Source organism: Pollicipes pollicipes, unplaced genomic scaffold, assembly GCF_011947565.3.
Source record: "Pollicipes pollicipes isolate AB1234 unplaced genomic scaffold, Ppol_2.1 Scaffold_6052;HRSCAF=7182_pilon_pilon_pilon, whole genome shotgun sequence".
NCBI classification, from domain to species: domain Eukaryota; kingdom Metazoa; phylum Arthropoda; class Thecostraca; order Pollicipedomorpha; family Pollicipedidae; genus Pollicipes; species Pollicipes pollicipes.
In genome coordinates, this window is record NW_023596805.1 from 13,798,841 (window position 1) to 13,869,765 (window position 70,925).

Here is a 70,925-nt window from a genome sequence, read left to right on the forward strand (position 1 = left end):
AATCATACTCCTCAACGCGACATGGTTTGATTACGTCATCGTACCTTACACATTGATTGAGAGCCGGTTGACGGTCGTCATGTCTGGAAATTGTGCTTACGAGCGCCAGACATGAATGCCTCGACAATCACATACTTCTAGGCCTTGATAGCCGCATGACCTACGGAATGACAGGATTTAAATGACGCTATTATGAGGACATGAATGCCAAGGTGACCTTGAAAATACCCTCTCCGGCATACCTTTCCTCATTTCCGCTGGGTGTGTCGCTCAGAAACAGAGGGGCTTTAAAACGGCTCTTAAAAAGGCAGAATTGTGAACAGCCGAAAGGTCTTCAAACATGACTATTCCAGTTCACAACCCCATCTAAATGGGGAACACTCCCTTTAAAAGCGAATTCGCTCAACAGTAGACCACCTAGTCTGACCCCCCAAATACCACATCACTAAGGGCTATCACTCGCGTGTCACCATGCCTGGTGGACAAGGCAGTCGAATTTTGTTGTCGCTTGTCATGTTCAACGGGGTGGGGGCATGACTAAGCAATTATATGTTTATACGTTTGCTGGACTCTGATACCGGTAGCACAATAATTATCGCGCGCGTATTACTGGGCCTCGAAAGTAGCCAGACAGTCGATTTTGACAGAATATTGCACGCACAGGAGAAAACATCGCTACATATTGAGCAAATTAGTATTTTGCAACGATTTATACACGAGCCCGGCGCAGCAGCTGTTGTGTGCTCTGCTACCTGGGTTTTAGTCCACCGGAGTCGACGTATTGACCGCATCATTGACCCGCGGTGCTTAGGCTAGACATATGGATATGACGCTTTATTAACCGTGGTTTGTAACGGCGCGCCCCTGAGTCCCATCGGATCGTAGCAAACGTAAGGCATGACGCGTTGTACTCAGGTCCATGTTTTACATCCAGTTAACTACCCCGCATAGTTAAGATGTCATGTACAGCGTGGGGCGGTTGCGAATTTTCCACGAGTGCAATCAAATTATTTCTGTCACGGCGGTCTAAATGTGGCGCAGATGCTTTACATTATGACTCCTCACGATGAGCGACGGAGGAAGTCCTACGCGGTACGTAGGCAGCTGTCTAGTCGTGGGTTGAAAGGCCCTACCTCCTGCAGAAATTTGGAGATTGGCTGTTCGCCAATCTCTCCGTGACTCGCAGGTGAGGAAGGACGCATTTTTTGCACGTCACTGACTGCTCGTGAGAGTAGCAGTAGCACATGCATGACACCGTTGATGGATTCGAGACTCGCAGAGCGTGAGATTCGCTCTTCAGCTACCCTCTTGCGATTCCTATAAGGTGGAATTCGGTAAACGGCGATGGGCGGTCGAAAAAGTTGTTTGATTCTTCCGCTGGTGGGTTAGCTTGTGGTCACAGAATGGGTTCGTTAAGAGGACCAGGGTTAACAGACCCTTAGCACCGGCAGCAAATTCGGTCACTGAGGGTACTGTTGCAATAAATACAGCGACTCCAGAAGGCGAGGTTAGCACATATGAGACGGTGAGAGATTCCGGCGACTGAGGATTATGAGCCGCTGAGGGATTCCTGCTTACTGGTGAGGAATTCCGGCGTGCCGGTGAGGGATTCCGGTGTTATTTAGTGATGATAGAGGGTGAAGGCTACCTGGTGATGCCGTGGTAAGCCTTTCACCAGGTGGCCACCATTTAGCGGGGATAAATTCCGAATTATACATGGCGCATGCCTGTACGGTTCCATTCATGACTGATGGGTCTGATTGTTGCATATAACTTGCACGGACTGTGAGTCACGACCACATTAAATGCCCCTTTTAACACGATTGATAACAACCATGCATAAGAGGGTGTGAATGTACGTATGCTGGTTGTGGAATCCCAGTGAAGTCACGTTTGCTGCTCATGTTAGGACGACGGAATCTGTTTCGTGAAAAGCCCATGTCTTGTCGATGAGCCAATGTTTTCGCCAGCACTTGCAGTTGCTCCCCGTTAGTCGGGTGATGGCAGGGAACTGCCTCGATGATAAGTAACTGCGAATCAGTACAGTGGGCCAGCTAGCCGACAGCTGTCTTTAAATGTGATATGCATAGCTAATTCAAAGAAATATGATTATTGTCGTCAGACGTTTTACTCCCATGAAGCGTTACTCCTGTGAGGCTGATTATTAGTGAGTGCAGTCACTATCTCTAGACTATTGTAGGTGTGCAGTGGCCGCCATTCGCACCAGGATGGTAAGCAGGCGATGCCATATAGTCTAAGCAGTTGAGCGAATCACAAGGTCCCGACAACGGGATGAATTCGAGATGCCAAAAAGGATCAAATGCCGCCAATCATTTCCACACGCACAACTAAGCTAAACAACTAGATAATAATATATTTTATAAAGATGGTATTCCGACGAAAGAGCCCCGTTACCTCGCTGATTAGGATTTGTAAACGCATTCAAATATCATTACACGTCATGTGCGAGCATGTAAAAAGACGAAACATACCAGAGCTCCTCCAAATTATTGGGTCGCTTGTTGTGTGTTACGGAATTTGGGCTCGGGAATCTCGTGATTGCCGTCCTGTGCCGATGAGGAATCCGTCGGTTGATCGTGATAATATTGCTGAAAATGAAGAGCCAATACTTCTATTGCGCGGACGGTCAGCAGGAGGGATGCCGTCCAAAGATTGTCCAAGAAATGTCGAGAATCTTAACTGGAAATCCTGGACGTAACAAATGCGTTATTGTTTGATAAACGCGTCGTTTTAATTTTGCAACATAGGTTTCGCAAAATAGGGTTGGTGAGGCCAGGCGGGGAAAACAATAGCACAAAATACGCTAGAAAATAGGGTACTTACCGAATTTGACCCAATGTCCTCTCGAAGACGTTCTGTAGCGGAGTCCACCCCCCCCCCCCCCCCTCCCACCCCCAAACAGAATAGGAAAATGCGGCCCTAGTCCAATGCGTTTGCTTGCTCTGTCTCGGTGAAACATGTTGTCGTTGTGCATCATTCTAATTTTGTTTGGCGTCAATCGTCGAAACCAGGCCCCGGTAATCGACGTAAGGTTGATGTCATGTGGTTTCAGACGCTGTTGGAGGTGTACGGCCAAGGGAACAAAGAGTGTAAGCTGCTTTGCGCTACAAGTAAGGTCTGCCATGAAGATCCCGGCTGACTGCCGCAGGGCGGGCGCAAGCGCATCACTCCCGTTAGACATGTTTGACACAGCTGGTGTTGGTGGTCATGGCCGGACGGATATCACTCTCAGTTTAGTCAGCTGGTGTCAATCGCCAGGTTTCTGTAATTGTGTCGTCGAATACTCGCATTGAAGTGAAGGCCGACATATTTCAAGAGTTTCTCCGAACGTAGGCGGCTAATAACTTGGCCACCTTTTGGGTGCAAATATTCCACCGATTTGTTTTCATTTTCCGATAAGACCATGTAACAAAATAACGCAGCTTTCTGCGGTCTGTACAACTTGTAACATCACTGAAAAATGCGAAAGCACTGGCGAAAGCACAAAACTAGACTATAGTCAACTATAGTTATAACTCGCGTAGTTAAAAACATGTAGTATCATGCAGCAAAAGCAGGGAAAAAACTGCAGTGCACAAAGTACGAGCGCGAGGCTTGTTAAGTGTGACTAATTCAGTAAGGTGCACTCAAGTGGACATTATATCATAGTTTTCATTTTGTTTGGCCCGTTTACCCGTGAAACATTTGGTAGATGGGCCCTTCTTTAAATTTCATCCAAGTTCCAGATTCTTTTTGTAATGCCCTACATGCGATTGCGCTCCAGAAAGTTGTGGGGCAAACTCACCGTTGAAGGGAGGGGGACAATTTTTTTTTGGGGGGGGGCGAGGCAGTGCCTCACCCAAAAGAATACTAATCAACACGCGTGCCAATGGGCAAACGAAACAGATGACGCATCTTGAGGAAGATGGCTGGTGAACTAGGTAAATCACCATGCATGGTTAAGGCAGTACAAAAATAAGGTGAACGCAACATACGTCTGAAAAAGTGGGCGGCAAGTTAACACTGCTGGCCCCATCTTAAAAAGCGTGTTGGAGGCATGACCCTGCGCTTCCCAAGTTCCTACACCCATGCTTAACATAAGTGAGCTTATTTCATCAAATATGATGCTTGCTCCAATATTTTCAAATGTGGAACATGTCCTTCACCATACATTTTAACTACATCTATCAGAACTACCTTTCTGGCATTGCGTAACCTTTCATAACCTCACATTTGACCTAAGATTAAACATTTGGTGAGCACTTTTTATGACTTTACGAGGCATTCACGACGGTATGTTTGCTTGCACCTTTGTATCTTTGAGCGCAACGACTGGAAGTTGGAAATCCCAGACCGGAAATCAACCCCGGCTGGGCGCAGTGGTCTCAAAGCCCTGCCAGACGAGAACAATCGAAAGACGGGCATCAGCTGCTTGCATTTAATACCTAGACAAGCTGTAAGATGGTGTAGACTTGCGGACAACCTGGCCAAACTAAGGTAAACTGGGTGAGTTACAGGGCTGGAGGCAACCCGTCCCGACGGCTCTCTTTTGTGAGACGCACGCGTTCATCAGCCGAAACCAGCGCTTCATTTGCTTTCATCGTAGATGCCACCACCAAGCCGTACCCGGACCACCCATGCACAGGGATTCAGTTGAATTCCATGGACAGTGCCCCTCTTTGCCGACTGCACACTCTGGGCACAGGTGTTTCCGACCTAGCGGCATCAGACATCTATGGTTTCTTTTATTAAAACCCGTTTCGTGAATTTGGTGGTCTTATCCACCATGTTTGCGTCGCGTTCGCCTCAAAGGGCTGGTGAAATGTTTTGCAACTAACATCTGTGTGCGTTGAGGCGAGGAAGAGGGGGTGTGTACACAGGCGGCGCATGAAGCGGTGGTAAGTAGGGGAGGAAAATAGCCCCCACCGACTCATGAATTTTCAGCCGCCAATTGGTGGTCATGGTTGTGATCATTTGCGTTTTGAGAGCATGTAGTCATAGGAAGTTGAGTTCCGCACGAAAGTGACGACAGGACGAAGTGAACAAATTTAACTAGGTCGAGATCTTGTCTTCGTAAAGCACCTGAAGTTGCTTTGAGACGCTAACATGATGAACCTGTACTTGGATTAGTTCAGCTCAGCTGGTTATGTTTTGTATTGGTGAGTGACCGCTTGCTGAGGTGCACAAGGAAACATCACAGACTGATGATCAAAACATTCACGGTATTTTAAACTTAATTTCACTTGATGTGTTTGAAGGCTATGCATAATCGAATTTTGTTAAGCATGCATCATCCACTTTCCTGGAGGGTGTTAACCATAAAAGTTACTAACCAGGTTCAAGAGTGCCATTTACATGGTAGTCTGACTAAACTGCACATTTTACAAAGCCTGTCTGGAAAAGTGGCATCAAGTTTGACATTCATAGACCACTGAACTGAGTGCTCAGAGTTTGGTGCATAGTTATCAGCAATGCAGTGCATACAGAAAGCCCAATTTTCAAGAAATTATGCTGTTTCCAAGGTGATTTTGCACAAGAATGCTTTCCAAGCCTATTTCAAGCAAAGCAAGTTTGGAAATTCAGCATGGGCTGGCCTGGCCTAAGTTTTATGCATTTATATGGCAGGTTTGACTTAAGCATGCAAAAAATGTATTTATTGCACTAAATAAATAATCATGTAAACTGCACTGGACCACCAGACCCTCAGTACCATACTAAGCATTGGTGCACTGAGCCTCAAGTTTGCATGCACCAACTGCAGAATGTGCCAAAATATGCTGAATTTTCAACCAATTTTATGTGAAAAAGTCTTGTCAAGCACTTGCCTCAGCTTATCTTTACAGCAGCATGCTTCCATGAAACATTGGCTGCATGTGCTGCCCTATAGGCATTTAGTGCAGTAGATGGATTTCTCAAAGGCTGGGTAGAAGGGGTATAATGAAATTGTAATGTTATCAACAGTACAACACAATCTGCATTCATATGATACCATTTGTGTTGAGTGTTGGAGATACAACACTAAAGCATTGGTTAGTTCCCTGCAGGTTGAGCCATGCCCACATTTTCTCCTTCACTTGCTTAAATTTGATGTTAGTCATTGGCTGCCCACTGGCAGTTTTGGTTTTGTTCATGTAATAGTTTTTCACCTTTACCTTTGTAGTCATAAATTCCAGAAAAATGACCCATAGTAATCACAGCCATTTTCTCCATAGGATGTGAGCACTTCCTTGGCTTAAACATGCAATGTAGCTTTGCTGCCTATCATACCATAGTTATCTATAGGACCAGTGTCCAGTGAGGCAGCGACCATCATGATCTTGTGATTTTGTTTGCAGATCACTTAAAAATACGGAACTGAAACACTTCAGCTAAGATAGTGTTCATGTCACTCTTGTGTAACCAGAAAATGTTCAAAAATGTTGAGTTACTTTGAAAATTATAATATCAAGTGCATTGTTATTTCAATTATTTATATCACTCAAGCTTGTAATTGCCAAAACTAAGATTGGGTATATCTAGGGATGTAGGTCAGGGTGAGTGTGTGTGCAGTGAGACAGAAGCCATGGTACTGGTGAGCTTAGAGATGTACACTTTGTGCTGGGAAAATGTATGGGATTTTGGAGAATTTGCCCCTGAAAAAGTTCAGATACATACCAGCAAAGATACATGATGGTAATATGTCTGTGATTACAGAGGATGCCAGATTAATGTAATCACCTGGCCTTAATTCTTAATGAATTATCCCCTCTCCTCAGAAGTGACACTAGGTTCATCAAGGGTAGAAAAAGAGGCCTCGCATTGGCCACAAAAAGGAGAGTCAAGCTCAGGGAATCCAACTTCAAGCTGGGGGCAGCCTGACATGTAAGTGCTATTTTTCTGAAAAAAGATACAGACATGCAATTTTTTAAGATAACTGGAAGCACAAAACACCCATTTGATAAAACTGATTTCATGCCCCTCCCCCTCCTGACCAGCCTGTCTACGGTTACACCCATTTCTACAACATTTGTACTCGAGAAGACTCAAAATGCATAGGGACTAAAAACATCAAGAAATCGTGAATTTTTGTTTGCCTGGAGATGTATACTCTGGCATCAAACTGCAGAATATGCATGCTGCACCAAACATGTCCGACGCAGCAGCGGCATCGCGGCCGAAATCTCAGCTCCCGTATGCCATAAATTCGAGCGCTCGGAGCTCGGCATACGGTGTCGCCAATATCAGTGCGAAGAGAGCTAATATTGCAGTGAATTATGATGCTAAGGAGAAAATCTTATTCAGAGGTACCCCAAAACATTTTTCGCACTGAGGTAATTCGAAAATTCGGCACATCGCGCCTTGGCTCGAGTTGGGCGCACGCGAGCTTGAGGCGCAGGGCACCGATGCCGCGTAGGTGCCCAGTGCATTGGACATATTTTCTGCAGGCTGGCCCTGTTGTCATTCGTGTTTTATGATGGGCTTAACCTAGCGTTCGAGAGGCGGTACGCCGGCTGCTGGTCCATTACGGGGCCGCAGAAATCGGTCGCCGGGCCGATCCTCTTCAGCCTTTTCGCGAATGACCTTCGCTGTCTCTTACGGGGCTGTCAAGTGCTGGCGTACGCTGACGATGTCCAGCTACCCAGTCGCGACTCGTCAGACCCTCGAAATCTTGAACCACTAAAATGTCATGTCGCAAACTTTTTGAACACATTACAATGCTGGTTTAGTTCAGATTTACGTAAGATGAACCCAGAATAAAAATTTTTCTTCAATCGGTTCTTGTCAAAACCGCGGAACAAAGCTGAAGACTTCCACCTAAATATAGCTGGGTCAGGTACCAAAACCTCGTCGTCCATACGACTGCTGGCTGTAATAATCGGCCCACGCATGTTCGGGGCCATTGACATCGGCCACGTCGCCAGAAGGTGCAAGCAACGCCCTTCGCAAACCTCTATCGGTCCCGCCACCACTTCAACCGGGCAATGTTCAAACTGCTCGTCGAAACGCACTGATTTGTCCACATTTCATTGAGCATTTCCGTGTGGGGCAGAAACAAATCAGCTAGACCGGCTGAAAAGATAACAAACTTAAGCGCACGTATCGTGCCTGGTGTACGGCGTCGAGCGAGGAGCAGTCCGGCGTTGACGTTTCTGGATTAGGGCCCATGTTGAGCAGCTGGTGGGCGAGAGGGGCCTTCTTAAAGTGTATAAAGCCCTTCATAACCAGCTCAGCCTGTAGTCCGAAGTCGAGCTCGCGAGCTGCCGAGGCACAAACTCGGCCGCACGGAGGGGGTTTCCTACCATGCTGTCGCCTGGGGAACCAGCTGCCTCCGGCCGTCGTCGAGTGTCCGACACTGTCCGCGTTTCGTGCATCGCTGAGAGCACTGGGGGGCCTGAGAGCCACGCGCTCCGTGCTTGTCTGCGTTGACTATTCATAAATGCCATCCTGGCTCACGGCGTGTGCTTGCATTGTGTGTGTGTAGTAAGGTCTGGATATTGTTGCTATGGCTATTGCCACTTTTTTGTCCTGATGCATGTTTGCCTTGCTTTTTGACCTATTTTGTACCTTGTATATGGTGAATAGTCCTGGAAAGCCATACTACATGAATGGATTGTAATAGATTCCATACAGTGTAATGCAATGAAAAGCAAGATATGTGTGGGAATACATTGAAGTCATGCACTTTCATCCAAATTTGAATGCACTTCCCCTTTTAATACCATGTTTTGTTTGTAAACAACCCAGAATCAATTACAAAATTCAGCTAAATTCAAATGATTTTAGCTGCCTTGCTTTTCACTTATGAACATTTTACTGAAATTATGATGTTATTGCTAACCCATGCCAGTTGCCAACCATTCCACCTGTGACTGATTGGCAGCTGCCTGTATGTATAATAGCATAAATTTGATAGGAAATGGTCTAAAACATGTTTTCAACTTAGTCAATGCCCAGCTCATTTTGTCACTGTATATCACATATCAACATGCCCAACTTATTGTTTTGTGTTCATGGCCTCCATATAACGTGCAATAAGCTAATTATGTGCCATTCTGAATCGTCGCTCAAATTCTGTCCCCAGACCAAACCTGGCAACATCTGTGATATAGTTCAAGCCATTGAAGGTAGCAGACATGGAAATCGAGACTGATGGCTTCCGCATCTCCTCCAACTTCGACTCCGGCAACCTGCAGCGGGTGGAGAAGGTCGAGCCGGGCTCCAACCACTTTGATGGCCAAGGTTGGTGGGAAAGCTGTGTCATGATGCATGCTTCAGTGAGACCAGCATCAGCACACATCCACACTCGTTCCTGCATGTGCCAGCAGCTCGTGCTGGTGGTGGAGAAATGTGACCGGAAGTCACCTTTCACCTGATTCTCTGCTCGGTTTGAGAGTGCGCTGGGACACGCAGTGATGGGTCTGGGTATGTGCTGTCACTGTGTGCTCTTCAGCACACATTAGATGGTAATGATGCAATGTTTTAAGGAAGACATGTGATGTTGAGGTGTACCGCTTTTCCTACAAAGTGTCTGATAGTGGTCGAGAGTGACTGCTATTGTCATGTTCTAGTGATTGCAGTTGAGCTCATTGAATTGATATCTACCATACAGCTGTGGAGTTCGTGAGAAGATTGACAGAATGGTGACATCTTGTCAGCGTTTTGCATATTATTCCAGCACTCAAATTTATTTGTGTGATATATAATCATATGTCCATGGAGTGGGTGCTTTTCTGACTACTAACCCCCCCCCCCCCCCATATGATGCATGTCATTCGGTGCTTTTAATATGATGAACCATATGGCCTGTGTTTGAGAATGCAGTGATTTGGCTATTTTGCTTGCCACCACCTAGCTACCCACGGTAATGAATAAACAGGTGCTTTGACCTGTGTTTGTGCATCTAGTGCTCTGCTAGCCCTATTGATTTGCATTGCCGGCGGTCTTTGTGTTCAGCTGCGAGGCGTCATCGTGTCTGCAGACACCGACACCCGGCAATGTCATGACCTCTGTTCATGTGCCGACTTCGTGTCATCAGATGGTTTGTGTTCAGACTCGGTAACCTCCGCCAGTTAGTGGGCAGTCGCCGTCGGTTACGACCGGTCCTCCGTGGCGTCTGTCGGTGTTCAGATCCGCCGCCGCCCGACTCTGACCCGCGTGTGCCTGCGGCAGACGCGGACGACCTGTGCGCCTACGAGTTCAACTGCTGGGTGCGGCCAGACTGCGGCGGCACCGAGTACGAGAACAACAACCGCACCTGGTTCCACTTCAGCCTGTCCGGTGGGTGCCCGGCCGGCCAGCCATCGCCGACCGTGCCGCAAGTCCGTGCGCGTCGCCGCGGCGCCGGGCTCGGCCGGCCGTCGCCGGACTCTTGGCAGCCGCGCGGGCTTTGCGTCCGCCCAATTGCGGTAGAGCGAGCTGGACGTCCGCCCTACTGCAGCCGCGCGGGGCTGATCTCCGCTCTACTGCAGCCGAGTGGGCCGGGCTTCCGCCCTACTGCAGCCGAGCGGGCTTGGCTTCCGCTCAACTGCAGATGAGCGGGCTTGGCTTCCGCTCAACTGCAGCTAAGCGGGCTTGGCTTCTGCTCAACTGCGGCCGAGCGGGCTTGGCTTCCGCCCCACTGCAGTAGAGCGGACTTGGCTTCCTCCCATTGCAGTAGAGCGAGTTTGGCTTCCGCTATCGTGCAGCCGAGTGGCCGTCAGTCAGTGATCGGCTTCCGGGCGAGGCGATTAAAGGGATGTCGTGGATCCTTGGCCATGCAGACTGTTTACCCACGGGAGAGTGCTACGCGTCGATCCACCATGGCGTAACATATGATGCGGCGACCTCACGACCTGTGCCCTGCCTGCAGGCGGGCCGCCGTTCGCCACGGTCCGGTTCAACATGATGAACCTGAACCGGCAAGGCAAGCTGTACGCCCAAGGCATGCGCACAGTATACCGCGTGGAGCCGCTCTTCCCCGAATGGAAGCGACTCAGCGACACACACCTGTACAAGGTTCGGCGCCGCTCCGCCCGACTCTGTCTGACTCTGTGGTTCTCAAATTACGATCTTCCATGTTGCATCGGTACTAGCATCGGAAACATATCGCAGGCCATGTCGAGACGAGTGTCAATTCAAAGAAAAAAGGAGTGGAGAATACATTTTTCCTTGTTAGAGAAAGTTCTGTCGGAGGTCATCTTTCCAGCACTGTTGCAGTATCATCATCAGAATCACCATGATGGCTGCTTAGACCATTGCTCATTTGCTTGGTTTGCTTTTTCTTAATGCCTTTCAAGTGCCTGTGATAGCTTGTCACCCGCCCGACTGTTGCTATCGGAGTCTGGTTATGGGAGAGTCTGCTGATCGTGTACTGTATGTCTACTGCCACGGGCCAGCCCGTCGGTGGCCAGCTACGCTGTGTGGTCAAGAGATTCGGCGAAGCGCTCTGAAGGGTTGCCGCTGGGATGTCAGCCCTTTCCGTACACGGCCGGCGGCAAATAATCCGTTTGCACCGCCTCATAGAACAAAACCAGAACAATGGTGATGGCGGCCGCCCTGTGCCAGCCTGCGATCGGACGCCTCCCGTACCTGCCGATCCGTTTGGCTGTTTTCCAACGTCGTGGTCATCGCACCCGCTCATTTTAGCTAGGGAGAATACTACGGAATGCGATCAGTTTGGCTGGTGTCCGTCCCTGACCCGGCCAGAGCCGTCTGCCGCTCAGTGCTTACGCTGTTGACCTGTTGATTCAGGTGGAGGAGAGCAACTTCGTGATGAGCTTCAAGTACTATACGCTGGAAGACGCCCGCTGCACCACCTACTTCGCCTTCAGCTTCCCATACTCCTACACCGAACTGCAGGTGAGGCGGGCGGGTATCCAGCTGCCATTCGGCCCCAGCCGCGCCCCGACAGCGGTGGATCGGGTATTTTGTGGGTTGGGTGGGGTCCGGTGAGAGGTTTGGCGTGAAGCTCGTCCCTCACCGTTGCCTGGCTCTGGAAAGTCTGTCGTTTGGATCGGGTGTGATTAGAGGTAGGGGGAGGGGGAGGCCGCCCCTCATTGCTATCTGGCTCTGAAGAAGCCTGTGGTTTGAATCGGGTCTGCTGAGATGTGTGGCGGGAAGGCTTTCCCTCATCGCTATCTGGTTCCGGAACATTCCATGGTCTGGATCGGGTCTGATGAGGGATATGGTGGGGGACGGCCGTCCCTCATCGCTGTCTGGCTCCGGAACATTATGTGGTCTGGATCGGGTCTGATGAGCGATATGGTGGGGGACGGCCGTCCCTCATCGCTGTCTGGCTCCGGAACATTCTGTGGTCTGAATCGGGTCTGATGAGGGATATGGTGGGGGACGGCCGTCCCTCATCGCTGTCTGGCCCCGAAACAACGTGTGGTTTGGATCTGGTCTGGTAGGCCGTCCCTCATCGCTGTCTTTTTCCGGAGCATTCTATGGTCTGGATTGGGTCTGATCAGATATATGGTGGGGGACGGCCGTTCCTCATCGCTGTCTGGCCCCGGACCAGGCTGCGACGTACTAGCGCTTAACACGCGATTACCATGTTGGCGACAGATGGAGTTTTTTCTCCTGCTTTGAGGTGATATTCGTCACGAAAGCGAGTAATGATAATTTTTTTGCGCATTAAGGTTGACCCCATATCTCATTATGCCTCCGTCCTTATATGATCTAGCCATGATCTAGCCATTCATCTGGTAAGCCGGGGCACCCACTTCGCTAACTCGATATTGTGGCAGAACGTGCAGTTAATGCGCAGTCACAGTAAAACTTCCACTCCATCGCGCACCTAAGTTCTGGAAGCGTCCGGGACGGGCCTCTGGTCGCGGACGGCGGAGCAGTAGCCCTTGGCTGAACATTCTACTAGTTTGTATGATATTGGCGGGTCACATATAAGTCGTTTTATCGCAACGTTAGGCGGAGGCGTGATGTGGTCATTTATGATGGGAGTTGGCATGTTGGCTGCTAGCTAAAGATATGTTGTATGCTCTTTATTTTAAACATACAGTGCATCCTGTGGGATAATGGTTGGCCTTAAGTAGCAACATGCCGTTGTTCTTCACAGACTGAACTGAACGCTCGCGACCTGCAGTTCCGGCTGTCGCCACCTGTCGACATCTACTATCACCGCGAGTTGCTCACCTACACGCTAGATGGCAGGCGGGTGGACCTGCTGACTATAACGGCGGCGGACGGCGGCGAAGGCCGCGAGATGCGGCTGCCTGGCCTGTTCCCGCTGGCTCTCAGCGAGCCGCGCGCCATCCGATTCCCCGGCCGTAAGGTGGTGCTGCTGTCGGCGCGCGTCCACCCGGGCGAGACGCCCTCCAGTCACGTGCTGAATGGCTGCCTGCGCTTCCTCCTGTCGGCGGACGCGCGCGCTGCCCGCCTCCGTCGGCTCTACGTGGTGAAGGTGGTGCCGATGCTGAACCCGGACGGCGTGGCGCGCGGCCACTACCGCACCAACATCCACGGCGCCAATCTGAACCGGATGTACGGCGACCCGACGCGCGCCCTCTACCCGGAGGTGCACGCCGCCAAGAGCGTGGCGCTGTACCACCACCTGGGACGCGTGCCGGCCGAGTGCGAGGTGCTCGACTCGGAGCCGAGCGTGGCGGAGGTGGACGCGCGGTTTGTGCGGCCGCGCGAGCTGGCGGCCCCCGTGCCGCGGCCGCCCGAGCTGGAGGACGTGTCCAACGACGCCTCGTGCTTCTGCGGCGGCGACGACGAGAGCAGTCTGGGCATGCCCGACCTGAGCCCGCTCAAGTCGCTGCTGCAGCTGACGCCGCGCGTCCTGCGTCCGCCGCCGCCGCCGCTGGGTCCGCCACCGCCGCCGCCGCCTCCTCCGCCGCCGCGCAAGACGGAGGCGTGCGAGGCTGCCGCCACGGTGGCGGAGGCGGCGGTGCGAGAGAGACCCGCCTCGGCGGCCCCGGCGGCCGGCCGTCAGCAGGTGCGTCCCTCAGCGCCGGTCACGTTCGCTGCTGCCGAGGCAGCGAGGCAGGGGCGCCGTCCGCCGGCTGCGAATACGGGACTACTGGTGTGGAGGGCCGAAGCGTATGTGTCTTCTAGGCTGTGCGCTGTGCATGTAAATTGTAGGTGGTCACAAAGGGAACGCTGAGGCTAACGTAACGTGTTTTAACATCGCGTGAGATTGCTATAGACCGGGAGCATGCCACTATAATTATTTGAGCAGCGCCGCAGCGCGATGCATGACAGCACCCGCATGGGACACCCCTGTCGGGTGTGTCCCATCTCTCTGCGGAGCCTGCACTGCGGCCGTCTCTGACGTGGGCTCTCCGCCGAGCGTGTTCTGTAGTATCTGACATGGGCTCTCCGCCGAGCGTGTTCTGTAGTCTCTGACGCGGGCTCTCCGCCGAGCGTGTTCTGTAGTCTCTGACGTGGTCTCTTCCCCGAGCGTGTTCTGTAGTCTCTGACGTGGGCTCTCCGCCGAGCGTGTTCTGTAGTCTCTGACGTGGTCTCTTCCCCGAGCGTGTTCTGTAGTCTCTGACGCGGGCTCTCCGCCGAGCGTGTTCTGTAGTCTCTGACGTGGTCTCTTCCCCGAGCGTGTTCTGTAGTCTCTGACGCGGGCTCTCCGCCGAGCGTGTTCTGTAGTCTCTGACGTGGTCTCTTCCCCGAGCGTGTTCTGTAGTCTCTGACGTGGTCTCTTCCCCGAGCGTGTTCTGTAGTCTCTGACGCGGGCTCTCCGCCGAGCGTGTTCTGTAGTCTCTGACGTGGGCTCTCCACCGGGGCTGATCTGACTCTGGCCTACCGTTTAAACCAGTCTGCTGGAGCCCACACTCGGCGGACAGCCGAGTGTGGGCTCCCTGCCGAACGTTTACTGCAGCCGTCTATGTGACTCGTGCTCTCCGCCGAAGCTGGCATGACTCTGAGCTTTCGCCGGTAGTGGGCCGAGCCACGGCCGAGTGCCGGCTCCGACTCGGAGTCGCTGGTGTCGTCCGGCGAGACGGAGTCGTCGGCGGCCGGCGGCAGCGCCTCCACCGTGGACAGCAGCGAGACAACTGCCGTACCCAGCGACGGCGACTCCAACCTCTTCCTCTACGTCGACATGCATGGCCACGCCTCCAAGCGAGGTATGCGCTCGGGAGAGGAATGAAGGAGGGGTGGACCGGAGGGGGGAGGGGGAGGGGAGGGCAGCAAGGAACAGGGACGCTAGAGGGCTGGCTGTCAGGCAATGTCAGAATATTCCATAATATGAAGGCCGGACTGCAATTACCATGTTCTGGGTAGCAGTTTGTGTGTGGCAGAGGTTGGCAGTTATTCACACGCTAGTACCCGACGATTGTCGTGATTTAGACTGATAGCCTGATGCTGCCTATCTCCCAATTGTCACCGACAAGTACCATGACGACTTAGCCTGAAGGAGCACGGGGATATCTTGTGTGCGAAGCTTGTGGGTTTGCGTCTAGCGTAACTGTCTGGTGCAGATGTTTGAAAAGAGGCACCACCGAGATTCGAACTCGGGATCTCCTGTTTACTAGACAGGCGCTTTAACCAACTAAGCCATGGCGCCGTGGTGGCCGGCTCTGAAGAAAGACAAATGTTCAAGGCCCAGACTATCATCCTCCGAAAGGATGTACTGTTCGCCTGTCCTGACGTCTGTCCACTGATCCGGGTGCGATTTGTACGGTAGCTGGACAAGCCAAGGAGCCCACAATATTGCGGTCCAGCGCGGAAAGGTGCTACGTCACGATACTGCGCGTATGTCAGGTGATGCTTCAGCGGAGGCAGCTGAGGTGGCAATGCACACACGTACGTCGGCCCTCCGTTTCACCTGCTCTGGCGCAAGAAAGACGGAACGGAGAGCAAGCAACTCTCGAGAAGCCTTAAGGCAAGCGTGGTGGAAGATAGTCACTGATGTCCGAGAAGGAGGTAGAGTTAGCGGCCAGTGCTCGCTGGACGTATCCAGAAATGGATGCCACTAATTTTCGACTGTACTTTTTCGACCAGGCTGCTTCATGTACGGCAACCACTTCTCGTCGGAGGAGACGATGCTGGATTGCATGCTGCTGCCGAAGCTGGTCTCGCTGAACTCGGCCAACTTCGACTTCCTCGCGTGCAACTTCACAGAGAAGAACATGCACCACAAGTACGTGTGTCGCAGACGTGGATCGGCTGGCTGCGGAGAGAGCTGCTCTCTAGTGGTTGTCGCGAGTAGTGTGCTGTGATGAATTGCGATTTTATCGCTGTGAACCGTGACCAGCCCATAGAGCCTGCACTGATTTCTGTCAGCTTGTGATTTGTTGGATACTTGGCTGGGCTTACACAGTTGAAATTCACGATACCCATCGATGATCGCCGTATCAGCATTGCCAGTGCTGCCTGGCCCCTGCACGTTTGTCCATCCCGTCAGATGTATCCACAGGCGTTGTGAACGCGTCCCACCATGGGGCGGCGTCCTTTCTGATGTCTGCTGAGACTGTGGGTGGCGTCGCCAGCCCGGTCGCTAGCACGCCAGGCGTCTGGCCGTGCTGTGTAGGCCGGTGCCGGTGTCTGGTCGTGTTGTGGAGGCCTCCTGAGGCTGTGGGTAGCGTCGCCAGGCCTGTCACGAGCACGCCAGGCATCTGGCCGTGCCATGGAGCCGGTGCCGGTGTCTGGTCGTGTTGTGGAGACCTCCTGAGGCTGTGGGTAGCGTCGCCAGGCCTGTCACGAGCACGCCAGGCATCTGGCCGTGCCATGGAGCTGGTGCCGGTATCTGGTCGTGTTGTGGAAACCTGCGGAGGCTGTGGGTAGTGTCGCCAGCCCGGTCACAAGCGCACCAGACGTCTGGCCGTGCTGTGTAAGCCGGTGCCGGTGTCTGGTCGTGTTGTAGAGACCTCCTGAGGCTGTGGGTAGCGTCGGCAGCCCGGTCACAGGCGCGCTGGGCGGCAGGTCGTACTGCGTGAGCCGGTGCCGACGCCTGACCGTGCTGTGTGTAGAGCCGCCGCCGCTGATTGCTGACCGCTGACCGCTGACCGCTGACCGCTGACCGCTGACCGCTGACCGCTGACCGCCGCCGCTCGGCCAGGGGCAAGAAGGACGGCCTCAGCAAGGAGGGCAGCGGCCGCGTGGCCATCTACCGCTCCACCGGCCTGGTGCGCAGCTACACGCTCGAGTGCAACTACAACACGGGCCGCTTCTGCAACGTGCTGCCGCCGCTGCCGGGCGAGCGCGAGCCGCCGGCCGACCGGCCGCTCGTCTTCGAGCCCGTCCCCTACACGCCGGCACACTACGAACAGGTGCGCGCGCGCGTCGGGCCGGGCCGGAACGGGCCCGTCTGTGGGCCGTTGCCGGCGCGGGCGTGTGCCGCTGTGGGTGTGCCCGGCCCGCCCCCGGCGAACGGGCCGCTGCGGGCAAATTGTGTGCGTGTGTGTCGGTTGTCCTGTTCTCGCCGATGCGGACGGGTGTGGACTGCCGCACATCACGTGCTTGTTTGCCAGTAGGCGGTGAGGCTCTGCAGAACACGATGCAGTGTTGGACGCCGAACGATTGTGATTTTCCGAATAGCCATAGGTCCAAATAACTGCATGTGCCCAAAAAGGTAAATGAGATCTTTCTGAGTATGGGATGGGCGTCCAGCGCGTAGTAACGGGTGGCTGGGTGGACGGCCAGCGTGTAACGGGCGGCTGGGTGGACGGCCGTCTGACGTGCGGTGCTCGTGTAACGGATGGCTGGGTGGGTGACCAGCGTGTAACAGGCGGCTGGGTGGGCGGCCGTCTGACGTGCGTTGCCCATGTAACGGGGGGGGGGGGGGGGGGGGCTGGAGGGCGGCCGTCTCACGTGCGTTGCCCATGTAAAGGGTGGCTGGGTGGGCGGCCGTCTGACGTGCGTTTCCCATGTAATGGGTGGCTGGGTGTACGGCTGTCTGACATGCGGTGTCGGGTGGCTGGGTGGGTAGCCAGCGTGTGGTGGTGGGTGGCTGGGTGGGCGGCTGTCTGACGTGCGGTGCCGTGGCCAGGTGGGCGAGGCGCTGATGGTCTCCATCCTGGACGTGACGGGCGACAACCCGCTCTCGCGGCTGGGCCGCTCCGAGTACCGGGACACGGCCGGCGTGCGCGCCTGGATCAGAAGGTCAGTGGAGACCGCCCCGCCCGCCCACGGCCGGTGTGCGCGCCTGGATCGGGAGGTCAGTGGGTACCTCCCCGCCCGCCCACGGCCGGCATGCGCGCCTGGATCAGAACGTCAGTGGGCACTGCCCCGCCTGCTGCCGGCCGGCGTGCGCGCCTGGATTAGAAGGTCAGTGGGTACCGCCCCGCCTGCTGCCGGCCGGCGTGCGCGCCTGGATTAGAAGGTCAGTGGGTACCGCCCCGCCCGCTGCCGACCTGCGGTCGCGGCGGGCAGTGGGCACCGCTCCGTCTCCTAGCTGCGTGTCTGCGGCCGTGAGCAGACGTCTCCTAGCCGCGTGTCTGTGGCCGTGAGCAGACGTCTCCTAGCCGCTTGTCTCTGGCCGTGAGCAGACGTCTCCTAGCCGCGTGTCTGCGGCCGTGAGCAGACGTCTCCTAGCCGCGCGTCTGTGGCCGTGAGCAGACGTCTCCTAGCCGCTTGTCTGTGACCGTGAGCAGACGTCCTCTCGTCGCGTGTCTGTGGCCGTGAGCAGACGTCTCCTAGCTGCGTGTCTGTGGCCGTGAGCAGGCGTCTCCCAGCCGCGTGTCTGTGGCCGTGAGCAGACGTCTTCTAGTCGCGTGTCTGTGGCCGTGAGCAGACGTCTCCTAGCCGCGTGTCTGTGGCCGTGAGCAGACGTCTCCTAGCCGCGTGTCTGTGGCCGTGAGCAGACGTCTTCTAGCCGCGTGTCTGTGGCCGTGAGCAGACGTCTTCTAGCCGCGTGACCGTGGCCTTGAGGAGACGTCTCCTAGCCGCGTGTCTGCGGCCGTGAGCAGACGTCTCCTAGCCGTTTGCCTGTTACCGTGAGCAGACGTCTTCTAGCCGCGTGACCGTGGCCGTGAGCAGACGTCTCCTAGCCGCGTGTCTGCGGCCGTGAGCAGGCGTCTCCCAGCCGCGTGTCTGTGGCCGTGAGCAGACGTCTCCTGGCCGCGTGTCTGTGGCCGTGAGCAGGCGTCTCCTAGCCGTTTGCCTGTTACCGTGAGCAGACGTCTGCTAGCCGCGTGACTGTGGCCATGAACAGACGTTTCCTAGCTGCGTGTCTGTGGCCATGAGCAGACATCTCCTAGCCGCGTGTCCGCGGCCATGATCAGACGCTCACCGCAGCACGCCCCGCCTCCGCAGGTTCATGCAGGTGACCAAGTTCGGCGAGAACAACATCCTGTTCTCGCCGGAGAAGACGGCCCGCACCATGAAGACGCTCACCAGCGAGCGGCAGCGGCGCGTGAGTGCCCCGCCACGCCCCGCCGCGCCGCGCCCCGCCGGCGCCGCTCAGTGTTCGTCCTCTCCCGGCAGACCGGCCCGGTTCACTGTGCACACCTCCGTCATCACCGTGCGTGGATTGTTTGGGTTGGGGACGCCAGCTGAAAACGCGGTCAGGTGTACGCCACCTTAGATCTGGCATTTCACGTACGCCGTGTCCTCCAGGCCTACAGCTCGCGACTGGTGTTACTCCTGTCGGGCGTGTGGTTTCCTCTGCCCGTGTCTTTTGGCTGGTACACAGCGCGCAAGCCGTTAACATTGCATTGTCTCTGCTGTGCCACGCCACAAATGGCGTGTTGTGAGCATACCCCAACCGGTGAGTCGCGTGTGTCCGGTGTCGGCCAGACCCCGGCCCGTCGGGCGGGTGATGGCAGCGCCGCTCTCTCTCCGCTTCAGACGTCGTGCCCGCCTGAGGAGCGCAGCCTGACGGCGGCGGCGGCGGCGGGCTCGCCGGCCGGGCCTCCGCAGCGTCGCCTGGCGCCGGCCGTCTCGCCCGGCCGCTGCGGCGACGCCCGAGACCGCCGCCGGCCCGCCCGCCGACTCAGGAAAGGTCAGCAGCAAGGCGGGTAGTTGGGTCAGAGGGGCGCCAAGGGCGGGGCGCGACGGCCGGATGTGAACCGTCGTGTTGATGTTTCCCTCGTGGTCATTCTGTCACTGTTCTGATTCTGTTGCGGTGTGTTGTGAAGAACTGCATTGGTCCCACATCCGTGTAAGCACGCATTAGTGTAACCACCCACGGCGCATTGTGGACGTTCGTGGACGTGGCGAACATATTGCAGGAATGAATTGTATTCATGTTAAGTACCGCGCTATTCTACTTTGATAATAGATGTGCGAAAATCACGTGCGCACGTGCACCAGACGGCTCTTCCCGCCAGCAGCTTTAATATCGCACACGGCATCGAAGGCAGTCGCCACTGTGTGATCGGTGGACACCAGAGCAGGCCTCCTCGGCCGCCGTCACCGTGTGATCGGTAGACACCAGAGCAGGCCTGCTCGGCCGCCGTCACCGTGTGATCGGTGGACACCAGAGCAGGCCTCCTCGGCCGCCGTCACCGTGTGATCGGTGGACATCAGGGCAGGCCTCCTCGGCCGCCGTCACCGTGTGATCGGTGGACACCAGAGCAGGCCTCCTCGGCCGCCGTCACCGTGTGATCGGTGGACATCAGGGCAGGCCTGCTCGGCCGCCGTCACCGTGTGAGCGGTGGACATCAGGGCAGGCCTGCTCGGCCGCCGTCACCGTGTGAGCGGTGGACACCAGAGCAGGCCTCCTCGGCCGTCGTCACTGTGTGATTGGTGGACACCAGAGCAGGCCTCCTCGGCCGCCGTCCCGCCTCGGCCCCGCTGACCGGCGCTGTCCTCGCTCCCGCAGCCAAGAAGCTGTCGCCGGCCAAGGTGGAGGACCAGGAGAACGCCGCCGTGACGCCCGCCCGCAAGCGGTCGGCCGACGCCGTGCTGGCGGCGGCGGCCGCGGCGACCAAGGCCGACGGAGAGCTCGCCCTGAACAAGGTGCGGTCTGGCGGCGAGGCGCGAGCGCTCTCTCGGCCTCCTCTTGTGGTGTCAGTCGGCCCGGCCGGCTTCTCTCGGGCCGGTCTGCCCGAAGGACGTCTGCGCCCATCACTGTTGTGCTTCGGCGTGTGTGATGTATTCAGCTGAGCGGGCTTTTCCGAGGGAGGTTCACCGCCTGACGGACGTCTGTGGCGATGAATGACCTCTCGGGGCGCGGCCCAGTTTGTCAGCGTAGGTTTGCCTGGGGCAGGAGTGAATGGCGGCCGTGTGTGTGTGTGTCGGGGGGGGGGGGGGGGGATGTTCCTCTGAGTTCAGTATTCTGTTACAGTATTTGTGGCGCGACCCTTCGGAATGATGAAGGGATAGGTAGTGCTTGTTTTTCCCATGGTTCATGCTCCATCTTCGTCGCGATGTGTTATGAAACCGTTGGGACCGAACAAACGACGTGTAGCTTCGTGGTCCCGCTCCCTAACGCGGCCAGTTCGGGCTTGGGACGGATGTGAAGTACCCGCGGCGGACCCACTCTTTTGTAATGTTTTCCGAAGTGCAAATCACGCCAAGAGGATACAACATTGACACTAGTAACCTTGACGGCGTGGTGCCTGCTCCAGGACACACAGCCGGACGTGGTGAGCCTGGCCGGACCCAGCCGTCTGCGGGTCAAGAGTCCCGTGCTGCAGCCCCGCTCCGGCTTCGGCCAGATCGCCTCCCCCGGTATGGCCGCCCGCTGCCTGCTGCCCCCTCCCCCGCGGGGGTCGCGGGTCATCGGCTCTTGCGGAGGATCGGCTCGTGCCACTCGCGGCTAAAGGTCACGGGAAACGTATGTGGCAACGTTGTTTTAGGTTTTGTTTTTCTTTGAGGAAGGATGCCATCACCCACCCGCAAAGGCCATCATTTGAAGGGTCCTGACGTTATCCTTCTGCCCAAAGAATGTTTAACAGACGAGAGGTGTTCTTCCGTGAGCCAGCCGGTGGTGTTTTTTTTTTTTGGATTATAGCCCTTTCGACCAGACATGGTCATTTCAGGGCTATGGGATGAAGGAAAATGGTTAACGGTGGGACAGGCGTGCATGCGCCGGGGGGCCAACCGCCGAGCTTTAACCCGCGCATGCGCAGGTACCCGGCGGGGTCCTCCTTCCCACGGGGCTCTCGGCCTACTCGTCGCTGAGGCATGCAGCGGGGTGTCGCGGACAAGCGGGGTGTCGCGAGGATGCAGGATGAAGCGAGATAGAGGATAAGAGGGGCGGATTCCAGCCGGTGGTGGCCCCTCGCTGACCCGTATCGTGACCCACCGTCAGGAAACACTCCGCCGGGCCTCACCCGCAAGCCGGCCGGTCGGCGCGCCCTCTCCGAGAAGCGCAAGGTGCTCAAGCCGACGCCGGTCAAGCTGGGCGAGAGCGCCGTGCTGGGGCGGGGCGCGCCCAAGCTCCGGCGCTCCGCCAGTCTCGTCAACGCCGGGCTGGCCGAGGCGCCGCGCCCAGAGTCCTCTGTCGTCGGCAACCTCAACCTCATCCTGGGCGACAAGCACCAGGTGGCGGGCATGGCGTGGGCCGACCAGCTGCCGGCTGCGTCCGGGCTGGCGAAGCCGGCGAAGCGCGCGCCGAAGCGGAGGAAGCGCGTGGCGAAGCCGGAGGAGGCGGCGGCACCGGTGCCGGAGGCGCTGCCGCCGTGCCGCAGTCTCGGCCACCTGATCCAGCTGGTCAGCACGCCGCCCGTCAGTTTCTCCAACCTCTTCATGGGCTCGGCCAGCACCGGCGAGCTCGAGTCCACGGCCTGCACCGTCGGCTACGCACAGCTGGCCTCGGACGGCGGCGCCAGCAGCGGCGCCGGCGGCGCCGGCGGCGGCTGGGCGGGCCGCAGTGAGCCGACGCTGGACGCGCAGGACGAGTCGGCCACGCTGCCGGACGAGCTGCCGCCGGGCCGGCTCGAGAGCTGTGGCAGCTCGCCGCTCAGCTTCGCCGGCGCGCTCAGCAGCGCCAGCAACAGCCCGCGCGCCTCGCCGCCGGCCGCCGGCGCGCCGGCCCGGCCCGGCGGCCGACCGACCACCGCCGGCTCGCCGCCGCAGTCCGAGGCGGCGCCGGCGGCGGGGCTTGCCCCCGGCGGCGTGGCGGCTGGCGGTGCCGCCGGGGCGGAGGCGGGGACGCCGGCGCCGCGGCTGGCGCGCCGGCCGGCCGTCAAGACGCGCGGCAGCACGCGCCTGACGGCCAAGAAGTCGGCCCGGCCGCCGCGTGCCAAGCGGCCGGCGCCGGCGCCGCGCGAGCCGGCTGAGCCCTCGACGTCGGCGGCCGGCGGCCCGGCCCAGCTGGCGGCCGAGAAGACCACCAGACAGCCGCGCAAGAAGCTGGCCCGCAGGTGAGGCGCGACGCTCGGTCCGGACCCCAGGCGGGGGTTTGGGGATTGCGGAAGGGATAGAGGACCAAGTGTGGCTCGCGTAGATGCGATGGGCACAGTTCGGGCTTCATGGGCAGTGCTGTTCCCGCCTTGTTGTTCGGCGCTCGGTTTCTTGCGAATAGTGATTTCGTCATGGTGCGTGACACCTATACACACACACACACACACACACACACACGCACGCACGCACGCACGCACGCACGCACGCACGCACGCACGCACGCACGCACGCACGCACGCACGCACGCACGCACGCACGCACGCACGCACGCACGCACACACACACACACACACACACACACACACACACACACACACACACACACACACACAGATATATATATATATATATATATATATATATATATATATATATATATATATGTTTGTAGTTACCTGACTGGTGTATGCAGAGCAGAATGGGAACTCCTTTTCGCGCTTGAGATTTATCTTTTTCGAGTTGTGGTGATTGTGATTCTGCTAGCTTCTCCCTGCTTTTCGGAAATTAAATTGACGGCGTTTCATTGTACTGAGATGAAAGCGAGTGTTATGGTTTCAAATTGACGACTTCAAAAGAAATGCAGTACGAATGGAACATTTATTTGAAATACCCAAATCAAGAGGAAGGCTTCCTTGGAAGCGTATAACTCGGGCATCTGATATCTCTGAATGTCGTACACTGACTTCGAGGTGTTAGCTTATTGTTTTTACAGATTTGTGGCGAAAATATATAGGAGTTTTTTTGCTGGGCAAAAGCGCCTTCTCCTTGTGCCCTCATAGCTCAGCTGGTTTCAGCGCACGCCCTCCGGTCCATGCCCACGTGGCGGGGTGGGTTCGAGTCGCTTCAGACGCTTATTATTTGTTCTTGGCTGGGATGACCTGCGGCCGGCGATAGCGGCCTCGTTGAAGGTCAGGTGACGTCAGAGGGCGGCAGGGCGGACAGTTCAGCGGGGATTTCACGATGGGATGGTTGGGCCAGGGCTCACGCAACGAGCATTGCTTAGCATGAACGCTGATGTTCAGAAAGCCGTCCATTTTAGGGCCTTTTAACCGGCCTTTTGGGGCCGGACTGAATCTTAAAAACAAAGTTTTGTTCTTAATTTCATATCGTCTTTTATGCCTTCTCGTGTCGGAGCCAATACGCAAAACTAAATAGCCCTTTGTATTATGTTTCAACAGGTGGATAAGTGAAAGACCATGTGAGTGATATGCCTTCAGTTTTGGGGATTTCTTCGTCATCTTTAGGTCGCTCCTGCCGCCATGCGTGATCTGAAGTCGCGAATCACGCCAGTCTATCAGACCTCCCATGTCGCCATTACATGATGTATTTCACTTCGACAACCAGCTTTCGAAAATGGACTAAGCCCATGAAATATGGCGTGCTAACTGTTTCGGGAGACCCCATTCTGGCCGGCTAAGGTTTTACGGTGTTTTGCTGCGTCCGTTTTGCAGGCAGTGTGTATCGTATGCTGTCCATGCAGATTGTACCACATATCAGTGAATTGGCAATCTGGCCGTTTTCCACCTTGCACTGAGAACAGTGGCAGGCTCAGAAGTTTACAGGACGCACAAATAATACTACGTGCGTCATGTTATGCGGCTGTGGTTCTTTCATCTGAAGTACCGGTGCGACTGGTCCTCGCTAGGCACTGTTTGTGTAGAAAACGGCACTGTCGTCGCAGATGCCTGCCTGCCCCCCCCCCCCCCTCCCCCACTACCATACTACGCAGTTCGAACAATGGGTCAATTTTGCCAGTCTTGTTACCAGATAACACTGAAGGTTATTTGACGTCGCGTGCGACAAGTTGACGCGGTTGCCTCTGGTAGATGGCGCCTCCGTGATGGATGAACTGTTCCCCTGCTGGGTGAAGGTGTCCCGTCCCGCCTGTTATGGCTGTTACCCGCGGTGCCGGCTGCTCGTTAGACCGCTATGAGGTCTATGAGGTCTTTCTACCACAGCCGTTCTAAATAATTGGTCTCCTATGGTGGAGCCATTTCACTGTGTTCATAAGTAGGGTGTTGCTCTGCGCCCCAAAGCCGTATTGCTTTGAGGATAGTCGTGTGTGTTGTGAGACCACTTGAAGTAACTGGCAAGACATGCATCATCATAACGCCCGCCGCAGGAAGCATCGCGGACGCGAAGCAATATTTTATGAACTGTATTATCTTGTCGTTGGAGAGCCCTAGATTAAAGTGCCCGCAATGTGAGCAGAGCAGGGAGTGCTCTTTCGAATTTTAAAACGTAAAATTAATTGAGAGAACGCTCTGCCGGCCGCGTTGTCTGCCAGCTCGGTGGCCGGTGCAGGGCCCACGCCCGCGCCCAGGCCGGGCAGAGGCGGCGCGGTACCCGGCTGCTGACCTCTGGTCGCTCGCAGGGCCTCGGCTCCCGCCTGTCGCGCCGACCAACTCACTGCCATCGAGCTACTGACGTCACCCACGCTGGTCAGTGACGTCACCGCCGCCATGGAGACGATGCGGCCCAAGGTGAGTGACGTCATCCGCGCGATAGCGGGTGTCTGTGACGCAGGGTAGGAGCCCACGCGGTGTTATGTTTTGTTATGGCCAGTTGCAGTCTTTTTGAAAGCGCTTGGTCTGCACGACGTATGATTTGGTGATGTGATGTTTTAAACGATACCCACTAGCCATTTTAGAACTGGAGACACGGTTTTGACCCGCGACGTGTGGCAGGTCTGTGCGTATGCTTTGCTATATGTTTTGTTTTCTTTTTGCGGATGCTTTGCTTTAACGTGCCGAGCATTGCGACGCGTTAAACTGGCGTCACCAAAGTGTGCCGTTGACATGGAATTTTACCTTTGAATGGTAGGGATCGGGGCTCGCACAGCAAGCAAAGTACTGCTTACCTTGAAGTCTGATCCCAGAAACCCATCCATCCAGTGTCCAGATCAAATCTAAAAAATATCCTGCGTGAATGCATTGCATGACGTGCCTTATTACCATGGCTTTGTGGCCTTCGTTCGCACTCCCATAAGATTTCCCAGCGTGACAAATGGTCGGGATTTCTAAACCCGCTAGGTCAGGGGTGTGCCGCGTGCTGCCACCGGCTTAGCAGAATTAACCGATCAGCGGTCCGTTCGTCAAGGATCACTGTTTCCCGGTGAATACTGCGGGCAGATGTCAATTTTTTTCGTTTCGTTTTTGTCTTGCGATGCCGAAAACACCGACGCCTGGCCGTAGGTCAGACGCAAGGGATGCCCCACGGCTCGCCTGTCCTGTCACTGCGCCACACTTTCCGTACGATATGCGGCTCTGAATCACACGCACCACCTTCGAAGAGCACCAGCCGCCCCGACCTGTACGCGACCTCCTGTCGCTGTGGTCCCGCTTTTAGCCCACCTCCCCCGTCGTCGTGCTCAGTCACGCTCGCGGCCTCCGCCTCCCCTTCTTCCTCAGTCCTTATTGGAGCCTCCCCCGGCCTTTTTCCCCAGTCCCGGTTGCAGCCTCCCCTGTCTTCCCCAGTCCCGTTTGCAGCCTCCCGCTGCCGTCCTCAGTCCCGTTTGCAGCCTCCCCCGTCTTCCTCAATCCCGTTCGCAGCCTCCCCGCCGCTGACCGCCCGCCCGCTTTCGTCCTCAGCTGGGGAAGGGTCGTCTGAAGAAGAGCCGGCCGCCGGGCCCTCGCTCGGCCTCGGCCTCGGCCACCTCGCTGACGGCGGCCGACGAGGGGGCGCCGGACGGCGGAGCGCGCCGCTCTGTCTCCGAGGGGCCGCGCTCGCCCGAGCAGCCGCCGCCGCTGCCGCTGCCGCCGCCGGCCGCCCGCGTCCTCAAGAAGAAGCACGCCAAGCTGGCCAAGCGGCCCGGGCTGGAGCGCGGCCGGCTGGCGCTGCAGCAGGTCAAGAAGCGTAAGAAGATGAAGGAGAAGGTGTGAGAGGCCGGTGTAGGGGCCGCTGTTGAGAGCGAGTGCCGGACGGTGCCGGCGGCTGGGGGGAGACACCAGCCGTCTGGTGTCCGCCCTTCACCGTCACCGGTGGAGACCGGGCGTCGGTTCTGGCGGCTCCAGCTGAACGAACTGACCGCTGAGCAGACCGCGGACCCAGCTTAAGGGCTTCACTCTAGGGCACCTGCGCCGGCGGTACCGGCTGCGGCGGCGGCGGCGGAACGTCAGCAGCGCCGGCCGAAGCGAACGAACGCGTCGGCGACCGTCGTGCTCGCCGTGGAGCTGGCGCGTCCGGCCGGTGGTGGAGCATCCGCCCCGCGTGATCACCTGTTTACGTTATCCGGCGGCGTGTTGAGACCCAGAGAAATTGTCAGCAGCGCCGGCCGCTTGTCGGAGTTAATATTTATTATAATTGACCCGTCGCACGGGACTCTTTGGAAGACTGTGATAGCGTGTTTACCGATGGATTTCGCTGTTTTATTTATGGGAAGCCGACGGACAGGTATCTGATGGATCATGGTCTCAGCACCAGGACGTGCGAGTCTCAAAGTTGACTGGGACGCCGCCAGTCGGGGGACACCCCGGTGGCCGGCCGTGTGGTGGCTTGTTTTTCGGCGGCAGTATTGATCTGTTTCAAATGTGACTCATCTGTTTTGGTATTGGCCGGCGGGGGGCCGAGACGCCGAGCCAAAGCTGCCGGTTGAGGGGTGCGGTTCGCGAAGTGGCCGGCCCATAGGTGCCGGGGGAGGGGGAGGGGCGTCACGCGACGGCTGGTGTCCGCCCGTGACGGCAGTGACGACACTTTTGAACGATAGGATCGACGCAGCGAATCATTTTGCAGCTAGTGATGGAGACGATTAGAATCAGCCGCGGGGAGGGGATGGCTCGGATGAAGCCGCGTCTGGTCGCCCTGCTGGGTGTCGTTCTGCTGACCCGTCACGCCGGATGATCGTCCACCGACCTCTCGCGTTGTTCACCTGCTCAGACACGGCGTCGTCAGCCGAGTGCTCCGCCTGCGGAGAAGGCGTGCTCGTCTCAGACCGCCGGTAAACTGGTTCAAAATCGTGAAGCTGTGCATCTGCCGTACGCGACCGGTGGTGTTGTTCGTCGTTTCCAAGAACGCAAGTACATTGACTTGAGGCGCTATTTGGAGTACCATATTCGCCGTAGCAACGAGCATTTGCGCTGCAACGGGAGTTCACCCGGTACTGGTTTTTGCCCTTCGAACGAACGTCGAAGTTTTCTATCAAGTGGAAAAGATGAATGTGGCAGACGTGTTGTACATATGTTCTCAGGCGGCCCGTGCTGCTCGACTTGCTTCAGACGCATCGAAATCCCTCGAGTGAAGCGAGCGCTCCCGTCGTCCCGGGCACAGCCACCACGGGCCCTGATCAAGCCGGCCGAGATTAGACCCCTTCAGCGAGCGGATTGTTGTGAGAGGACGCGGCTTCTCCGCGTGACACGGTCCCATGGGAATTCAGTCCCCTGGGCGGCGTTCGTTGATCTGATCAAGCGTGCTGCCGGGAGCTGACGTCGCCGAGCCGTATCACGTACCTCATAACCGGGGTCGGCGCGGTCCACACTGCCCGGACCCAACTGTCGCCCCGCGCCGGCCTGCGCGCGGGGCCTGCTGTACTAACGAACTCTTCCCCAGCTTGTTGGCACAGTAACTGGACTGTTGTCCAACTGTCCGAGGACTGTTGGTAATTAGTGGAGATCGTGCGCCGCTTGTGGTATTTCTCCGCTCTGTCGCGTCTGGTGGGCACCAGGCGCCGGCTCGTTTTGTGTTCGGTAGTCTGTCCGACGTGTAGGCTTTCGTTGGCGGCGTTGCTGTAGAGCTGTAGAGTATTTGACGCGTACCGAGATAAATCCGTACCAGTATCGCTGACCGTGGCTTTGCATGCGAGTGAGGATGTACAGTGAGGATGTACGGTGTGGCAATAAAATGAGGAACATTGAGAGCACCATTACATTTCCACGGACTGATTGGACGGGACATCAGCATCGCACGGGTAGCATAATTGGTCGGACTTTTGTTCCCGCGTGCTGAGTTAGCGCTGATGCAGGGCCCTGATAATAATTGGCCGGCATCTGAGAATCAGGTAGATGGTCTGCTGCGCATGCGCTTCGGCTGCCTTGCCGGCGATCATTTGGTGGCAGTTTAAAGAAGCCTGGGACGTGTCTTTATTGCCCCGCCACTGCTGATCAAATGTGACATGGTGCCGACGTCGTTTATGTAGAGTGCTGGGCGCAGGCAGGGGCCGGTGGCGTGAGCTGAACGCAGGTAAGGGCTGGTGGAGGGGGCTGAGTGCAGGTCGGGGCCGGTGGAGTGAGCTGAGCACAGGTCGGGGCCGGTGGAGTGAGCTGAGCACATGTCGGGGCCTGGAGCGCAGGTCGGGGCTGGTGGAGTGAGCTGAACACAGGTCGGGGCCGGTGGAGTGAGCTGAGCGCAGGTCGAGGCCGGTGGAGTGAGCTGAACACAGGTCGGGGCCGGTGGAGTGAGCTGAACACAGGTCGAGGCCAGTGGAGTGAGCTGAACACAGGTCGGGGTCGGTGAAGTGAGCTGCACACAGGTCGAGGCCGATGGAGTGAACTGAGCGCAGGTCACGACCGGTAGAGTGAACCCGTTCCCAGAGCGGCGTTCTGCCCAGCGCTATTGGGGACCGCTACCGGCGAATGGCAAAGGCGACCGTCATCACCGGCCGTGCGCCGATGTGGCCATCACCACGGGATAGCGTCTGCTGGGTTCGCAGGCCCTCCGATCAAAGCCGAATGATGTCCGAGTGTCGTGCGCCGCCCCGCGAACGGCGGGCTGGGAGACGGTAACCGCCTCAGCGGCGTGATATCCGCCGGGTCACGGGATGGGTGTCCTCCCGGGCAGAGCTGACCGTCCGGGGCTGACTAATGGACGGAGATCACGGGATGGGTGTCCTCCCGGGCAGACCTGACCGGGGCCCGCTGATGGACGGAGGTCACGAAATGGGTGTCCTCCCGGGCAGACCCGGACGTCCAAGGCCCGCTAACGGACGGAGGTCACGGGATGGGTGTCGTCCCGGGCAGAGCTGACCGTCCGAGGCCGACTAATGGACGGAGGTCACGGGATAGATGTCCTCCCGGGCAGACCTGAACGTCCGAGGCCGACTAATGGACGGAGATCACGGGATGGGTGTCCTCCCGGGCAGACCTGAACGTCCGAGGCCGACTAACGGACGGAGATCACGGGATGGGTGTCCTCCCGGGCAGAGCTGACCGTCCGAGGCCGACTAATGGACGGAGACCACGGGATGGGTGTCCTCCCGGGCAGAGCTGACCGTCCGAGGCCGACTAATGGACGGAGACCACGGGATGGGTGTCCTCCCGGGCAGATCTGACCGTCCGAGGCCCGCTGATGAACTCGTCAAGCGGGATGATGCGAGACTTAAACGAGTTGTGCTATCTGGACAGCTTTTCTTTTGTGATCCGGCTTGCTTGATGGATGGACCTCTCGCGACGCTGCAGCGTAAGGCAGCGTGACTGAATTTCTGAGGAGTCGATGCCCAAATGGACACCACGCACGCCACCAGCGGTGAAATCTCGGCGGCAGCGCAGCTGGGCGTCAGTGTGAGGATGGGTAAAGCGACGGGAGAGATGACACTCAACTGAGTCGGTCAGATGGCCGGAGAGCCTTTCACGCCGGGCAGCGGACGCAGTGCTCACATTGGTAGCAGAGGTATTGAACTGGGCCGCCATTGGACCGCGATCGCTGCGTCGCACCTGAGGATGCGCCGTGTCGGCATCGACCGTGTCCATGGCAACGGAGAGGCAGCCTCAAACCAAGATGCCTTACGCCTGGGCTGTTCAGCCTTGGTCTGAGCCGAGGCTTTTAACACCCGCACCGCGTAAGGTTTTTCCCGTGTTTATTGACTGAACTGGGGGGGGGGGGGGGGGAGGAACGGGGTGAGAGCTGAGCTGTGGTTAAGTGCGCAGCAAGCATCTTGGAGATACTTGCGAAGCGCCCATCTGGCTACGTCATGAAGCTTTTGGATTGCATGAGGACGTTCCCTGGTCCCCATCTTGGATGAAGCTCAGTACGCAGTTAGAGTCCACGGGTGTCGCAGACTACCGCTCCCCACATGCTAGAAACGCTGAGCCTGCGTTGAGCAATCAACAGCAGCCAACGTAGCCCTAATCCTGACAACATGGCGCATGCACATGCACAGCAAAGTGAGGAGCTGTCCGTCGTTGTGAGAGGCCTCAACACCCAGTGCCTGCTCCTCCCGTGCGCCTTCTGAAACTGCCAAAACGCTGCTGAAGGCGTCCAGATGCAAAGCGACCAGTCTGGCTTTTTTAGTGTCCCAACAGTCACGCCAACGGGCCTGTCGTTTGTGTCACGATCGCGGGTGTTCATCGACGTCCTTCGCTCTCCACAAGCGCTCGTCAGCAAGACTCGATTCGACGCCCGACGAGATCGTCATTTGGGAACGGCCCGAAGTTTATTGGACGGCAAACTTTACCGGCGCTCTCACGATGGTGACGACACATCCGCCTCGCCTGCCCAGCGGCGGGCGGCAGCGGGGACGGGGGCAGACTGCAGTCAGTGGCACAAGCAAGCGGGCACCAGGGCACCTTAGGTCCTAGGGGTCCTTCAGACCCTTTGAAACCGACGATTATGGTCCCTATTTGAGGGAACAAAGGGCTCGCCGGAGGTTGTGGTAAGTACGAGTTAGAAGGCCATTTGCGCCGACTCGAGCCCCCTTTGGACGATGGGGTCTTTTGTCAGTTTGGCATGGCTAGTGCCGAACAGTCATCTTCACGTCTATCTGGGCACGGAGGCATAAGGAGCGGGGTCCGCGATTTACATTGGTCGGGGCTCCTGAGTCATTGGAGCCCCCCTTTCCCCTATATCCCCTATAGGATCCCCTATAGGTGGATCCTATATCCCCTATAGGTGGATCCCCTGTGTCGACAAGCGGCCCACAGTGCCCAGCAGGGGGCGCTGCGTGGGAAAAGGGCACTAATTGGCCAGGACAGTGCTCGAGGGGACCCTCGGGACCCTCGGGACCAACGTTCTGGGTCCGATTGGAAGGCAAAGGGCCAAAGAACTCGACGCAGGTCACATGAACGCCGTGATTCAGAAGAAGGGCGAGACAACCCCTTCTCACCACCTGGTGGCGACCAGCGAGCTTGAGCCACCTCGGGTTGACGTCATGCTACCGCAAGAAGACACCGCGCTCGACACTATTAAATGCACAACTCTTATTGATAGGAGTGATATCCTATATATCCTATATATAATAGGAGTGATCTGATTGATGGGAGCGGCGGCGACGATGCCATTAATAACGTTGGTCCGACGCACCACCCAGTCAACAGCGCCGACGGCAGAGCGTGCTCCGCAGAAGTCCGGCTTCGAGTGACATGGTCTGCGTGCCGTGACGGAGCTGGAAGCGCGTGGATGACGAGGTGGGGCGACGGCTGTATGCCCGCGGCTTTCTCACACGTTTTGGGCTGTATAAAAAGGAATACAAGGGTCAGCTCACCAGCGATGGTACGGAAGGCGGGTGCGAGAATGAAAAATGCAGAGGCAATCTTCCACGAGACAAATAGAACAAAGGCGAGGACAGAATTGTCAACGGCACAAATGAAACTATGTCCAAGAACAGGAAAACAATTACCTAACGCATGCTGGGAGACAGCTTGGGTCTTGGTAAGCAGGCGCGGGACAGAGCTTGATGCGGGAATCTTCGGTGAAAAATCTCCTTCCCAACAAAAACAATCAAAGGATTTAGACAAATTTATTTCGAGGGATCCAATTTTCTTTGTTTTGGTTGTTCCATTCCATTCCATCCATTCGTACTGACAGATGCGCGCAATGTGGGTTTCCGTGGATGCAGCACGGAGGGGACCCCCTACCGCCCTCACATTTTCCCGAACAGGGGACCCTCGTGGGTACAACAATAGGGGGCCCTTTCGCGGTCAAGGGGTGAACGGCCTTTCCGCCCCTGCCCGGGGTACCCACCGGCTACGAACAACGTCGGAGGGGGGGGGGGGGGGGTCGCTGGTCGAACCGGAGTCCCCCGGCGCGATACACATACATCGGTCCTCTCTAACGGAGGATTACCTCCGGTCAGAACAGCTGCCCCTGGAGTCCTCACTAACGACACAGGAGTTAAATGACACTCTTTGGGTCTGAGTCAACAGGCCGGTCACATAGTGGGGACGTCAGCGTGACGCGGCCAATGACGTCAGAGCTCGGCCGTGATGCCCGGGGCGGATCGGCTCACGCGCGTGACGTGACAAGCCCCGCCGTCTGTCCGGTTGGCGCCTTAGGCCAATGTCGGGCGCAGGGGCGGCAGCACCGACGTGGGCCGGGGCGCTGACGTCACTGAGACGCGCTTGGTGACGCTCTCAGTGCTCCCGACGGTCCGATGTTGCCAGGCCCCGTGCGTCGATAACTTCAAGCTCAAGGTCAAATTTGACCGGCTTTTTTCATTATGTTCTGCTGGGAATCGCGCTGACCGGGAGTGCCCGACGCTACCACCAGCGCTCCTGCACATGTGAGCACGTGACCCGCACAGATATCGACTCCTTGGGAGTGAGCAGCGTGACCAAGGCTATCAAGAACGTGTGGGCACACATTGCACCACCGCCGATAAGGGTCAAAGATCACCGGTGCGGACTGCGTGTGTCAGAGGTCGGCTTTTATTGACCGCTCTAACTCCAGAGTAAACGAAGTCGACATATCAGGATTTGTAGTCGGTTGTCAGCCACTTAGATTGTGTGTCATCGTCTCTTAGGCTTTCTAATAGAATATCGCTAGTTTAGTCTTAATTTAAGTTCACCCGAACGGTTGGGCTTGGTTCCTTGCAACAATAGTGGTTTGATTCATGCCTTTCGAACCTATGAGTTCGGCTTTCCCCACAGCTGTTGCCGAGATGCTAAGATAGCCTAGCCGTTGCCTCAAGCTACTAGCGTAAGATGACTGCGTTCGCATGTGCCATTCATGATGATGTGTACAGTATACATATGGCTAACATATAGCTATACATCAAGCAACGATATTTAAGCGGTCTTGCCACGTGACAGAGCTGTGTCTTGCCACACCACGACTCAACGGATCACGGATCTGAAAGGTCATTATATGCTATGATATTGGACGCATATTCATGAGCAACCTTTGATTTATTATAAGCAGCTGTCTGGCAAGCGCGGAGCGCGCGGCTTTGCTCATTAGATCCTACACGTCGGTCATCGCGGCAGCAGGGCGGAATCGGCCGGCTGCATCACGCTTCTATCCCTCTTTCGACACGTGCGGGGTCAGGCGACTGCGCGAAACTCCGCTGTGGGGGGAGCGCCAGCGAACGATGCCCCCCCCCCCCCCCCCCTCTCCACCCAGCTCCAGACAGCTGGTGGATTCCAGCACATCTCCCGCTTAATATCATATGTGTCGTCATGCCTATCTATATGGCCGCCTGAGTCCCAGCAGTGGACGGGACACGTGAGACGGTTGTGGATCCGAAAGGAGCAGACAAGTGGTGCACCTCAGCTGTGCCGTGTGACCACTCGAGACAGAGTGGAGAGCCAGCCACGGCACGTCACGGCGGCGGGCGTTGACACTCTGGCCAATGATGAGGCGGTAAGGTGGCGCACCTCAGCTCTGCCGTGTCACGACTCGAGACAGAGTCGAGAACCCGCCACCACACGTCATGATGGTGAGAGTCTGGTCGACACCCTTTTGCCAGGGATGAGGCGGTGAGGCGTTGTGGCGTCTCGCACCTCACAAGCATTGCATGACTTAAAGAATTAATATGGGGAGAGGCGACGCACCTAACTTCACCTCTCCTCACCTCGCCTCACCTCATCTCACCTCATCTCATCTCACCTCACCTCACCTCGCCTCACATCATCTCATCTCACCTCACCTCACCTCACCTCACCTCATCTCACCTCATCTCACCTCATCTCACCTCACCTCACCTCACCCCACCCCACCTCACTTCACCCCACCTCGCCTCACCTCATCTCACCTAACCTCACCTCACATCACCTCACCTCACCTCACCTCATCTCACCTCACTCACATCTCTCAGTCATGCTCAAGTCATGTCAGCGAGGCCGTTGCTTTCAGAACGGTTCAGAGGCTTCACTTCTGCACTTTAAGGTTTATGTACTGATGTCACTAGATTATTTGTGGTTCAAACATAAGTTTACTGTAGACTTGTTGATTACCTTTAGTGGCATAAATTAAACCCAGAGTGCAGGATGTTTTTCCGCGAGTAACACCGAAGGCTTGAAGTTTTCCAGTATTGAAAGGGTTATAAGTCTCCGCACAGGACACCACCAGGTTCTGTAATGGTCAAAACTGAGCGCCGAAAGCCGAGACAATGGCCCATAAACACTCAGAGAAAAAACAAAGAATGGCGGGAAAGAGGAGGCCAGAGCGACCGTTGCTGCAGCAATGACCACGAAAGCTAATCACATCTCGACCCTGCTAGCATAACGAGCGAGTTTACGCTGCATCAGGAGGCCCGTTTTCAGGATCAGTAGACGTTTTTACAAGTGAAGTAGCCCAGCTATGGATCAGGAGCCTGCTTTCCTTGTTTCAGAGGTGCTCACTTTATGAATTAGTAGGCGTCAGGTCCCTGCTCGGGATAAAAGGCATCCTCTACATTTCAGGAATTCCCTTTTATGTCCCATAATTCACTTATGATATTGCGCTATTATTTCTGTTCCGCACCAGGATGCCCTGTTTTGGGACAACGTGGCCCTTAGCAGCATTTGAGACCGCCTTGTGAATCTGGAAGATCCAGTTGTGGATTAGGAGGCTCCCACTATGCATCAAGAGCCCCCTTTCTGAACCAGGTGGCCCTGTTTGTGGATAGGAAAGTCCTTTACGGGGTTGATAAGTCTGGTGTGTTCATCGGAATGCTGCATTTTTTCAACGTGGAAATTTATTCATATGAATATTAACGCATGAAATAATGGATAAATAATTGTATAAATAATAAATAAATCCAAGGGCCTCAACACTCTTGCATACGACACTGTCTAGGAAGCCCCCCGCCGAGGAGATCCCAGTTTGTGCAGGTAGGCCGCTGAAAAATCCTGCGCTCTCCTACTCGAAATGCATGGCGCCACCCTTGCCACGCGGAAAATCACCTACTGGGCGAATGATCTGCCGCTGTGGGCTATTCAGAATTGAGCCAGTTGTAAATGGCTTTCCACTTCCTAACTTGGATGAAGTCCACTGACCGCAGCAAAGGAAGAATCTACATTTTACCTGACGCGCCTGAGCGCGGAGCAATAATGCCTTTCGCTTCAATGCATCACACTGTGCATTTGATAGCCGTTACATCGGCTCATGCTTGCACGCTTCCGTTCAATTTCATTTAAAATGTTACCCGGGCGATGAACACGCACGGTGAGTCTGGTTTCAGTCTGCGCGCTCGCGTGGCTTGTATGGAGGACGCCAGGCCCGCCGTGTCTGGAATGCCGCACGGTCACCGGGTGCCAACGCTCGGTACACTGCTGTCTGCGCAGAATCAGAAGACGGCTCCGCGTCACCCGCTGAGTGTTGCCAGGGTCGGGTACAATGGCGTCTATTCATAAGCGCTCGGGTTGAAAATGACGCTAATCGGTTGGATGTGACGCACTAGGGCGGAAGTGAACATTTGATAGTCTTCTTGACGTGACTACAAGATAGCTAGAGGCACCTACTTCTCAGGAAGGTTACTTTATATGAACGCATTTGCGTCGAATTTTTATGTTTTTAGATCGAGACCTTCGGGCCACATGAGGTCAAGCAAGGTCAAACTCGTGATCAGTGTGCAAAGTGTTCTGAGACGTCCTCGCGCAACTAGCTTTAACTTAATTAACTTTTCTAAGCAGGAGCTGACTCAGGTTTATAGCGGGTTAGTTTTTAGATCGAGACCTTCGGGCCACATGAGGTCAAGCAAGGTCAAACTCGTGATCAGTGTGCAAAGCGTTCTGAGACGTCCTCGCGCAACTAGCTTTAACTTAATTAACTTTTCTAAGCAGGAGCTGACTCAGGTTTATAGCGGGTTAGTGGCCTTATCTAGCCTTAAGTAGATCACAGTCACCAAAAATAGTCGCAATCATCTTGGCTTTGTATCAAAGATTGGTTCATAACTACCCGAGGCGGCACACTTTTTAAAGGACGAGGTTGAGAAATTCAGATCAGATCTGATTCCGATCAGAATTCTGATCAGTGACTTCTCTGACCCGAGTAGGATTGAAAAAATCGAAAAGGATCGCTAGGCAATTTTGAATTTATTACTGATATTCGTTTCGATAAAGGCATGTTGCCGAGATTTATTAACGCATCTATCTCTCCATTCCCCGGGTTTTTCTAGTAGGAATAGGGATATCACTACTGTCTTGTCTTTATGTATGACTTTCCTCGCAAATGCATTTAACAACCAACGTGATTTTGGGCCAAAAAGTGGCGGTCAAAAAGTGTTGGCGAAAAACTCCCAAGAACCTCGAAAAACTAGTCAAAACTCAACTATGCATTAAACTATCAGTTGCCTGCTGGAAGAAAAACATCGTCCCTCGGTTTAGTGAAGACGCACTGAAGCCGGTGACACACAGTTTCTCCAAATATACTAAGGTATTAACTCGTTCTGCTAACTTTCCTTAGGTCTTATTGACCGAGGCGATTATAGAAACCTTTCCAAAGAAGGCCTTTTTAGAACGACAACGCTCACGCTTATTGAATTATTCTATACCGTAACGCAGAACAGGTAACCAGGAGCGCCCCTCCGTCTTTCCTAGCGACGCAATACACCGTGCGTAAACACCAGAAAACGTAAAATCAAGTCGTGGCACTCCCAGCTGGGGAGAGGAAACAGACATAAAGAAGCAGACGAGGAGGTAGCGCAGACCCAGCAGTCATGGTGTTGTGCAATAGGCAAGGGCAAATCATGCATGAGAAGGGTTAAGGTAGTCATAGCCAAAGTCAGATAATGGCAATCTGCTAGAACCACCCAATCAGCTACTACCTCTCATTAGCAGTGTTAGTAAGGGCTGCACAGTTACACAAGTCGGAGGGGCAATTACCTGGTCATTTTCGTGCTGGGTTTTGAGCTGGATGTCCAGGGAGTCCGCCCAGCTAAGCGGAGCTTGCTGCTGGGAGAACTCCCGGAGCCTGCGCCATTAATTTGGGTACAGGTGCATGAATGTAACTATATCAGAACGTGATTATGGGGCATGAAGGAGGTGTGGTATAAAGTGAGTTGTATACGTACAGGGAAAAATTGTACTATCTTCAAATATGCTGGTCATGTTGATATATATTCACGAAATGGCATGGCATGAGCTGAGAGCTGAACGCTATACATGGCATGGACCCTATACCCCTTTAAGAGCTAACAATCACCTACAGAGCGCAGGACCGTCTAGGCAGGAAAATAAGTGAACCTTTTCGTAAAAAAGCCGGCGAACAGACAGGTGTGCAATGCTCATCATGGCCGATTATGCGAACATGATAAGTGCCTCGGTGTGTGATGCTTGCTAGCTTAAAATAGTTTACATATATAAGATATATGAGTGATGCCTGACGCGTGATACGCAATGCCCGTTTAACTGAGATCGCTTGTGCGTATAATTAATGCGTGATGCGTGATGTCTGTTGACTTGAAATCGTTTGTATTTTTTAATGAAGCGTGATGCGTGATGCCTGTTTGTTTAACTTCGTTTGAATGTCGACGTATTTTTCGTGCATTCTTATCCTTGAGTATGCAACGTGTCGGAGGAATGGCATTAATCCCCTCAATGTTGGTTACCTGTAAAAGCTGTGGCTCTCTGTTTCAAGACGAAACCTCAAAAATCAAGTAGGATGGGCAGGCAACTTTGAATTTACCTCCGATATTCGTTTCGGTAAAGGCATGGTGCCGAAATATCAACGCATCTATATCTCCACTCTCCTGTTTTTTTCTGCGAGGAGTTAGGGTATTACCACTGTCCTGTTATGGAATTGCTGGCAATCCTAATTCCATTGTCGTATCGTCTAAGAAACCACCTGAGAGCTATATGGATTTGGCTAACACCCCAGCGCCGCTTCGGGGTGATAGGTTCCCTAAGAACTGCCTTACTAACTGCAACGGCTTCAGGCCAGCGGTCTTGTGACATACATCTGGTTTGCTACACGAAAAGGTGGGCTATTGAATTGCCAACAGCAGTACTCAGTTTGGCGTCGTTTCGCTACATTATTTGATAGCTATTCTGAAAAAGTAGGGGCGGCGATCAAACTGCCCCCCCCCCCCTCATCCGAGTGCGTGTTGATCAGTATGGTCCAGTTGGACCTTAAATCCTGTGAAGAAACAATAGGGAGGCCGCGCACCGAGCCCGCGAAAGTGACGTCACGGGCCGCGCACCGAGCCTGTAAAAGTGACGTCGCGGGTCACGCACCGAGCATGTAAAAGTGACGTCACGGGCCGCGCACCGAGCCTGTAAAAGTGACGTCACGGGCCGCGCACCGAGCCTGTAAAAGTGGCGTCGTGAGTCATGCACCGAGCCTGTAAAAGTGACGTCACGGGCCGCGCACCGAGCCTGTAAAAGTGACGCCACGGGCCGCGCAACGAGCCTGTAAAAGTGACGTTACGGGCCGCACACCGAGCCCATTAAAGTGACGTTACAGGCCGCGCACCGAGCCCATTAAAGTGACGTCATGGGCTGCGCACCGAGCTTCTAGGAGTGACGTCATGGGCCGCGCACTGAGCCCGTTAAAGTGACGTCACGGGCCGCGCACCGATTCTATAAAAGTGACTTCACGGGTCGCGCACCAAGCCTGTGAAAGTGACGCCATGGACCGCACACCAAGCCTGTAAGAGTGACGTCACGGGCTGCGCATTGAACCTGTCAAATTGACGTCACGGGCCGCGCAACGAGCCTGTAAAAGCAACATCCCGGCTTCTTCACAGCGTCTGCCGGTGATTGCCAGGACTGGGGGCCCAATGTTCTCTTTGATTGGGTATCTGGGGAAGATGTGAGTCCGTCAAAAGCCAATTTTGCCGGCTGTCTGTACACATACAGTGCCGGGCGAGGCACATTCCGGAAATATTGTTCGGATATATTGCTTCTGCAGTCGATCTTTGTCAAACGGCCTGCAGTAAATTGGCTGGAAGGCAGCAGCGGTCTCCTATACGCGAGAATGAAACCGGCAGTGGTCTATACGAGAACGAATGTTCAAGGCGCAGATGATCGATAGACTGATTCCCAACCCCTAAATCACATTCTCTTTTCTCGGAGACATAAGTACTCGCTCAGCTGGTGTCTGCGTGCGTATGGTTTCTTTTGAACACGAAATTAAGAGCAGGCGCTTAGGAAAGGCGACGAGGGGATGCAACGATCACCCAACCAATATCAAGCTTAGCAATCGCATGTCAAGAGAACACCAGTACTACGAAGTCCATCTCAAGAGGCTCGTTTTCATCTGGCTTCATCTTGCGGCAGGGCTTGATCACTCCAATGTTCAGGCTCTAACAAATTGGTTTATTGGAAAACAGAGCCTTTGTTCAGGATAAAAGCGACTTGGCCTTCGCTCTCTGCATCGACCCTAGCACTGATCCACCGTTTTTTCATAATACGGATTGATGGGGGCTCGATGCGACACCTCCAGCAGTTCCCAGACTAAGAAAGATATAGCCTAGTGAAAACCAATAAATTGACTTAAGCATGATCTCGCGAAAGGTGACAAGTCTTATGTTGTTAGGTCAACAATTCATCTCATGATGCCAGGTCAAAGGTTAAATGCTCCCGAAAATCGCACGTGTTCAGCTTTACAACCTCACACGTACAGGGGCACGCCTCGTTGCGACGTTAAGTCCAAACAGGCATGCTTCTTGCTTAAGCTGAAGTACAGTCATCTGTGCAGTTCTATGGGTTTTGATCATACATTTATGAGGTATGACTCCGTTAACAACAGCATCGGCTCGCTGCGCGCGCTCGGGGCACCACCGGTTGTCCCCGCGCTAGCTGTTGATCCTCGTGCTCTGTTCCTCAAAAACCGCCCTTGCTCCGAAACCAGAAAAGCTAGGGATACGTTCTTGGTGTCAAAACTTTTGCAATAGTTGGTCGATAATAGACCATCTATTGCAAAAAGATAGTCTATTATAATTCGTGGAAGCCAATAACTGGTTTCCACAAATCCGGGCGCCATTGTGCAGCATCCCAAAGAGGTATTCTTAAAAAGCCTTAAGGGATCGCATTGTGACCCTTTGTCAGAGTGAACGGCTCGCACTCTAAGCGCCCGTTCGCTAGCATACACTGGCTAACGTGCCAGCTGACGGCACCAACCATAGGTCAATGCGCAGACCACATCAAACAGGCAAAGGGCTATTTATTTGCTGACACCAGACAGCCAGTGCAGAAAACATTTGACGCATCCAACCGCGGAACGGACGTGCGTAAAACGCGGACGAGCTTGGTACATCGCATGAGCCCGGGCAGCCATATAGCTCTCTGTGGCCGTTTCTCTTTGCTTACGTAACGTTGAGGCGTACCAAGAAGACTTGCAACATGTTAGCGAAGTTGACGCACACGAAGTTGACATATTTTACATCTTTGCGAAGTTGACAGTATTATAGACAGCACAACAATATTCCCGTTGAATCGACATATTCTAGACGCAAGCACAGCAACTTGGATGCACCAAGTCCGGAGCCTCGGATGTACCAAGCACGGAGCAATGAATTGTTTCCGTTTACACGAAACGTAACACGTCAGTGTAACAGTTATCACTTACATTGAACATACGCAGCTTGACATATGACTTAGCTGTAGCGAGTTGTAACAATGTTGATGGCAATGCAGTCGTTCATCCGCTGCAATGCTAATATGCCTTGCACAGGGTGTCGCCTACGACATTTTCCAAGACGGGGGGGGGGGAGGGGGAAGGGATCTAAGCAGATCCTAAGCAGATCTGGGGTTTCTCATCATTATTATCGCCATCAATTATTTGCATAGAATGCGCAAAATACCGCTTTTCAGATCGTGTCGCTTAACAACATTCCAATTACATACATGAGAGCTACACGTCATCGTTCTTGTGGTGGATGATCAACACAAACTTGAAAGCCATACAACGCACAAAAAAAGACCGCCATAGCTTGGGCGATAATATAGTATATGGCGACCCCATATAGGCGCATCACGACAACGAATGTGCCGGCACAGGTCAAACAATAAGATAAATTTTAATGCACGAGCAATCTTTCCGTCGCTCCTAGGAGCTCTATTTTATCCACTCATGCATCCGTATGCGAAGCCCTACCTCTGCCCCGGCCTCCTGTACTTGACTTGGCGCCCCGTTCCAGTCAAAAGTGGCGTGAAGCAAAAGATGGCCTGAGGCAGGCTGTGTGATGGCCGGCTGTGCCCTCAGTTGAATGGAATCACGCCTTTTCCTGAACTACTGGTATTTGCTGTCCCAGCCCCGGTCATAAAAAACCTCAGGCTTCGCCCACATGGTCAGAAAATAACCTCTTCGTTAGGCATATGTAATCAGATCAGGCCTCCTCTTGGCCTGGACGACGTCCAGTCTTCCCAATCGGGGCCTCTTCTCGACCTGGCGGGGTTTCCTGCGTTTTTCATGTGGCGTCCACTGCACCTGATGGGCTTTCTTTAGATCATCTGGGGTCTCTCGCCTGCCAAAATAGCCTGGTGCTGAACAGCAAGAGCCTCCTACGCAACAAATCTTGCAACTTTCGTGATTTACCTCTAGCCCTGATTCGCCCTTGTTCATAACGGGGACTAGTAGAAAGGCAGGGGCTCGATTCGAGACTCCTTGCCCTGCCTTGATTCGCCAAACTAAGAAAATGTAGAACCTTGCAGAAAAACAGTGGATTGTTTGCAACGAGACCACGCAATTGTCGGTAAATTTTAGGCCGCTAGATCGGCAAGTGACTCAATTTTGTTAGGTGAAAGGTCAAATTTTCCCGAAAATGACACCGTTCCGTTTGGCTTGCCGACAGTTACAAAACCATGTCACGTAGCGACTTGTGACCTACATAGGCATGCTCTTTGTTTAGATACGTGTACATCAGCGTGCTGTTTTTGTGTTGTGAACACACCTTCATGATGTAGGGCTCCGTTGAATTACGCAGCAGTTAGCAGTTACAGTTATAGCAGTTATAGCAGTTTATTAGCAATTATAGCAGTTACGGCCCAGTGAGCAACTGGGCCGTGGATCGCCATGCAGAGTATCTCATAAGCCGTCACTGCTCAGCTACCAAAACACGGTAGAGACGCGTTTTTGGCGACAAAGCAAGCGTAATAAATGTCTCATAAGATGCTGAAATTGGAGCGCATTTACACAATATGTCGGAGAAATACCATCGGAAAAATCTTGGGAGGGGCGAGAGTGCGCCTTAAACCTCACCCGTTCAGGGCGAGGGTAAGGCCCTCCATCCTTTTGATTTCATGTAAGGCTTCATATGGCTGTTCAAAGTCATCTGAGTCTAGGTGCACGTCTGGATGTTCAAAGTCATCTGAGTCTAGGTGCACATCTGGCTGGATATTCAAATGCCCATTCAGTAGCCCAGACCAGTGGGGTGCTGCGAAGGCGCCTTAACGACCCTGCATAACGGTGTATGACGCGATGAGGCATGGCCAGATGCTGTAATATCAGTGTGCTTCATTTTGACCCGCATAGCAACTCAATAGTAATTGTGGTACCAACATCGCTTTAACACGCGCTCGGGCAGGGGGTCAAATTGCCCCCCCCCCCCGAAGGTTTCCCCGGAATCTTTTCCAAACGGCGCGGCGTAGCCACACAAAATTTTGCATAGCTGTAGACGATTGAATAGCGGTTCGTCTGACATCAGAATTCAGATTTACCTTGTAAGGTCGCTGACCCATGGCAGATCAAATTCAGGCCATAGTTTCAGCGAAGGACCGTTTTAGGGAATCGTTTAATCCGATCAAACAACAGATTGTTAGACGAAACCATGCATCTCCGAGATACTTCGTTAGGCAACACAACAGCCGAATATATAAATAGCATTGCCTTACGGTCAGGCATGAAGGTCAGACCAAGGTCAAAACCAACCTGCTTTATTACTCTCGGACTTGCTGTATGGGCTGGCTTCTGATGTTCATTTCGAGTATATTAATAGCAGGAACCGCATTATCCGCCTTCTATGGATTTTTTATAGGTCAAAATAGGTCACTGACCTAAACTGACCCAGATTAACATTTTGTTTTTAGAAACATACTGCCTAGCGTAATCTTTGTCGCCTATCCAAATGCAAAACTCAAAACGGTCTAATATCATTTCGGTCATCATGACCTTTAAAAGGTCAAACAAGGTCACTGACCTTAACTGAGCGTGTAACATTTTGCTTAGAGCAGTTGCCTAGGTTCTAGGAGCCCATTGGAGACCAATCTGGAATTTGACCTTGTTCGACCTTATTTGACCCGAAGATCATGACCTAAGGACCTCAAACTTTGATTTAAGAGAGTCCATATACAGTTCAACACATTCTGTGAATTTGGTGTCTTTAGCTTGCTTAGTTCCCGAGATTTCTTTGGGGTCAAATTGACCACCCCACCCGAGCGAAGGGTATCCGACCGGCCACCCGGGCGCGTGTTGGCCTGAGTTGTGAGGTCAGCGCCACCACTATCTGGTTGATCCCATGCACTGTGCTTTTGATAGATTTGTGACAAGGCTGGAGCAGAATCACCAACACCGAGTTTGGTGGTCTGGCCGCGGCAATTGCGACAAGTTCTCCGTGATTCTTTTCGCTACGAGAGTTTTTTATATTCCTGCTTGTTTAGGTCATCTTAAGTATAACTGTTAAGTCAATCGCTCCCGTTTTTGCTATTTTGAACTTCCCGTCTGCTTAATTGGCACGATAACTGTCCTGAACTGCCTTTTGAACATTGAATGGCTGCATACAAGTGCCCACGTGACGACCCCTATTCCCGTTAAAAACGGCTGTTCAGTGGCTCAGTAACTTTCACCAGACTTATCGCGGAAAAAACAGATAAAACAATGAGGGTGTGAAAAAGAGCAGCTCAAATTTTCAGAAGACACAAAAATTGCACTGCCTGCACTGGTAACAATAGTAAAATCTACTGAGGTCTGGTTAAAAAATCAAATGTCTGCAAGGTTCACCCGGCACAAGAACCACGACAGAAAGTGACGCAACTTAGTCATCAGCGCTGGTGCTATTAGAAAGAAATTCCTCTAAAGCCCTTCCCAAAGCGCTCACATTGATCACCATGTCGTTATCTTCCCACGGCACAGCACTACATCCTGCTGACGACCCATCGAAGTTCAGCTTCGGCGATTGCTCACAAGGTGCGCTGCGGTCGCAGTGCTCACGACGCGTCCGGTGGTCACTGACGCTGTCCACTATCGGTCCGAAGGTCTCCTGTAGCCGGATGATGTCCTTGTTCGCGAAGATAATGCCGTCGTCAGTGGGCTGTTCGTTCTCCTCGTTCACGGACGATAGCGACTTGGAGCGAGCTCGTCTGGGGGCACGCGCCGAGACGGCCGCTATCGGCGGGCTGCTCTCACGATGGTGCTGGATGGTGGCGCGTCGGGAGCGGCCACTCAGCACGCTCACCGGAGCTGAGTCAAACTTGCGCAGCAGTCGTTTCATTCTGCCCGAGCAGGGCGGAGGCGCGTCTCTGGGGTCCGCTGCCTGCGTGTCGTGGCCGGGCGTATTCCCACCACAGAGCGAGCTGTCTTCGGCAGTTGATGCGCGTCTCCTGGCGCTGACCCCGTGGTTCTCGGAGAGTGACGTAGGTACTTCACTGGTGACGTCAGCATCGGTAGATATGACGTCACGGCGAGGTGATATGACGTCACGGCGGGGTGATATGACAGAGGGAGACGGCCTTCCGTCCCGCTGGCTCTGGCCCGACCCGCAGCTGGCGCGTCTGAGTCTCACCATCTCCCGGTGCTCCATGACGTCACTGTAGCGTCGACAACGGCCGTCGGAGAGCTTCCTACGGCCGGTGCTAGGTGGCGCCAGTGTCGCACCCTCCTCCGGAACCACACAGATCGCTTCAGGAGTTTGTGGGCCGATATCTGCCGGCTTGAACGTGACGCCGCGCTTGCGGACCCGAGGCGCAGGTGGCACCTTTGACCCTGCCACCTTTGACCCTGGCACCTTTGACCTTTGAGGTGACCCTGCCACCGCTGCCGCAGACGAAGTCTTCTCGGAACCCTTGCTTCTGTTCGTTATGACTAAGTGCTCTTGTCCACGGCTGGAACTGAGGCCCAATGATGCACCTTTGTGCGGGTTTGTCGATTCGAACTGCTGACTGTTTCCAGTCACCTCGAATTGCAGATCACTGCTTCGGATCGCAGCTCTGTTTTCAGTGCAGGCAACAGAGGAGACGATGTCACAACGCTGGAAGACTCCGCCCTTCCGACGAGCCGTCAAGTTCGAATGCCGCGAAGGCGGGTCTGGGTCGGGGCGGATGACCTTTTGGTTACTGCTGGTAGTACTGGCGTGCCTCTTCCTGCCGTTCCCCCCGTCACACAAGACAGCAGATGTGAGGCGGTAGTCTGGCGGTTCAGCCACAGTGCCTTCCCGGCTCATGGTCAGAATAGAAGCCGCCTCCCGACTCATGACGCGAGCAGCCTCCCGGCTCATGGTCAGAGCTGGTGCGGCCTCCCGGCTCACGGTCGGACTGGGCGCAGCCTCCCGGCTCATGATTTGAGCTGGCGCAGCCTCCCGGCTCATGGTCAGAGCTGGCGCAGCCTCCCGGCTCATGGCCAGAGCTGGTGCAGCCTCCCGGCTCATGGTCGGAGCTGGCGCAGCCTCCCGGCTCATGGTCGGAGCTGGCGCAGTCTCTCGGCTCATAGTCGGAGCTGGCGCAGCCTCCTGGATCATGGTCGGAGCTGGCGCAGCCTCTCGGCTCATGGTCGGAGCTGGCGCAGCCTCTCGGCTCATGGTCGGAGCTGGCGCAGCCTCCCGGCTCATGGTCGGAGTGGGCGCGGCCTCCCGACTCATCACGTGAGAAGTCTCCCGGCTCATGGTCGGAGCTGGCGCAGCCTCCCGGCTCATGGTCGGAGCTGGCGCAGCCTCCCGGCTCATGGTCAGAGCTGGCGCAGCCTCCCGACTCGTTGTCAGAGCTGGCGCAGCCTCCCTGCTCATGGTCGGAGCTGGCGCAGCCTCCCGACTCATGGTCAGAGCTGGCGCAGCCTCCCGACTCGTGGTCAGAGCTGGCGCAGCCTCCCTTCTCATGGTCGGAGCGGGCGCAGACTCCCGACTCATGGTCAGAGCGGGCGCGACCTAACTCTCGGCCGGAGCTTCCTCAGCCAGCGCAGCCGGTCTGTCACCTCTGACCGGAGCCCGCCAGCGCAGCCAGTCTCTCACCTCTGACCGGAGCCCGCCAACGCAGCCAGTCTGTCACCTCTGACCGGAGCCCGCCAGCGCAGCTAGTCTCAATCAGCGAGCCCGGACTGGGCGGCCGCGGGATGAGCTAGCCATATGCGCTTTGTCCGAAGACTGCAGAGCGGGGCGTCTCGAGACGTTTTGGTCCCGCCTGCAGCACCCGTCACTGGTGACTAGCTCACAGCAGCGCCGGGACGCTCCGTGGTGCCGCGCTGTCGCGCTGTGGCTTGTGCTACTATGTGTCCGAAAGCGCTGTCCTGCAGCACACACACATGCCCACACACACAGAGGCTTCCTTTGCTGAGGGCCAATGTGTCTGCCGCCCAGGGAGTGATAAGCGACACGCCGGTCGCGGTTGCGACCACTGCTAGTGACGCGTCACGACCAAGTGATGCTGTCCTGACGATCCCCCAACGCCAGAGACCTGCAACAGGACAGACCAACATCATTGACTCCGCCACGAAAGGTTCGGCAGGGACCTCAACGCCAGGGACCTGCAATAGTAGACCAACATCACTGACTCCGCCATGAAAGGTCCGGCAGGCACCAGCACGTGTTTTCATTCAGTAGCTTTACCTCACGGCCATGCTTCCCCCGGCACATGCAGCGCTGGTGTGACTTTGAGTATGCCCGGCCGCGGTACCTGTGACCTTGACCAGCCTCTGACGTCACGCCCGGCGTTGTGTGCCGGCGCGACCCGTGTGTCTCTCTTGTTCCAGCAGTGGCGAGCGAGCTACTTAACGCCAGCGCTCGTCGTGAACTAACGCCTCGTAAAGCCGCCATCTCCTGGAGCTCATAATATTGTTTCTCGGCGCGTGACCTTTCAGATACGAGTGAGCAGTTTAAAGGTCATAACGCGAAACAAACGGCTCGTGCCGTTGAAAGTTCACTGCGCGGAGAGAAAATTATGTTCCTGCATTGCTAGCCTTGCGATCAGCGGCATCGAGGGTCTATTACCTACATTTTGAGGATCCTATGAACCCTCTAAAGTGCATATCGTGCATTTTGATCAATGTTGGCGTCTTGACAATAACTTGACGACATGTTCTAAACATATTCACTTGAAGTTTTTCTTGGGTATGGTGTTCTCTATCGCTGCCTGTAACGCATATCACGTAATGGATCGTGTCCTCGTCAATTGCATATCATGCGGCATGTAAAAAGAAGTCAACCAATTTCCCTGCAAGTTGGGCCCGCAGATATTTTGACAGCATGGTCCGCCCGCTGGACAAAGGATTGGACATTCCCATCTATAGCGGTTCATGAATAAGCCACAGCAGAAATCAGTGCAAACGAAACCACAGTAGCCTTTTGGCCGTGCATACCTCGCTGCACTTTTGGATCCAGCCCGCTGGACGAAGGACAAAGCTGGTGATATGGTTTAAATCCAATTAATACCTTTGCACACATTTGAACCCGACATAGCATAAACTATGAAACTTTCGGCTCCACTGTGCATGACCTAGTGAGGTGTTCTTAAGGAAATTACGTTAAAATTAATAAACTATATTAATAAATTAATAACGTTCGAAAGCATTTAAAAAACGAAATTAATAAACGTTCTTAAGGAAATTAAGAAAATACGGCGCTCAGCGCTATCGAGCGTCTTGTTAGCAGTTCCAACAGGCACTTGTTAGTCATGTCACCTCCCGGGCTGAAACAGTCAGTCTGAATGAACCGGGCAAACTTCCTTCAACTTTCATCACAGGCTGCTCGAAGTTGGACCGATTGAACGGAAAGCCTCTTAGAACCTGTCAGTTGTCAGCAGCCCTGGGGGCCAAGTTGGAGGCCTCGGTTGAATAAGGCGAGCATTTGAATTCAATGCCGCTTACATCGACTCAGGATGTCGTTTGCATTTATCGCGTCCTCCGAGTTTGAGCTACAGGACGCGATGCTCATCACGCGCACAGGAGCGTGCGGCCTGGCGAGGTATGGCGAGATCATTTTCTAGCAGTCTTACGAGGTCGCACATTGTCGCACGCGGACAGCCGCTGGCTTAGCGCTCTTTCAACTTAATAGAGGCCCCTCGTGAGCTTCATTTTCAATATCAAGTCACGTGTAATCTTCGAAAATCTCATAGCATGGGAATACCTATTCTCGCAGATACTCAAATTCGATTCGGTGAAAATAATGAGTGAAAATGTTGGTCGGACGAGAACACACCAGTCCATCGCTTTTGAACTCGATATGGTGTAATTGTAGCACATCTGGACATATCTATCCTTCCCATGCACTCACCTTTTCAATCCAGACCATTTCGTTTCAACGGGGTGGTTTCAGGATCCAATCTCAAGCTATTTAAGGAGTTTTGAAAACATACCCGTTAAGTCCGAGTTAATCCAAATATCAAATTTCCAGATTTACCCAAGCCGTGATTCATCTTATCTGCCTGTGGATTTGCATCATTTCCTCACAGCATTGAACATATTCGCGCGGTTTGCACTTCGGACTATCGTGCTGCAACCAAGTCGATGAAAGAGCGCAGTTTCTCATAAGATACACACTGCTCACTCACATTTCCGGGTCAAATGTGACCGGAGAACGACATCAGCTTCTTTAAAGCGCGGCCACCCCTCTGGCTAATGAAAGCTCGCCGCCTATGTTTGCCAAGCCCACAGGCGGCACCGGTGGGCCCGCCGTCTGTGTCTGTGTCTGTATCCGTGTCTCACAAACTGTGTCTTGTAAGCGGCACCGGTAGCTTGCTGGCTGTGACTCACAAGCGGCACCAGTATCTCGCCGTCCGTGTCTCACAAGCAGCACCAGTAGCTTGCTGTCTGCGTCTCACAAGCGGTACCATTAGCTCACCGTCTGTGTCGCACAAGCGGCACCAGAAGCTTGCTACCTGTGTGTCACAAGCGGTACCAGTAGCCCGCCGTTTGTATCTCACAAGCGACACTAGAAGGTTTGGCATCTGTGTCTCACGAACGGCGTCAGCAGGCTCGACATCTATGTCGCACAACCGGCGCCGGTAGCTTACTGTCTGTTTCTCGCAAGCGGTACCAGTAACTCGCTGTCCCACGAGGTGTCCCACAAGCGGCACCAGTAGCTTGCTGTCTGTGTCTCACAAGCGGCACCAGTAGCTTGCTGTCTGTGTCCCACAAGCGGCACAGTAGCTTGCCGTCTGTGCCTCACAAGCGGCACCAGTAGCTTGCCGTCTGTGTCTCACAAGCGGCACCAGTAGCTTGCCGTCTGTGCCTCACAAGCGGCACCAGTAGCTTGCTGTCTGTGTCTCACAAGGGGCATCAGTAGCTTACTGTCTGTTTCTCGCAAGCGGCACCAGTAGCTTGCCGTCTGTGTCTCACAAGCGGTACCGGTCGCTTGCTGTCTGTGGCTCGCAAGCGGCACCAGTAGCTTGCCGTCTGTGTCTCACAAGCGGCACCGGCCGCTTGCTGTCTATGTTTCACAAGCGGCACCAGTAGCTTGCCGTCTGTCTCTCACAAGCGGCGCCAGCAGGCTCGCCATCTGAGGAAGAGCCCGATGTAACGAGTTATGCAAGCTCCCAAATCTTCTGTTCCTATCCTCGTCCCGGTCCAAAAAATTGTTTCACGCTTGTGCTTTACAACTGACGCAACAAAAAGTAAATGACGTAAGCAGTCACAGTACCTAGCTTCCAGCGCAGATGAAATCCACATTCTGCCTGTTTACCCGCAGTGCGAGTTTCTGCATTTTCCAATTTGCCGCCGGATAACCTGGAAAAACTTTTTTGTTTTGCTTTGTCATAAGTTATTCATACATACACACCAAGTTAATTGATATCATCAGCTTCAACGCTCAGTAATTGCGCAAAGACCCCGGGCACGCATACAGGGCATTGCCGTTGTGGCGTTGAAATCAGGAGTCATTGTTAACGACTAGCGCCTTAGAAATCGCAGGGCACAGATGATGACACTGCCTAGCCCAGGCACAATTCGGTTTGCGGTCACAATTTTAATGTAGGAGGACCTATGGAAATGAGCTCTAATGAAACCATCAATATTCAGCGCAGTAAGCAGACCTTCAAAAGCAGTCGTGGCCGCTCATCCGAAACCAATGCACTCTACACAAATATTTTGATTGAGCCACGAACTGCCATTGCGGAAAATCCTTAACGTCATATTGCTTCATATCGAGCTATGGCGCCGTTTCTAGACTTGGCTCACCATTTCTCCAACATTCGGCACATTTCCATGAAAAGAGTGGCTTGCCTCTACCGGTTCCGAGTATTTGATATGACATTCCAATGTACTATTTTTAAAACTTTTTCGCAAAAAAGATGATCACCCTTGTCTAATTTAGCGCTTCACCTGCTGTTTTTTGGTGGTGCCAGCTTGGGATACAGTGGCAACCCGACAATCACCAGTGTCACCCAATATGAAGGAAATATATGACTTGTCCCCTTAGCCATGACGCTGTCTTGGCATGGCCGCGCTGCGCACTGTTTGTGAAGCCCCCCCCCCCCCTTCCCGATCACATCCGAATCCTTAATGCATTTTGTATCGCTGTAGTTACCTAAGAGGTGAGAAAAAACAACAACAGTTTTGCCATGTTTATGATATTACGTCCATGCCAACTTGAAATGTATGTCTTTGTTTGCTGGAGTTTATCTTACTGTCTCATTAGTTCCAACTTTTGTGAGCTGAATTTTTCACTCCCGCGCGGTCTTTTTGCGATGAAATTTTTCACTCCAACCTTAGTTCAAAAGTGATTCTAGCTCACTGAAATATGGGGAAAAGGAGTAAAAAACGTCTTCTTGAAGACAATTTTTACACCTTAAGTCGGCCACTTTAGGACCCTGATCCGCTAACATTCAGCCTGGCAATCGGTCGCTCCTCGCCAATGTTGAGAAGAGAGTGGTTTGTCACAAAAGCACCTTGATTGCAGGCTGCCATAAGCGCAAAATGACGATGAAGGCCAAAACAATATCGCCATATTCTGGATAGCCCTCTTCGTCGGGTGACTCGGTCATGGCCACGAGAGCGTGGCGTGTGCGTCCGAAGCGGCTGTGCCCCGCGGCACCGGTGCCAGGGGACGACAGCCATCGGCGCCGACGCCGCCGGCGTGATCCGCCGCCGGCCTGGGCTCGGTCTGCGGCATCAGCCCGCTGCAGACGCCGGTGCTGGCCAGACGGCGGCGGCGGGTACACGCGTGTACAGGTACCGCCGACACCGCCGTCAGCGACGGCGGCGGCCGCGTTTTGCCGGCGCCGGAGCGGTATCGATCAGCCGGCGCAGCCAGCCCACCCGGCCCCAGATGTACTCCAGGCTCACGCCTGGCGCCAGCGACCGGCCAGAGAATCGCCATCCGTTTAGCTGTCGGGCGGCAGACCGGCCCGTTAGGCCGCCCGCCCGCGCTCGAACGGCGCACGTATGGTGGCGGCCGCCGCGGCGGCGCGCGCTCCAGTCAGCGGGGAGGTGGCCGCTCCAGTCAGCGGGGTGGCCTCGGAGGTGGGCCGCCGCCGCCGCCGACCGCTAATGAGGATCAGAGGCGCAGTCAGGGCACGACGCAGGGAGGCGCCACCTTTCCTGTGACGTCAGCTGGTGGGATGGGTACACTATTGTCTAGCGGTGGACCGTTCCCTCACCCCTCCGTGGGTTCCGCTTCTGGATATGCCTGCGACAATTGTCTAGCGTTGGAAGCGGACTGACTGGTTCAGCGATCGCGTCTGAGCGCAGGCTGACTGGTTCAGCGATCATGTCTGAGCGCAGGCTGACTGGTTCAATGATCAGGTCTGAGCGCAAGCTGACTGGTTCAATGACCAGGTCTGAGCGCAGGCTGACTGGTTCAATGACCAGGTGTGAGCGCAGTCTGACTGGTTCAATGACCAGGTCTGAGCGCAGGCTGACTGGTTCAATGACCAGGTCTGAGCGCAGTCTGACTGGTTCAATGATCAGGTCTGAGCGCAGGCTGACTGGTTTAATGATATGGTCTGAGCGCTGACTGACTGGTTCAATGATCAGGTCTGAGCGCAGTCTGACTGGTTCAATGACCAGGTCTGAGCGCAGGCTGACTGGTTCAATGATCAGGTCTGAGCGCAGGCTGACTGGTTTAATGATATGGTCTGAGCGCTGACTGACTGGTTCAATGATCAGGTCTTAGCGCATGCTGACTGATTCAATGACCAGGTCTGAGCGCAGTCTGACTGGTTCAATGACCAGGTCTGAGCGCAGGCTGACTGGTTCAATGATCAGGTCTGAGCGCAGGCTGACTGGTTCAATGATCAGGTCTGAGCGCAGGCTGACTGGTTTAATGATATGGTCTGAGCGCTGACTGACTGGTTCAATGATCAGGTCTGAGCGCAGGCTGACTGGTTCAATGACCAGGTGTGAGCGCAGTCTGACTGGTTCAATGACCAGGTCTGAGCGCAGGCTGACTGGTTCAATGATCAGGTCTGAGCGCAGGCTGACTGGTTTAATGATATGGTCTGAGCGCTGACTGACTGGTTGAGCAATTGGAATACGTGTCGTGCTGGCTCTCAATTCGTGGTGTGCTTTGAGGGTTCCGCAAATGTATCGACACTCCGGACCTTAAGAAATGTTTATGTTTTTGTTGTTTGCTTTAAATTTGCAACATTTTGTGTAATTGAAATGACATGTCGGTGATCTGTGCCAAAGTGTACTTTTGCACTTTCACGACACTCCAAGCGGCTATTAGGTATGTACATTCATGTACACTAAGTAAAAATTATATCAGTTATTCTGGTTGAACCCCCGTTCACACGACAATACATTTAACTTAACCGATAGTATATGTAGGTGTATACCGATATACCGATAGTATATGTAGGTGTAGGTGTAGTATATGTAGGGTGGCGTACTGGACTGATACATCGGGCGGTATACCTGGGTCTTGACAACACATTCGGCTGCTGAGGCTGTATGACGTCGCCCGCCTCTTAACCAGGCAAGAAGGACGGACACCACGGGGAGTCGAACGCCATACCGCTAAACTTATGCGTCAGTTATTTACCGCTACCGCTAAACTTATGCGTTATCAAGTTATTGTGGCATGTTATCGGATGGTCTCATTTATACGTCCAAGACCGTACGTCGAAAACCACGCCATTTAACAGCAACCCTCAGCTCTATCAACACGGTGTTTATTTGCTTTCGCGTGGCCCACAGCCCACACTTGTTTACGGGCAGCGGTGAAGTTCCAGTGGGGACTACGTTCAACGAGAACATCGGAACTGTTTTAATCAATTAGTTTAGCTGTTTTAACAACAACGAAGAACAGACCTTTGAACGTTAAAATAATATATTACTGCCAGGGCGGGAAATCCAATAACGCTCGCCAATATTAGTGAAACGAAAGCACCAAGAGCCGTCAAGTTCGAGGTGCTTTGTTAGAAAGAAAACGCGGTGACGTTTATTGAATTCCTGGCCGAAGGAAAGGACGACTTTTCCCTACATATACCGGAATGGGAAAACGCAATGAACCAATGGCAGGAAAGGTATCTTGCAAGATGGTGGCAAAACGCTGTCAAGCAGCGCATCAACACATCACACCACACCTCTCAAAGCCCTGATACTGAGTGCTTATGTATGTTCAAAAAGGTGTGGTATTTGTTTGTTTTGTTCATTCTTGTTGTGTATCTAGGGCATAAGCGGTCCACAGACAAAATCCTAGTTGTGAAAGCAGTCCAGTTTGGAAAATAATGAGTACAAGATACACACGCACGCAAAAAACCTAACCACACACACACACACACACACACACACACACACACACACACACACACACACACACACACACACACACACACACACACACACACACACAAACACACACACACACACACACACACACACACACACACACACACACACACACACAAGCACACACACACACACACCGTACACATTACACGCAGTCACACATGCACTTCACGTACTCATACTCAGGCACAGCGGTCATAAAAACGCTCCACGAGTGCCGGTAAACCTAAACAAGTCAGATCGGAATCGTTGTGTTGGCTGGAAAAGTCAGTTGCGGTGGAATACTGTAGAGAACGATTGCAATCAACGGTTAGACGTACGACCAAGTTTAGGTTTATTTTTAACAGTGTTGACCGTTGCAAATGGCTCGTGGATACGCCCGTATGCCGAGAGCGCTTGGTGGGTGTAGCTAGACCAAACAGAGATGCTAGGTAAGCGCAGTCAAGCCTGTGATAGCATATATTGCACAGAAATAAGATACCAAAGTGAGCAGAGCCTGCCGTCATAGATGCTGTTTTGAAATGAGCGAGGCGATGATCGTAGCCCAGCGGTCTCCTGGATTGGGTACCCGGACGCAGCCACATGAGAAACCGATGTTGCAGTCGCTCGAGCCAGGCGAGATGGGAAACGGCACCACTGCTCCAAATAACGCTAGCGTAATCGCTCACTCACAATGATCTAATATGAACGTTGAAGGCGCACGGCAAAGCCTTACGATTGAACCGCGATTGACGAAGACAAGAAGGCATTTGCACGTTTGGCATGAGAAGGCCTAGCATCCTGTTTGTTTTTGAGACAGTCGAGTCTGTGTGATTGGTAAGCGTGAGCTTAGCGTTCAGGAAGACGCCGAGATCGCAGATCTGCTGGCAGCTATCCAATCGGTGGCCGTCTAGTGCGTATGGGAAGTGAACAGGTGACGCACGGCGGGTGAATGAGATGGTTTTGTATTAAGCTGGGCTTATTTTCGGCTCCCAGTTTTTGGATCATTCACAGAGGCGATCCAAATTCTCCTGAAATGTGACAATCTGTTACGTTGTCGATTTGGTTATACATTTTCACATCCTCAACGTATACCAGACACTCACTCTCAGTTTGTTCAGGAACGTCAGCCAGAAAGCAGGCGAATAGTAACGATCCCAGGATGCTGCCTTCTGGAACACCAGGTCGCACTGGAATCCAGTCAAACTACTTGCTGCTCAGCATTACGCGTTGCGAACGATTGCTCAAGTACGACTCCAGCCAGCTGTACGCATGGTCAGTGGTGTCAGAAGAACGGCGAAGCTTGCGTAGCAGAGAACGGCGGTTGACGCTGATGGATGCTGAAGAGTAATCGGAGTGAGTTGCACCCGTTTGTATATGTTTTGACACAGATGTGCAACAGCGTTTAAGAAAGCATGGCAGGCTTGAGGTTCGGGAACCATTTGGCAGGAACCTGTACTGGGATGAAGGTAGGGCAGGCAGACAAACCCGTAACAGACTTTCGCTCACAACTTTCCACAATATTTTTGAGCAGATCGAAAGCAAAGGCACAGGCCCGTAGTTTTCAGGCAGCTTTTCGGGCCCCCTCTTGTGCACACTATCACATTCGCGTGCATGACATGCGGATACGTCAATGGAATGTGTCAATGCATGGCAGGGAAGAAGCCAGTGTTTAGAAAAAGATTGCGTAGCATTCCAACGGAGCAGCCCATGAGGAACAGTTCCTCGGCACACTCCCGAGGAGGGGGGTTTCCCTCTGGATGAGGATGAGGAGGAGGAGGAGCAGGAATCCAGGCACCGAGCCCGCCGGGGCCGCACGCCTTTTGTGCGCTGAGATCCCTTCACAGTTGGGCTATATGCTCATGCGATACAGAAAACCCGTCTTATCCAGGCACATTGAGTAAAGGTGGGCCAGGCAGTGCACGGGCGTTAGGGAGTAACGCATATGCTACTGCAACGGATATTTTTATCAATGCAGTCGTGCAACGCCGCATGTGCGGGAAAAGGTTCAAATAAACCGCTTCCCAAGCTGCTTTAGACCCACAGCAACGCTCAACGCCAATGGCGGCGACTACCCGCTTTTCACGGGTTCGGAAAGGAAAGGCGATGCGTCTCGGTGAAGCGCTGTCATGGTTACATGTCATTCATGGCATGCGTACATGTCGAACGCTGCCATCTCTGTCCGTCGTCTGGGCGGAGTCGGACGGGTCAGCGCGGCCCTGACGCTCTGTGCCATAACGCAATCAGTTAGGCTGTTGGTCTAGAATACGCCAATACTGGCCTCCAAATAACCTGCTAGACTGCCGCGGAGCCTCCGTGGAGCGAGCCGTCGCGGAACAACGGTCAGAAAAAAACTTGCCAAAAACTGCAATCATCCACCGGTCCAGTCAGTAGCATATGATTCTGCGTCGCGCACAGCCACTCAATGACGCACTAAAGCTTGTAGAAAAGCATTTCTAGGCTTTATTGGTTGAGCACCATACGAAGGTCATAATTTGCCGGGTCGCAGATCAGAGGATACATTCAAGCCCTGCCTGTAGACTCGCAAGGTACTTTGGGGGTGCACACATTCCTTTATGGGATGGATATTCATGGGATCTCGCACATCCACTTATGTTTCGCGATATGGTCCATTTAGGACACAGGGTTATTATGCGTCCATATATTACAAATCGCATGCGTTGCTTAATATATAAATCATAAGCGTTCCCCTTTTCGCTGTCAGCCGTCGGCTCCCGCTGCTGTACATCTGCACAGGTCTGGTGGCTCCTGCTGCCATATATCCGTACAGGTCTGGCGACTCCCACTGCCGTATATCCGTACGGACCTGGCGACTCCCACTGCCGTATATCCGTACAGGTCTGGCGGCTCCCGCCACCGTATATCCGTACAGATCTGGCGACTCCCGCTGTCGTATATCCGTACAGCTCTGGCAACTCCCGTATATCTGTACAGATCTGGCGTCCCCCACCGCTGTATATCCGTACAGAACTGGCGACCCCCGCTGCCGCATATCCGTACAGATCTGGCGGCTCCCGCTGCCGTATATCCCTACAGATCTGTCGTCCCCCGCTGCTCTATATTCGTACAAATCTGGCGACTCCCGCTGCCGTATATCCGTACAGCTCTGACAACTCCCGTATATCTGTACAGATCTGGCGTCCCCCACCGCTGCATATCCGTACAGAACTGGCGAGCCCCGCTGCCGCATATCCGTACAGATCTGGCGGCTCCCGCTGCTGTATATTCGTACAGATCTGGCGACTCCCGCTGCCGTATATCCGTACGGATCTGACGACTTCCGCCACCGTATATCCGTACAGATCTGGTAACTCCCGCTGTCGTATATCCGTACAGATCTGGTGTCCCCCGCCACTGTATATCCGTACAATCTGGCGACTCCCGCTGCCGTATATCCGTACAGGTCTGGCGGCACCCGCTGCCCTATATCCGTACAATCTGGCGGCACCACGAGCTCTGGGGAGCCCCTCACCCTGCAATGGAGTGTATGGACCAGTTCAAGGTACATAGAACCACACTCCTTGCCGACGCACAGGCGGTGCCGTAAGCCCACCAAAAATAAAAAATTAACGGACTTCAACGACTGCGTTGTGCCTCAAGTCGCTGAAGTCAAGCGTTTCTATCTGCTGAAACATAATTTTCCCTTCGTTTCAACAAATTTATGCAAGCGTGCAAGAGTAGCAGATTTATTGTGGGCGCTTGCGTTCCTACTGAGTGCCGCAAGGTAGGTGAATATCATCCGACCGCAATGAGCTGCCAGCCTGGCGGTGTCACCGAAACTCCAGAATACTCGAGTGTAGCTACCCGCACATTCAAATTCCGAATCAGAAGGCCGTGCCCAGATGCAATTTAGATTCATGCTCGGGTGAAGCAGAATGGCTCGCCTCCAACACACCGTGCGGGATTGTTCCCGTTATTACATTCCGCATAAGATCCAGCGCCTTCAAGGGCGTGTGAAGCATGAATACAGGGCAGTGGCAGTGGGCGCGCGTTGCTCATCTCAATGGCAATGTCGACTACTGAATCACTGCAATGTACTTCATGTGGCATATAGGGGAAACGTTTGCCGATATGCTGGCCTTTGGCTGCTCCACACCAGGCACGCGCCGTGGGCTGACGTTTTGCAGCCCAGCCGGGCAGGCTTTACTCACTCTGCACGCCCCTGCTGCGTCGAAACTTGCCGTTACAGCACGTGCAGACTGCCTTCACATGTGCTGATACATCTCTACAGAATAGTAGCGGTGATTGGCCAGTATGATTCGTGGTTCATTCGTACGAAAGCAAGGCTAGCTTATTCCCCAGCGCTTAGTTCTGGAGACGATGTAAATGACAGTACGGCTGCCGACAATGCGCTTGGCAGCTGACCAATCAAAACAATTCCTGCAAGCATGACGCTTCGGTGACCTTTCGCTCTGCTGTCACTGTGGTGATGACTGTCATTCTGCTGTCACTGTGGTGATGGCTGTCGTTCTGCTGTCACTGTGGTGATGGCTGTCGTTCTGCTGTCACCGTGGTGATGACTGTCGTTCTGCTGTCACTGTGGTGATGGCTGTCGCTCTGCTGTCACTGTGGTGATGACTGTCGTTCTGCTGTCACTGTGGTGATGGCTGTCGTTCTGCTGTCACTGTGGCGATGGCTGTCACTCTGCTGTCACTGTGGTGATGGCTGTCGCTCTGCTGTCACTGTGGTGATGGCTGTCGCTTTGCTGTCACTGTGGTGATGGCTGTCGCTCTGCTGTCGCTGTGGTGATGGCTGTCGCTCTATTCTCACTGGGGTGATGGGCGCTGATCGACGTATTACGACGCACACACTCTCGCGCGCTTGCTCCCAGTCAGTGTCCTCGCCTGCACTCGCTGGGTTGCGGATCCCTAGAATGAGCTTTCAGAGGCCTTCAAAAACACAGTTTTTATTCAGCTCTGCGTCGGGTATTTTCAAGACGTCGACAAAAGCTGCAGTTCTGATCCCACGTTTAAGCACAACAGAGCTCCCTAGCAAGTGGAGCAGAAGCTTCGATTAAGGTTTTGTGCCGTTCCAATCCAGTTCAATCCCAACGTGTGCACCACGATCGGATAGACATCCTCTGTCCTGTCCACTGTCCGGAACCATACCAGGGTGCAGCCTTGGGTCACAAAAGCTGTGATCAGTCTCCAGCTAAGTGCAGTTACGTCATTCGTGGTTGTAATGCCAGTTATTTCAACTGGGTATCGCACGACCTGTCAAGTAATTCAAAGCGACACCCCTACGCAAAAATCGGTGTGTTCTGTAATATGGACTTATGCAGTGCGACACACCAAACGATGATCGACAATATGTCTATATGATTGGAGAATAATCTTGCGAGACGCATGAAAAGCGAAATAGTTATGCACTGTAGTTTTCACGGTGGATAATGCAATAGACAGCTTTTAAAAACGTTTAAAGATGTTTCTACGAGGCTTTAGTATATGCCTAGCGCTCTAAAAAGTTAAAAATGGTTTTCATGTCATGCCACTGACATGCAATAGGTAAACCACATGTATCCAGCTGAGCATGACCTTGATATATTAAACAAGACCCTTTATGACCTTTTCTTCAGCCTATGCCTATAGTTCACCCAAAGTCTAGAACAATATTCGGCCTGGCAATCAGCGATGTGCGCACGTGGAAAGTGCGGGATGCCGGTTTCCCGACTTTTGTTTACATCGTTGCTGCGTAGAGCAAGACGAGCTTTCAGGACAATTTCATTCAAGGATCATTCTTATTGGATAACGATAGGGTGTGAAATCCCTGTAGGCTTTGTAGGTACTGCATTATAATAAGCAAGGATGCCTCAAGGTTATAGGAGTTTGTTTTGTCTCGTTTGCGTCAAAGATGCCACCTAATGTTCTTAACACGTGCTTGGATGGGGGTAAATTCAACCCCACCCAGAATTTTTTTTCGGAATGGTTTCCGAACGGCACGGCGCAGTCGCGCCAAATTTTGCATAGCTGTATGCCATTGAATAGCGGATTGTTTGGTATCAAGAATTCGGATGCACCTTGTAAGGTCGCTGACCTACGACAGGCCAGTCAGGTCATGGACTAAGCGAAGTCAATTCCCAGGGAATCGTTCAGTCTGATGCAAGAACGAAGCGTTCGACGAAGTCATACATCTCTGAGATAGTTTCTCAGGCGACACAACAAATGAATGGCCAAATTTCATTGGCCTAGGATCATGTGTGAAGGTCGAAGCGTGTTGCATGATTTTGGCCACCACAGTCTTCGAAAGGTCGAGCAAGGTCAATGACCTTTAATGAGCATGTGATCTTTTGCTTAGAACATGTATCTAGGTTCTGGGATTATGTGATCTGAAGGTTATGACCTAGGAACCTCAAACTTTAGCACAAGTGATTTTACTTTCCGGCGAACACAACCTGTGCATTTAGCGTCTCTAGCTCTTTTACTTTTTGAGATATCAGGGGTCAGATTGACTCTCCAACCAAGCGAAGGGTATCCAACCGGCCACACGGACCCAAGTTCATAAGTGCTGAAAAGCTTTGGTTGGAGAAATTTGGCATACTACCTCTTTAGAAAAGCAGGAACTAACAGATAGCCAACTATCCACAATATCATCGAAGTGTGCGTCCTAACAAACATGTTTTAATAAAATCAGATAAATCAAAGAAAAAAAATAAATCAAACAAATAAAGGCCTCTGCGAATTATTCCCGCCCCAATATTGGCGATGGAAGTTGCGTGGCTAAGAAATAACTAAAAGTTTTTACAAAGCTTACACCGTAATCCCTCGTGGAGACGGTTAATAGGACGTTCTCTGCGCCTTGGAGTCCAATATAGGCAAATACTTCAAAAGTGTATTTATGTGCGACTTCAATGTCTTCACCTGCACCTCCTTTAGGGAGATTAGGGCGGCCTTGGCAATCTCACCTTAACCAGAACAGCGTGGGTGGATTTGGGCCACTTCGGCGCTCCTAATTAGCTCTGACCGAGGTAATCTGTGGCCGGTGGCTGCAGCCGCTCAATATCAAATGGGGTCAGAGGGCAGAACGGGGCCAGCCATGCGTAGCACGGCGCTTGTTGAACTTTCGCCACAAAATTCTGCTGTTGGGCTCGAATTACATGATTGGATGGTGAGACCCGGGTTCACACAAACACTGCCTAGCGAGGCTGCTAATCCCAGAAAAGCATGCTATGGGAAAGTCCGAAATAAGTTTGTTGACACGCTCCGGGTGGCCCATTAAATACCCTTCCCTCGGGTGGACGGGGTCAGTTTGACCCTTCCCCTTGATATCTCAAAAACTATGGAAGCTACAGACACCACATTCACACAGTGCGTTTGCCTGTACGTCAGCCCACCTGTAGCAAAATTTGAGGTTCCTAGGGCATAACTTCTGGGTCAAATAAATACGATTAAACAAGGTTTAACTCCAAATGTGTTTCCAAAGGACCCTAGAACCTAGACACCTGTTCTAAGCAAAAGTTCACTGGTGCTCATTTAAGGTTAGTGACCTTGCTTGACCTTAAGAAAGGCATGGTGACCAAAATGATGAAAGACTACTCTGAGTTTTGCATTTGAATAATCGTTAAGATTACGCTGGATAGTATGTCCCCCACAACAAAGTGTTGATCGATGCCATTTAAGGTCATTGATCCATCCTGGCCTTAACGTAAATGGAAGCTGTATATTGCTATTTCTATTATCAAAGAATTATAAATGAGCACCAGGAACTACTCCATAGAGCAAGCTCTATAGTAACAAAACAGTTTGGTATGACCTTTTTCTTACCTTTAAATGTGACCCTAGGTCGATGGAATTGGTTTATTTAATTGTTGTGTTGCCTAAGAAACTATCTCAGAAATGCATGGCGTTGTCCAACATTCTGTTGTTGCATCAGATTGAACGATTCCTTAGAAAATGTCTTCGTTGAATAAGTGGCTTGACATTGCCTGCCGTAGGTCAGTGATCTTACAAGGAACATATAATTTCTTATACCAAACGATCCACAATGAAATTACCTGTAGCTAAACAAAATTTGGCGCACCTATTCCGCGGCGTTCGGAAACTATTTTGGAAAAGCCTTCGGGGCCAATTGACCCCGCCCACGAAAGCCTATTTTGGAAAAGCCTTCGGGGCCAATTGACCCCGCCCACAAAAGCGTATTAAAAAAAAAACATTTGGCAAAAGCTCTTACTAACCGTCCCAGCTATGGCTTCCTTAAAAAATCGTGAATCGTCACTGATCCTTCCACGATGGGAGAACAATGAAAAGGTCCAAATACTCGTTACAGCATATAGCTGGAGAAGAAAGACCTGACAGCTTATTTCAATATATCCATTCCCATACGGACAAACAGTGCAGTAGTACACAGCGCAGATGCCTGAACGTGCCATTTCCCTTCGTTCATGTTCATTGAACGTTCCCTGAACGTTCATTTCCCTTCTCTCCCCATACCGGGTAATCAATGCATAGATCCATGCCGTGAGATAATTGACCATTATATTACTAATATATTATTTATTTGGGAATTGTTCCCAGTCGCAGCACGCAATCGCATGAATATACAGCGAAAGCCATGACCATAACTGAACGTAAATGCAGCTATCACACGGGGGATGCACCACCTGAGGAAAACGTAGCGGTTAACGATGTTTGTTGTTCGGCAACAGTTCAGCCATATTCCTACCTGGATCATATTTATATAGCCATATATTCTTTTAAGATATAAAGACTGGAGGTAGACCGCGGTGGCCCATTGGTTTATCTTAACCTGTTCCGCCTGGTGTGTTGTGTTCGGATCTCTTCCGTTATGCTGTGCACATGTTTCACAAACATCATTCTTGTGGGGTTTTTCTTTTCACGAATGGTGTATCGTTTTCCCTCTCATGCCCACTTGTCAGCTTTGTAGTGATTTTTGGGAGCTGTGTCCCAGCAACAGTCACGTGAAACGGCTGGTTGACTTTGATAAAATTTCGAGTGTCTACTTTTTAGATTATTCAACGATTGGTAGTGCTGTCGAGGCTATAAATGCCTCGCATCAGTATGCTACTTGTGTCAAGCGTTGCGCCGCAACAGTCATATGTTCCAGCTGTGGCTACATTCGCGGCAGGTTTTAAAACAGACCTAGTTTGGTACCAAATCTGAAATCACCGGGTTAAAAAAACAAAATGGTCCTTACCACATGTGAGCACGACAAGGAGCAGGGTGCTGAAAGTCATAGCTGCATCACCCTTTCATCAGCAAACCCAATATGAGCTTTAACATCCATTTAACATTCCCACCGCCGCACAGTGCAGCAATTCGACTTCAAAGACGAGCCCCGGTCGATCGCCGCCTCCGACGCTCGACAGCCGCCACCGACCAGCTGACACTCCGTCTGACACTCCGTCTGAGGTCAGACAGTCCGTGTTACACTCCCCTAACGCTCGGCAGCCGCCACCGACCAGCTGACATTCCGTCTGACACTCCGTCTGAGGTCAGACAGTCCGTGTTACACTCCTCTGACGCTCGGCAGCCGCCACTGACCAGCTGACACTCCGTCTGACACTCCGTCTGAGGTAAGGCAGTCCGTCTTACACTCCTCCGACGTTCGGCAGCCGCCATCGACCAGCTGACACTCCGTCTGACACTCCGTCTGAGGTCAGACAGTCCGTTTTACATTCCTCTGACGCTCGGCAGCCGCCACCGACCATCTGACACTCCGTCTGACACTCCGTCTGAGGTCAGACAGTCTAGCTCACACTCCGTCTAATCTCCATCTAACGGCCCATTTGGAACGCCGTCAGACACTCCACTTGACGGTCCGTCTGAGGCTCCACCAGACGGTCCACCCGGCACTCCGTCAGACACTCCGCCTGACGGTCCGTCTGAAGCTCCACGAGACGGTCCTCCCGGCATTCCGCCAAACATTCCGTCGAGCCATTCATCCGAGGTCAGCTGTCCGTTCTTCTATCCCTTCTTGGCCAACAAAACGTCACCTGCTTCTTGTGCACGTTGTCTCGAGACCGTTTTGTGTCGAGTGCCAGCAGTGTGGATATCTTCGAACATTACCTCTGGTGATGCCTTCGGCGGATGCATTTTTGGGCTGTGCTTTCTGATGTCCTCAATAAAACATTAGTCGGGGCCTATCGGTCTCTTGCCAATACCGCAAATGTTCACCTAGGGAGCATCCATAACCTAGATGTTGTTACCTTCATCGTATTGCTCACCAAACAGCTTCTAGTCCTTTAAAAAATTTATGATAATATGATTGACATCGATGGTTTCGGAAACCATCTTCACAGCGTGTTTTTTTACGAAGAAATGTGCCGTAGCTGCAAATGACAACACGGAGCGATTTATAGAAATGTGGAAGCCTTTTGCACGAGCAACTCCGCAGCTTCAAACGAAAATTGGTTGTAACGCTGTACGCCAAGTCCTATGATGACAATGGATGAGAATGGCTTATGTACTTCCAAATGTTTGACTCGGATCGGAAAGAAGGTTGTGACAGACTGTGCAGTGTGATTGTATTTCAGTGCTCTTGTGCTTTTTTGGTGTTTTTCTTGTGTGGCTGTGTCTAGTTGCGTTTAAGTCTTTTGAGTGTATTGCAGACGCATTTTATAAAGTATTATGCACACGCGCATACACACACACACACACACACACACACACACACACATATATATATATATATATATATATATATATATATATATATATATATATATATGTATGTATGTATTTGGCGTCCTGGCTGATCATTTGTCTGAGAACATTCGGTACGTCTGAGGCCCGTCAGACCGTCTGACACTTCGTCTGACGCTCCAGCTGGCATTTGTCTTACACTCCGTCTGAAGCTCCATCTGGTGTACATCTGACACTCCACCATTGCTGCCGCCGGTAGTCATCAGCGACGGTCGAGTGCCTCGAGACTGACACGGGACGCCGCTAACGAGGTCAGTTTGGCCGGGCCGTAATGAGGGGACCACACCCAGCTGCGGCTGATGTGGCCCGGCTGTAACGGCCTGCATGCTGACGATCACGTGAAGGGATGGCCTGTTGTGGGTCTGGTACAACTGTAGCGATACTTCAGTGTTAAGTTTTGCAATATATTTTGCATATAATGCATTACATTGTCATATGTGCGAAAATATAATGCATTATATGTACTTATGTTTTATTTTTCAGTACATTGCTATGTTGAATTGAATGCCTCCGCAAAGCGTAATATTCGCCTTGTCCCTCAGCATATTTTTTTAATTTACGAACGAAAAAGCTCAGGGTTCTCGAGTGTTTATCCTTTTCAAGAGTTGGCCGAGTCAGATGTGCGTGAAAGCCTTGATGTGTACACCAATTTGAATACCAATTTGTTCTGTGTTTAAAGATCATGTGGGTGGCTTACATTTCGAAGCCAAAAACGAGGACGAAATCCCAGGTGAAACACTACCTAATTCTACGGAGTAAAACGGAAGAGACATAGCCCGAATCCAACAGGTGGTTCCTGGAATCCTTTGCCGAATTCACGCAAACTTGACAGAGATAAATGGATTCGCCATAGCCATAAAAGGACGCATTCTGTTCAAGTACAAGCCCATCGAAGCTGACGCTGTCTGCTATAACTCATCGGTCAGGGTCCGCCGTCGGATATCTTATCAAGACAGTTCGCTCTCGAGCTATTCAGTCGTTATCATCGCTTGTTCTCCCGACGAAGGCCATGTAAGGTTTTGTAGGCTATGTATGGCCATGTAGGTCTGCCCTAAAGTGGCGGCCGAGACTCGTGAGATCGTTATCAGCGCAATGCTACGTCAGGCCATTCGAACAACGGGCGCGAGGGGTATAAACTATGTAAACCTACAAACCGCTGAACCTCATTCAAAGTTTGGCCTCGAGACAAAACCCGTTACAGCGTGGCCCGGCAATACCACAGCGTGGCTCCCCATTGTCACAGCGTGACCCATTAATGTTACAGTGTGACCCGTCAATATTACAGCATGACCCGTCAATGTCACAGCGTGAGCCGTCAACGTCACAGCGTGACCCATTAATGTTACAGTGTGACCCGTCAATATTACAGCATGACCCGTCAATGTCACAGCGTGAGCCGTCAATGTCACAGCGTGACCCATTAATGTTACAGTGTGGCCCGTCAATATTACAGCATGACCCGTCAATGTCACAGCGTGAGCCGTCAATGTCACAGCGTGACCTGTCAATGCCACAGCGTGACCCGTCAATGTCACAGTGTGACCGGTCATTGTCACAGTGTGAGCCGTCAATGTCACAGCGTGACCCGTCAATGTCACAGCGTTAGTGTTCGCAAGGCGCGCCTATTGCCCTGAACGATCCGTGGTATGGTCTTCTGTCTCCGCGAGCTATCGTGCCGACGCCGATAGCGGACGGAGAGGCCCGAATCACTGCCGGTCTCGAGCCCCTCACTTTCTAGTCACACGTCTAGTCTAGTCTAGTCTAGTCTAGTTTAGTCTAGCCCAGTCTAGTCTAGTTTAGTCTAGTCCAGTCTAGTCTAGTCTAGTCTAGTCTAGTCTAGTCTAGACTAGTCTAGTCTAGTTGAAGGCACAACGATCAGCTACCACTGCTGTACTATTACGCCACCAGTAATTTCCACCGAACACTTACTTCAAGCTGGGTGATAAAAGGAGGTGATGTGCATGATATGTGGGAAGAAATTAGATTGTTGCCACAGCTTCATGGCAAAAAAGGCGGGATAATTCAGTACGTATTCATCAGTGACGCCCGTGAGAAAAAACGACGGTGCAAAATTATACAGGCATGAGCTCAAATCGAAATGTGGGACGTAAAAATAGGTCCATTGCCAGCTTCAGACGGGTGTTTCTACTCACTTGGATAAGTCTCTCAGTCTGGCCGCATCCATCGCCAGGATGTGGGGGCAGCAGTGCCCCATGCCTGTTGTCGGGCTGAGGAAGATGCTTTTCACGCCGAGTTTCTTAAGCTCATGTTCACCACCGCTGCCTGAAGAGCGTGAGCGCGTGTTTAGATGCACGAGCTAGATTATATGGCTTGGTGGTGAGGCGTTGCCATCGAGTCTAGCATTATAAGCCACTGAACGAGAAACGTGGCAGCCACACGGAACTCTTACTGGATAAATCAGTGGTTGCACGGTAAAAAGTCAGACTTCGTGCACCCGAAGACGTGTACACATATGTTTCGTAAGCAGAGCTCTTGTGATATCTCAGTGATCCCGTTCAGGAAGCAGAAACTGTGGGCCAGCATAATCTTTTTCGCTGGCAAAGTATAGTTCTTCACGAATATAGTTCTTCATGCCCCCCTCCTCCCCCCCCCCCTCATCACGAAGGGTATGGGGAGCGTGGAGCGGACAAACATATCACGTGGGTCGTAGCTGCACGCGAGATGAAGAGCGAAAGGTGGCTACCGGTTAAAACCTTGTGTCCATGCATGCACGACGAAAAAGCGGTGAATATCTTGGCACAAAACGTGCTACGGTGACGTGCGGTTCAAAAGCCAGACTGAGTTCCTAACCGAGGCGAGTGACTTTCGACTTCACACACTTGTGCCACTGCCGAGGATCGAGACTGCACACGCACCACTGGCCATCCCACGCATCCTTATTCTCGATTACATCCTTTTAGTGAATACATTAAACGGTTGTTTTCCTGTACAGTAATTGCCAAACAGTTTGACGGTCCAGTATCTTCCTACCCCCGTTCGTCTGAAAATCGGATTGTCATCTCCTTGAAGGCTGTTTGCTTTGTTTGGCGTACAAGCATGACATCCTGAAATAAAAGTAGCAATTGATACCTTTTGGCTGACTAGGAACGCGTTCTTTAAAGTTGGTTTCGCTAATTGTGTACAAATAATTATACAATTGATACCACTATGGTGTCTACCTTATTTAAAGTGCTTCTGAAGTCTTGGCTTCTTCCATGGCTTCAGAAAGAACACAAAAACATTAAAGGTATGTAATCCTGGTTTTCGGGAGGAGTATAGCGGCCGCCTTACAAGGGAATGCGGTGAATATCTTCCAACACTGTTTTCGGAAAACATCCTGACGAAGAGTTTTCTAATTTTATCTTCTCACGATGCAGCTCTTATGAGCGATTGTCAGCTAGACATTCCCTGCAAATATTTCTTTTTAATACTGACAGAGTATTAAAGCAAGATTATTTTCAAAATAACTGTTTGCTGGTTAAAAGCAAGATTATGCCTGTACGGGCAAGTGTGATGTCAGACCTCTTCCTGAAGAAACTTTTCGACAAAAAGTTGTTTAAAAAAGTTTCGATGGCACGCCTGACGCACACGCGAAAAAAATTCCTATGTCCTGGCGGCGTCCTTCCTCATAGGTATGGGGTACTTACAGGGCCCGCATGCCTTAACATGGTCCATGATAAACCCTACTTGCAATGAACAATGCCCAAAACCCACCCTGCTCAGCACATCACCGATTTTAACAATAATGGCACGGTCAGTATTCAGTGCCGTCGACTCAACATGGAATCATGGATTCCTGACATATGTCGTGGGTACCCATAATGCAGCCCGACTCAGTAACGCGCGCTATGTCATTTAAAAACAGTGAGGAGAGGAATAGAGTCAAAAGGGGTCCTTCTGAAAAATCACAGTTTATTGGTTTCCAGTCAGAAGTTTGCCGTCGACGTTCACCCTCTTCCGTTTATCTAACATGTACTTGTCAAAACACTTCACTGCAAAGCCCCGTAAATGATAGGACTCTTTTAAGTTATGAAGAATAAGCGTGTTATTGACGCCAACAAAAAAAAATAGCCAGAGAAGTTGATGATAATTTTCCATGTTCCTGAAAATAGGAATGAAGTTAGCCTGCTTGTATCTCTTCGGAGAGATGCCAGCTCTAACTGATGCGTAACAGATCTTGGTAAGGGAGACAACAAACTCGTCACCACATTCAACCGTCCGCCCAGGTGACGATCCACATGCATTCACAATGTGGGCGTCACACATGTGACGCCCACATTCAACAGGCCGCGTCCGCCCGTGCTTGTAGTTGTAGGTGGTACGTCTCGTCAGGGTAGGCGAAATTATGTCGGACACAGTGGGATGTGCTTATCAAGATCAGTGAAATGGCCAAGCCTATTCAGCGAACGGTATGAGAGAACTGTGAGGACTATTTGACTGTTTCGCTTGCCTCTTTGGCTCCCGTTGGCTGGGAGCACCTTTTAGCCTGAGCAGCCACGTGAATCGTGGCCTACTCGCTGCTGCAAGGCTCTGCCCGTCGCTGACTACTGACCTTTCTCGCGTGGCCTGGGAATCCTGCCCGGTTTTACCTCCCACGACTGCCTCTGTTCTCCATGGAACCGCTCACCCCCGGTGACCTCTCGCGGCAGTCTCGGACCCTCCGATCTCCAGGCGTTCATCTACCCATTACCTGCACGGTCCCGGGCTCCACGTGATTCTCGGAACTCCGCTCGACGTGTGGGTCCTCGACTGTCTGGGGCTCCATACAAACCCCTCAGAGGTGTCAGTCCGCGAGCTCCCGACGCAGGAGATGTCGTCCGCCACGGAGGCATTTCGCAAAACGGCAAATGGATGCCGAGTGACAGCGCCAATCTGGGGGACGGCCAGACTCAGTCGCCGAGGCGCAGCCGGCGCGCGATCCGGGCGGAGGCCGATGGTTGGTGACAGGGCGCGGTGAGTGCATCGGTCATCCGGCCAGAGACCGGTGGTTGGTGACAGGGCGCGGTGAGTGCATCGGTCATCCGGCCTGAGACCGATGGCTGGTGACAGGGTGCGGTGAGTGCATCCGTCATCCGGGCGGAGACCGATGGCTGGCGACAGGGTGCGGTGAGT

The 70,925-nt window shown here is 53.3% G+C and overlaps 2 protein-coding genes and 1 non-coding gene across 3 annotated transcripts; 2 read left to right on the plus strand and 1 right to left on the minus strand.

The window, feature by feature from the left end:
* The first annotated feature begins 6,757 nt into the window (after positions 1–6,757).
* Positions 6,758–23,032, plus strand: LOC119104272 (cytosolic carboxypeptidase-like protein 5). The gene is made up of 18 exons (XM_037227969.1): positions 6,758–6,861; positions 9,062–9,219; positions 10,150–10,257; positions 10,829–10,974; positions 11,710–11,817; positions 13,034–13,752; positions 13,879–13,915; positions 14,870–15,056; positions 15,934–16,072; positions 16,991–17,201; positions 17,921–18,033; positions 19,186–19,285; positions 19,720–19,816; positions 20,696–20,742; positions 21,444–21,546; positions 22,130–22,479; positions 22,714–22,792; positions 23,022–23,032. The coding sequence occupies exons 2-18, from the start codon at positions 9,114–9,116 to the stop codon at positions 23,030–23,032; spliced, it is 2,661 nt and encodes an 886-aa protein (XP_037083864.1). The 5' UTR covers positions 6,758–6,861; positions 9,062–9,113.
* On the minus strand, positions 15,423–15,496 carry TRNAT-AGU (transfer RNA threonine (anticodon AGU)). The gene has a single exon. It is a non-coding gene; the product is annotated as a tRNA-Thr (tRNA).
* A 75-nt stretch (positions 23,033–23,107) lies between the features above and the next one.
* On the plus strand, positions 23,108–27,391 carry LOC119104543 (uncharacterized). Its single transcript, XM_037228259.1, has 3 exons — positions 23,108–23,183; positions 25,598–25,706; positions 26,814–27,391. The coding sequence occupies exons 2-3, from the start codon at positions 25,686–25,688 to the stop codon at positions 27,102–27,104; spliced, it is 312 nt and encodes a 103-aa protein (XP_037084154.1). The 5' UTR covers positions 23,108–23,183; positions 25,598–25,685; the 3' UTR covers positions 27,105–27,391.
* The last annotated feature ends 43,534 nt before the right edge of the window (positions 27,392–70,925 follow it).

What these genes read in the sequence shown, in the direction of transcription:
- LOC119104272 (XM_037227969.1), top strand. Translation starts at nt 9,114, where the DNA reads ATGGAAATCGAGACTGATGGCTTCCGCATCTCCTCCAACTTCGACTCC. An exon ending in TCGCTGCTGCAGCTGACGCC is followed by an intron (nt 13,753 to 13,878) that starts GCGCGTCCTGCG and finishes GGTGCGAGAGAG; the next exon opens with ACCCGCCTCGGCGGCCCCGG. An exon ending in CGGCCAGATCGCCTCCCCCG is followed by an intron (nt 21,547 to 22,129) that starts GTATGGCCGCCC and finishes ACCCACCGTCAG; the next exon opens with GAAACACTCCGCCGGGCCTC.
- LOC119104543 (XM_037228259.1), top strand. Translation starts at nt 25,686, where the DNA reads ATGGAGACGATGCGGCCCAAG. An exon ending in TGGAGACGATGCGGCCCAAG is followed by an intron (nt 25,707 to 26,813) that starts GTGAGTGACGTC and finishes TTTCGTCCTCAG; the next exon opens with CTGGGGAAGGGTCGTCTGAA.